This window comes from Ischnura elegans, chromosome 2, assembly GCF_921293095.1.
Source record: "Ischnura elegans chromosome 2, ioIscEleg1.1, whole genome shotgun sequence".
Classification (NCBI taxonomy): domain Eukaryota; kingdom Metazoa; phylum Arthropoda; class Insecta; order Odonata; family Coenagrionidae; genus Ischnura; species Ischnura elegans.
The window spans coordinates 39,090,975-39,163,063 of NC_060247.1; the positions used below are offsets into that span (position 1 = coordinate 39,090,975).

Below are 72,089 nucleotides of genomic sequence, written 5' to 3' on the forward strand. Positions count from 1 at the left end.
CTCTTGCCACATGAGACCTCCACTGGAACTGAAATTAACTACATATTTGCCCAGGCCAGGCCATCTTAATGGCTGCGATACTTTTCCCTTGCCTAATTTTTTGCTTCACTTTCTCAAAGCATCATTTAGATAATCCCACTCCCAGGGCCGTCTTAAGTGCAGGGCTCCTCAGGGCGACATCGCTAGCAGGGTGTCCAAATGCCCAAACAGCAAATTTTTTTTTGTTTTCTCAGTTTTCAATTCAAGTTTTTTTTTCATTTTGGATTAAAATCTTCATTCAATTCCGACAAGTACTTTCTTTTTTAACTTGGTAGATTTTTAGAAATGCATAGTCTTTTTAACAAAAAACAAACACTGTAATGTGTGCAAAAAAAGGTGATGGCATACCATTGCTTCGACAAACTTTTGCAAAAACTCAATATTCACTATTCAGAGTTTTTTTAAAATTCCTGTGGGAGGTTCCCAAGACCTACCATTTAATTAGGGGGCATTCCATACCAAACCCCTTGATGGGGGGGTGACACACAACAGTTTGCCAGGATAAGTATTTTGCCTTTAGCCAGCCCTGCCCACAACCTCACCCATTTGAATTGCTTTCACCCTGACTACATAAATGCTTCACTGACATTGAACTGGACGCATTTGGCCCTGGCTTGACAATCTTAATGACTCTACTGCTGGGGGGATAGGAGGTACATGGCTGGATTTCATGATGGGACCCTCCTTGATTCGGGGGTCCTCTCCTGGAAAATTTTTGGAATATGCATGCCCGGATCTGGATTTTATGTTATAACATTTATATCTTATTTTATATACATACTAGCTGACCCGACGAGCTTCGTACCACCTAACAATCAATGAACTTAGAGTTTAGTTACACCATTTATAAATCTAGAGCGGCTGTATCGTTTTTAATCATGTTTAATTTGTTATAATAAAATAAGGATACAAATTCAATAAAACCACGTAAATGAGTATCAATATTGCTTGTCAGAAAGACATTTTCTTTATGGAATCTACATAGGGTGGATCGGGCCACGTTTGCGCGGATTTTTTTCAATGAATTTTCTTACATTTTAGCTTAGGAAATTTTGAGCATTATGGTTTTTTAAAGCAGTTACTGAAATAAAAATTATACGGATTCAGTTGCTGGCTCTTTGTGTTATTAACCGTAAAAAAATGTTTTTAGGCCCAAGTCCATTGCGTAAACTTGGCCCGTTCACGGGGCAGGTTAACCCAGCGCCAGACCGACACTTGACTGATGCTCAAATCGTGGAAGAAAAGCCCCTATGAAGCAGCAATCGTATCAAATGACTTTAGGGGCACCAGTTATAGTATCTCTGTTTGGAAAAAATGCACTGCATAAATGCACCATGGTGTGCCCTACACATTCGGGTTTAATGTCTTGCGTCAAGCACCATCTGATAAATATCAGTTTTTGTTTTGTTATCAGGCGCAAGATAAAGCGAATGAAGCTAAATAAATATAGCGAAGCAAAGCAGTGACGCAGCGAAGGGGGTTTTTGGAGGTTGAAACCCCCCAAAAGCTCAGAGAACTTTTTTATAGAAACTTATGTTACTAAAACTAGAGGGACAGATGAGTAACAAACAAAACATATTTAACTATTCACGCAGCCGCAAAACCCACTATTTTGAACCATTTATCTTAAAAAATGTCTAGGGGAGGGCCCCCACACCTCTCGCTTACCTTAGCAAGTTTTCTATACCCTACAGACCCATAGTATTAGCTGCACCTAAAACCCCCCTATCATTAATTCCTAGCTGCGCTCTTGAAGTGAAAGAAGAAATACAGTGGATGGTTTACCGACTTGCTAACTTACCACGTTTAATTGACGATTTGTTAATTGTTATCACGAATGCAACTAGAATTGGAAAATGAATATGCTTAAGCTCAAAAGGGCATATTAGTTGGGATTATGGAATCTTCGGAATGAGAACTTCCTCATCTTTGAGTTTTCCTTTGAGTAAAGCCGCATGAATCACATTCAATATAAATTTTTTGTAATCACCAAACGCGTTCCGTTGGATAGTTTTGGTTGGTTTAGGTTTCGAAAGATCATGAACACAGAACCTACATTTAGCTGTAAATCGTGCCTTGATAAGCCAGGTACGTATAAAGACTTAAAATATTCAGATAGATAGTTGGTGATTTCGTCTTCGTTTGTTACACAGTTAAAAGATTTGAATTCATGCAGAGTACAAACTATTTGATCCTGATTTACCTAGTTTGAGTAATCCACATCTTCGTTCTAGGCCGTCAAAATTGTTCGCTCAATCAACCAATTTTGATTTTTGTGGTGATCAATCATATTCTGGAACACTTTTTTGATGAGCTCACCTTCCAATGAAACTAATTTGCAAACATTCCGACTAAGTGAATCAAACTGCCACAGGAACACGGACATTACCGTTCGTCAACAATTGCTTGGAGATTTGTTTACAAACACGGTAGTGAAGAGTCAACTCGAGCTGGGCTTACAATTAGCTCGAATTAAATTTTTTAAATGCAATTTCAATATTTTGAATATATTTAGTAATTAAAATGTTATATTGCTACGAAGTCCAGTTATTAAATTGGTAAAAACAAAACAAATACTTTAATTTGTAGTTTTGACTGACTTATCAATTGTTGCTGCATTAATAACTCCTAAATACAGATCACTAAGAAAGAGATGAATTTTTTTGTGAAATTATCCTTTTTTTAATGTCCTACATGTTATCCGAGGCTGAGATGAATCCAAAGAACCTAATATCATTAAAATCGGCGCAGCCGTTCTCGAGTTGTAAGTGTTCTAACTAACACGATTTTCGACTTTATTTCATATATATAGATATGAAATTTAATTTTAATGTATTTTATATTTATGAAATGTACTACATAATGTATATTATGCTTCTAAATTTAATAATGTTTTATGGTTCTTATCTATTTAGTGAATCTTTTCTGGGAAGCTGGAATGAAATCTAAAAATACCTAAAAAATAATCCCTTCTTAACCCTTTCACTGCTGTGAACGTACTTTTTCTTCCTCCCTGCCATGCACTTTCGCCGAAGCACTCCTAAAGGTTGCTAATCCGGTACCTATCTTCGATGAGCTCACCCATGAAGGACTGTCTCATTGACCCTACGAGTGGGGAGCCTCCCTCCCGAAAAGTGACCGCTCTGACTGCATTTGAAAATCAATCAATGAATCCGATCATCAAAAAATGATTGTTTGCATTGCACTCCTGCCAATCAAGTACGTTTTTGAACCGTGTTTCTGCAATAAAAATAACGATTTTGTTAACTTTGCTAAAATGGCCATTTTCCGGTGGTCCGCAGCCACGCTAGTTGGGTATGTCAAGGGTGGTGATAATATTGAGCCATATAAAATGAGAATACACTTCTATTATTATTTGCAACCTCAATTTTTTTATGGAATCAAAATAGTCTATTTTTATTTGTTTTTAATTTAATGGAAATGATTGATGATCATGAGGTCACATTAAGCTTACCCACCAATTTGGAATCTTCCACTCTAATGAAGTTCATCTTAGATGAAAAAAGTCTTCAACCTTGAAGCAAAGAAAGGAGTCACATTCACTAATGAGCAATAGGTCTTTGAAAGTGAATTAAAATGTTTTCAGTGAAATTACAATGACTCCACAACCCTCGCTTTGGCCAGCAGAGACTAGCTTTTTGTTAAGTTTGAATTCGTGCTTGATCTTATTGCAGCAATAGTTGAAACTAGGGATGAGTCGATTCCAATTGTCAATGCTCGATTCCACCAATTCTTTGGCATGAAATCAGGAAACGATCGCCTAATGGGAATTCCGATTCCATTGATTCCAGGAAGATAAATATTTTGAACATAGACTATAAGCATGGGGTCTAAAGGCCTGATACCATTATTAAGTTTACAATTTATGTCTGAAAGAGTTAGATAGTCTATTATTTTATTAAAGTTGAGGATATATTACCATAATGCTAATTTGCAATTTTTAATAAATACATAAGTATGTATACTTTTTGGGCCACTTAATTGTCTTTGATATTTTATTCCATTCAATTGTTAAATTTTAATGACAGCAATTCTACTGACAAATCAATATCTCACCTTAAGGGCGGATCCAGGATTTTTTTCTGGAGGGGCACCGGGGTCTGACAGGCAAACGCAGGGCCGGACTGGGACCTCTAAAAGGGCGCTGCCTTCAACTTAAGAAAGGGCGCATTCCGAGGGTAGGGCTATGGGATATTGTTTTGAAATTCACAAGGTAAAATTTGAAAAAAATATGGTATTTTTTTAAAACAATGGTTTCAAAAAAGCTATTGAACTATTACAACGTGTATGTGATAGAAGGTACACTAATTTAACCAGCGAATACTCAAAATGATCATGTGTAATTGGCTTCTACTTTAGATGGATATATTCTAAATATTTTATATTTTAATATTTTCAAAGATATTTATAATTAATATTACAAATTACACTACTGCCACTATTTACGATGTTTGAATAATGGAAAAGATAAAACTTGTAAGTAAGATTAAGGTTATAAAAGCGTTTTAATTATGTTTACATTTATGCAATCCAAATCATACATGGTACAAGAGACGTATTAAACTGTTTTATGAAATAAAATTAATACAAAATAAAACATATCTTAGTAGAAATACAAAACAGCCTCTGAAAACTGAAGTTATCACTAATTATTGTGAAGGCCACTTTTTTGGAGCCCACTTCAATTATCAGAAGGAAAGTTCTTCTTCATTTCCTTGCTTTGGAAACGGAGTTCATCTATAATTTTTTAATTGCTTATCTTTGTGACTAATTCTCGATTTTAAGCAATGATAAGCGAATTCTCGATTTTATGAGCTTCAGCTTTGAAAATGCACGTTCGCAGCTCACTTGGGTCATCGGTATTGTCAAAAGGAACTTGTAAGCCTTATGGAGTTGCGGATACATTAATGAGTACATGTTGTACTGATAAAGTATCTTGTATGCACATTTAACATAGGAGTGGCATTTGTTGTTGCTTTTACACCAAATAGTTTCTTCATCTTCATCTTCTGATGTAGAACATAAACTCACGTCAATGTCACTGGAGTCCTTCTGAAAGTGATCTTGTAAATTCATATTAAAGCTTTACCATTGCTCAATAAATGATTCCAGTTCTTCCCTGAGCTGGCCTTTGTCAATGTTGGGGATCACAGAGCATATTTTAGTTGGATTTTGCGCAGAAAGAATGCAGCTTATTCTTTTCGGTAGCTCAGCCTTTTATTTTTCTTTACTTTAGAAAGGCACGTAAACTAGAACAACAATGGTGACAACAAACTGTTTACAAACATCAGCGGTTACTATATCTCCAACACCCCCACTTAACAGCTTATGTCGCCAGGCCCATTCCATTCCTTAATTCTTCAAATTTTATTTTTGGAAGTGGCTTCGTCAGTGCATCAGCAATCATGTCCTCACTCCTGCAGTAAACAAGCTGAATAACATTATTTTTCATTAAATCTCTTATAAAATGATGCCAGACATCGATGTGCTTCGTTCTGGCACTAAATTTTTCATTTTAAGCTATTTTTATGCATCACTGGTTGTCTTCATAGATTATTATTGGTTCATTCTGCACCTCCCCCAGATCATGCAGTAATTGTCGTAGCCAAACACCTTCCTGACTGGCAGATACCGCAGAAACATACTCAGCATCTGTTGTAGACAGAGCGACAGAAGACTGCTTCCTGCTGGGCCAGGAAATTGCACTGCGCAGAAAGAATGCAGCTTATTCTTTTCGGTAGCTCAGCCTTTTATTTTCTTCTTTCCGATCTGGATTCATGTGGTTTTCGTGTTTTCAAAGCTGTCTCCGATTGCAGGTTGCGTGATTCACCGCATATTATGGACTCATTCTTACGTGTGAATTCATCAATCAGTTTTCCTTTTACGTATTCTAATGTGAGTTCGTCATCTGGACGCGTATCAAGGGCTGTTACAAGGGTGCTATATTCATCTGTCAAACCACTAAGCAAGAGAGCAGCTATATTAAAATCTTTAATTTCTTCTCCGATGCTCCGCAAACGTTCGATTAGTTCTAATGTTAACTTTATATATTCTTGCATTGATTGACCCTTTTTAAGTTTTGATTGATAAAGTTTTCGTAGTAGATACAACTTATTGCTTAAATTGGCCCTTTCATGCACTTTTTGCAATTCTAACCACATTTCTCTGGCACTTTTACACTTGCAAATGTGTATTATCTGACCATCCTCGACACTAAGGGATATGGTACTTTGTGCTTTCTCGTCCTTTCTTTTCCATCCCGCCTCGGATTTTTCTGGTTTATCTTCATCAACTACTTTCCACGTACCTTCTCTTATTAGCACCATTCTCATCTTGAATTTCCATGCTTGATAATTATTATCATTTAGCTTCTGGACGGTTATTCTTTCGCTATGAGCATCCGATGACATTGTGAAAAATTAAATTGTCCGGATTCTGTTTCTTTTTCTTCTTTCACGATTTTACTTTCTATTACTGCGTTCTTCTTATCCATGCGTAACCTCTGGGCCCATAACCAATTGGATTTTGCGCAGAAAGAATGCAGCTTATTCTTTTCGGTAGCTCAGCCTTTTATTTTTCTTTACTTTAGAAAGGCACGTAAACTAGAACCACAATGGTGACAACAAACTGTTTACAAACATCAGCCGTTACTATATCTCCAACAATTTTTTCCAATGCATGTTCTGGTATTCCATTTGTTCTTAACTCAGAGAATCTTACAGGATCAAAGCATGAAAGATCTTGATAAATTCGATTTTGATCAGAAAACCTTGCTTCCATACTGGCGTTAATTTGGTCAACAACCACATAAAACACATTAACTTTAAAACTCTCTTCACTGCTGAATGGAGTTTCTACGACCTCATCACTTGTTTCATCTGGCATTTTTTTTTCCTTTTTTCTGTCTTCTGGCTGGCAACTCACTCTCTATGCTGATATTGTAGGAATATTGATCCAAAATTGGATTTTCTTCGATTTCATTAATCAGATTTTTTGACATGAACTTGACAAAGCTTTTGAAGCATGGACAATGCCTGAAAACTCTTCTCTTATTCTCTTAAGACTGTCTTGAGCTGATGAAATCAAATTCCAAGCCTGTGCATAATCTAAATTTTTTGCTTGAAGATAGTCCGACAAAGGCGTTGTTGATTTGAAAATAATCAAGAACATCATAGCAGTTAGGATCTTTTAACTTGCGGGCGCAAGAACGCATATTTTCTAAGGGCGCACCGGCCCACGGGCCGATGGGCCGGCGGGCCAGTCCGGGCCTGGGCAAACGGTCTTCTCATATTTAGGATTAAAAGTACATGCAACAATTACTCTACAAAACATTCTCTTAATTTAAATATAAAAGTTATTAATATTTAAAAATCAATAACTTTTATAATAAAATGTAAAATTTATTAATATTTGTATTTTTTATGCATCTGTGGGGGGGAGGGGCGGACACATGCCTCCGTGCCCCCCCTAAATCCGCCCATGTCCCACCTGTTAGTATGAGTAAGAATCAATGGAATCGGGAATCGATTTAAAATAATTGGGATTGGAATCGAAAAAAAATGGAATTGACTCATCCCAAAGAGAAACATATTTGCAGACCCTCACATTCAATGGGATTTTTAATGGTCTGTTTACTGGTATCCATCCTCGCATGTTGCCTGTGGCAGTATATAATTGCGTGAGGGAAAATCCCTTTGAAGGTCTTATACACACTGCCACCCATGCTCCCCTTTCTTTCATGCGATTAAGGCAGAGAGGTGAATGCCGGTTAGAAATATGACTTGCTGGTCGAACGGTCATAGTCGGCCATCTCCTAGATCACGCTGTTGCTGATTTGTTGCACAAATACATACTCAGCATTCAAGGGATTGGGAACCCTTTAGGGAGCTATTTCACAGCAGAGACATTGGAGAATAGAGTAAATTTAAATGTCTAAATTCTCCAGATATAAACATTAATCTAAATAAACTTTATTTTCATCACCACAATACAATCATACAATACTTCACAGTTCCTACTCTTAATTTTTGGTAGGAAAAGATAGCACACATTTCTGAACTTGTGTGATTCTAGAAAAGTTAATGTTACAAAGATGATCATCTTGAAATAGGTAGAAAAGTCTCTCATTGCAGGAAATTGTAACAAACAATAGACATCACAGCAAAACAGACAAAACAACCGAACAACAATAGCCATGTGCCTTTTGACATATGGACGTAAGACACTTGGTTTTTCTCATTAGGTTTAGGACTGTGTGTTCCCTGAAAACACACTTATGTGACCCATAACCTAATGAATACACAAAGATTGGAGCATAAAGCATAGTATTGTCACTCTAATGCTCCAAGGAGTTGAGTTATGGAATTCATTGACTACTCACAATGTTATAGTTGATGTGAAGCAGTCCTCAAATGCCTACACTGATACATGGGTTACACTTTCACTCCAATACAGTTAACAGAATAGAAATCACATTCCTTACAACTTTTTAACAATGAAATTAATAAAATTAACATCTAGCTAAGTACCATTCCTGAAAATTTTGCACGTACCAACTACAAAAAGAATTTCCTAATAAAACCATGACAATCTATGCAAAATACATACACCATCAGTGAAAGCAAATGAAATCAGTGAGGACTTGAGAGTCAACCCAATGACTTTTGGCATATCTTTTTGCTAAGCTTTCCACCTTATAACTTGAGCTAAGATGGATCCAATATTTTGTACATTACCAAAAAAATTTCAGTCTTCAGACAATGGAATTTGCAGTTGCTTCTTTTAAAAGTTAGCTCTTAGGGTTTCAAATCAAAATTACAGTTTTACCATCTATGTCACTTGATGCTAAAAATAATGAACAATTACTACCATAATATGGTACATGATTCACACCAAGCATTCACATCGCTTTGATTTAATTGATTTAGCATTGAAATTAGTTGCAACATTTAACGCAGGTTATTGTTAGCTCATGGTTCTTGTGTTTACCAAAACACCAAACATTTATTTTACCAGTGTATTGAAATGCAATTAGCATCGGTAAATTTTACTACCATGTCATTTTCTTATGGTGACACACATCAGTCTCTGGTATGTGACTGACTGTGAGAATTCAATTACCAGGTTATCAACACCAGAACATTATATTCATTAAAATGTTGAGTTAAATCTTTAAGTCGTCTTGTTTTATTGTTGAACTTGTTCCAGTCATTGCTATCAAAATCATTTCTACATTCTAACTTTATAATGCTTAAATTCTTGTAATAGAAAGAAATTTAAAAAATACTTTAGTATAAAACATGCCTTAAGATTGGTTATTTACCCATATTCATTTAGCATATAAATTTATTTCATATTTTAAATATATTGGGATCAATCATTTAAAGAGGTCCACATCAAACCATTTATATGTGTATAAACAGGTGTTTAACCATTATGTTCCATGATAGACACTTTTTTTCTTCAAAAACAATGGTGTATTTGCTTGACAATTACGCTGCACCTGTGTCTCAAGCTTAGCATATCTACATAATGGTGCTTTGAATAATTTATCCAATGAGTGGAAAACATATGATACCATCCTGAATAGCTTAAATTAGTAATATGCCAAAGCACTCATGACATTAAAATTAGATTTTTGTTTTCTTGATGGAATATTTCATATGGATTCTATTACATTAAGAATATTTACCCAAAAAAAACATGAGACATTAACAAAACAAGGTTGCTTATACTTGTTGACATATAGTATAAGATCATACTGGACAGAAAACCACAGAGTTATCACATTACCACAGCTATTTTAAATTGTACACTTTCTGACATACAAAATTTTTACAAGTCCATCATACTTTTTTGATGAAAATATATGCATATATGTATTTTTGTTTAACACAAATTTCTATGATCTAGAGGTCAGCAGTAATTTACATTGGGTGATAAGCCAGTGCTAGAATAAACATGACGAGTTACATCAAAAATTAATGTATATGAATTTTTCCTCCAAACTGTTGCAGTTCATTCATGTTTTTAAATGCCAAGGGAATCCTATCCACATGATTGTGCGAGTAAAAGAAATTGCTGAACCCAATATTATGAATTGAACACGATTGATTGATTTATGTATTGAAATTGATTTCTCTGACATGGTGTGGCATACACAAAGAAACAGTTTGGAAACATATACATTTTGATGCTATCAAATTGGTCTCGTGTCCTATCATGGTCTTCAAGTATGATTTATTAACTTTCTTGGCACATAAGTTAATGCCAATCATCATGCATGAACTCCATAAACAATATTTAACTAAGGCCATCTATCAGATTTAGGGAATGTGTAATTAATTATCATATGACTTTGAATTATACATTTTTCACCCATCACTATTAAGGACATGAGATTTCCTTCCGTAAATTGTGAATCACAAGGATTATGCTGCAGGAGAAAATGGAGTGTTTTTACGTAATTTGAAAAAAAAAAAAAATTAGTGCATTTTCTTGCTTATATTCTGTGATGACCCTGCCAAAGTAATGCTGATACTAATTTTTTTCTAAGGTTCTTATGCTAACAAAAATTTCAATTCCTGTTCCTTATTTATGCTAGATCTGAAATTGGTCAGCTCACTCCAGTGGTGGATTTTAGGGGGGTTATGAGGGAGTTAGTAGGGGGCACTGCCCCTCCTGTAATTTCCGAAAAAACTGTAATCTTGTGTTTGGCTCTCCAATGAAAGTTTTTACATCAACAGCTCAACAAAAATGTTGAAAAATAATTGATAGATATCTGAAAGCCACTTGCCTGAGATACTTTATCGCTAAGAGGTATTTGCATACCAAGAAGACTGAGCAGAAAGTAAGGAAATCCTCCCCCTGCCAAAATAACAACCTTAATCGTCCCTGGGTTGGTTCTGGGACGGATATGGAACTTCAGTTTTTGATCTAGAACTTGTGGGCACCAGAGCAAATTCATATTTTGTCCCACACCAGTTCTATACTGGCTCCCAATTATTTACAGCACTCTCCCGATTATCCGGGCTAACGATGGGAAGAGACGGTACAAATAATCAGAAATCACGGATTAACCAAACTTTCACTTTAGTGTCTTGTTATGTTCAAATTTACGTAAAAAAAACAATATATTATAATTTATGCACTCACTCTGTTATTTTAGAGTGCTTCCTGAACTCATTGAGAGATTTCTTAGCTAGTCCATGATCTTTTTAGCGGCAATAACATGATTGTACTCATATTCCTACTGCTCCATAGAAGACCTGGTTTTGAAAACCACGCGTGATCACAGATACAGAAAATCGGTTTGCACGAATGCTTCAAAACCACAGCGCAATGTCGGAAACTACACTGTCAGGCATCACGCCACGTATTTGCGTCATGCACAAGTTGCCCGGATTGTAACTGTTGCAGGAAGTGTATCCGTGATCACGGAGCGGGATCGCGCAATGCCAGTCTTGGAAAACAGGAACACAGAGCTCCCATGAATGCAGCTAATTTATGATTGCTTCGATTTTACAAAGGGGATTCTAATGGAAACAATAAGTCTAGTGTATCGTAGTTTTAAAATGGAGTAATTCCCGTGATTTGGGTTCGATTTTATTTCTTTATAAAGAACGCGGAAATATTGAGCGAGAGTGGGAATTATGCACGGATAATCTGCAACACGGATATACCACAGCCGGAAAATCGGGAGTATGCTGTACTTGGGATTATCTTCCACATTGCCCAATTTCAGATCTGATGTTTATTTTTTTTCAACACATTCCTTGTAGTTCAAAATCCATGGGACACTCTGACACTCTAATTTAAGTCGCAAAATAATGACAGTATGATGTCACTCTCTGAGAGATGGCAATGATGCCTATTGGGGTCCTGTGAGGTGAAGATGTTTATAAGTTTAGGAAATCATTATTTTGCATGTTTACTGCTTAAGTGATCAGGTAGTTGAGGACTCAGGCAAAAACGTTTGTGTGGGGGTTGTATATGCTGCAGGCAACGGGAATGAAAGGTTTAGGAAGAAGAAAATCATTTTCCTACACTCATTTTGCTGTCGGTTCCAGTTTGATGTATCTTTCCCTAATTGACAATGTCTCTTAAAATTTTGGCATTCTTTTCCATGAAGCAGAATTAAACTGAATATACAAATATTAATGAACTTGTAAGTGAAAATAAGGACTTGAGGTTTAAGAATTTGTATTAATCTATGCTTAGAAAAATATTTAGCTCCTGTAAATTATTAATTTTTTTATGTACAAGCAATAAATTGAATTAGTATTTACATTTTGAAAATGGTGTACAGTACATATATGTCCTAATATAGCCCCATTCTGAGTATTTGCTCCCTGAACACCAAATTCTTGGATTCCATCCTTATTTCTTGAAAAATTGAAATGACCATTACTAAGTATGTACTTTTCCTAAGCAAAATGCATCAGATGCATTGGATTCAAGAGAGAGTATCGATGTTACTTCAGTAACAATAGTCATGAAAATATGATATACAATATCACTAATGATTCTTTGATTTCTGTAATTCTCTTATGCTTTGATTTTCTTGAAACACAATAGCAAAAACTTTTAAAATGAGTTAAATCAAATGGATATGCTCTTTGTTATGAATTTTACATGATTGTTATCATGTTTCAATGTGATTAAACCCAAAAATGGCCTACCACATTCATTATGGCAGGTATTTTGAGACAAAATGGGGAGCTTGTATTGAGACACATACAATAACATTTTCCATTACTAAGCAACTATGAATCTGTTGGAGTAAATCCTTGTGAAAATAGTCTGTGACAAGCAATGCCCCAAAAGTGTGCAGGAATGTGACTAAGACAGCCAGAAGTGTGAAGTATGAGAAAAGTGATAAAAGCATTTGTTGACATTGCCAAAGTACTTTTGTCAGTTCAGATACCTCAGCTCATGCCCAGCTAGCATCACTGCATTGTGTGGTGCATGTCCTCTGGGGTAATAAGTATCCCAATTAAGTCAGTATGTACTGATCTGCTAGAAAATCAGTTTCCTTTCTGATGGCATGTTATTCTGTGGCCAAATTCTGATGGGGATGGTTCATACACCTCACATCAGAATCCTCTTTGCTCCATTGCTAAGGTGGACTCCAAGTAGTACCTTGGGAAATGTCTTAGCGTAAGAAATGGGGGCTATTTATGATGATGAACAAGCAGGAGGAAAAGTGCAAGGTATATTCATATAATAATCCTAAGGCATTCATTTGGGATTATGTATTTAATATACCTCCATTCAATTGACCAGGTTAAGTTGCAGTAGGGGAAGAAAAATTGCAGGAATTTCATCTTCAATAAAATTGCACAGGGAAAGAGAAAAACAATACATCTGATTTTCCCCATTGGAATACAGCTTAGGCATAACACCAGAAAGGAAACTGATTTTCTCTTAGAGTTAAGGCGACTTTATGAAAATTTTCAGGATAATTTTGGCACCTAATATTATAGTGTGACGATACTGAGGACTCAAGACCAATTACATACTCTGAACCTTCGTGCAGTGATAATCTCAGACTTCAATCATTTTTTTGTTGGTGTACCGGCCATGATAGAAAACTTTATCTTGTGAAATCTCCTGCATTGTCATGGCCGTAGAGCCAAGTTATTGTAATTGGAAAAATAATGGTAGGCAACCTGCTCAGCACAGTTTCACCCAAGTAAATGGTAATGGTGTTACCTTGCTTACGACCGGCTCCTGGCTATTAGCCACTCTGTATGTAAAACTTTTCTGCCCAGGTTGCCTGCCGTTAATTTTCCAATTGCTGCTCTAAGATCATGAGATGTTTCACACTACTTATTCAGTTTTCTAAAATGGACAATACATCCATTAAGTATGATTGAAATCAATAAGTAGTACTTCCCAAAGGTTCTGTTCAAACCAGGACAAAACTAGATACATCATGTGGTACCCTCAAGTAACTGCCTTCAAACTTGACATCTTAAACCTCTGAAAACAGACCCTTCCCTGCAAAAACTTACTACTCAGCCCTAATCTTTCTGTCATCCAATTAAGCGGTTGAGTGGTTATTGGTCAATTGCTTTCCTAGCAATTATCTTTATAAGGCTGTCACTAGATTGAATCTGTTTGATATGAGGTTGAAGAATTAACCTTCTGTGCTGCATTGCAGACTTGATTAATCAAAAGTGGAGTTCATGTTTCAAGTTGAAAGCTTTTTTCTGTGCCTTAACATGTTCCCTGCCAGGCCTAGGATATGCTGGATTTCAACTTAACCCTTCTTTAACCCTGAAGGGTATGGTAGGCATGCATATCATTGTATTAGAGGTTATTATCCTGGGATTTTTGGATAGCTGACAGCTTGTGCTGGCTGGGTGTTCACTGTGCACCATCACCCTCTTCCCCCCACCCTCCTAAGGGCTCCACTGCATTATCGTTACAATAAGGCTAAAAGATAAAAATGATAAAAAAAAGTTTCCATGGAGCATGTAAAAGGTATGTCAAAGTTTTCAGTACACTGTCTGTCACAGCTTATTTTCACCAGGAATTTTATGCTGTAATGTCATTCAGTGCTAGACTACTGTGGTAACAACATTCCACCGTCATTTTGTGAACTTGAATCGTTCAGTATAACATTCAAGTCACAAAAGTAAACTTCAGCCATCTTAAAAAAAGCTGGATACTTAGTGACTTTTTTATACATCTACTGTATTCATCAGTGAATAAGAAAAATAATATGCTTACCTATATTATTTTACGTAAACTTTCTCATTCATTTTTATCTACCCCAATGAATTTTCAATTTTTTTTAATCACTAACTTTGGAAATATAAAAAAAATCATATATGTAACTCTCCATTTCTCAAGAAGATTGCCCAAATTAAATACGTATGTAGCTATTAAAATGAAAATTTTATATTGTTTGAAAATTAGAAATTGTAAATCAATTTACCCTTCCATTTCATTTCATACCTACTCTTCATTGGTATTTTTGATATCTAGAATGAAATATTTATGGAAATCAGCTTGATTTAATAATGAGTAAAGCTTAATATCTTAAATATAGCAGTACAAAGGAATTCAATAGCACCTTAATGCCACTATGTACATATAGTGATTGCAGCGGTGGAAACTTATCTCTTCAGATCAGTGATAGAAAATGAAATGTTATATTCATTTCACCAGATTAGGAGGAAGAGACAAATTATACATGTACGTATAGATTTGTTCTAAAGGAAATACCTAATTCATGCTGACCAAAGAAAAGGACAAAAGTTAGTGATATGTCTATTATAAAGGATGAAATGGGCCAATTAATAATTTTGTAAGCCATATAATAACTTGCTATCAATAATAGGACAAAGTGAATTTACCTTTCCATTATGGAAACCTTCTGCCGTATTGGAACTGGTAAAATGGAGACAGTTTTTCCATACTTGACCTGAGGACCATTGTTTGGTTGCGATTTTCATGAAAGGTTAGAACATTGCACTATATGATGCAATGTTTGTAAGGTAAGGAAAAAAATGTTTCATTGCTATCTATGTAGAGGGGTGTGGGTTAAGCACAAGAAGATGATAAACCAAATACTGATGTCCGAGATCTGTCTGAAATCCCTATTTCATCTTAATCCATAAACATTTCTAATAGTGCAGCATGGATAACTTTGACATTCACTCAGGCTCTTTCATTGAGTACAAATTCTAACTGTTTAAATTCATCTTCACTTTACCAAGTGGAAAAATATGTCACTGCCATACCTTGTAGGAATTATGACCATGCGGTACTGGCATACAAAAAAAATAAATTCTTGAAATTACGTTTTTAACTAACTCTCTTCATCCATATTGATGGACAACTTACCACAAAATCCTGACAGCAAGTACACTCATGCTGCTTCTTTTAGTGATAACTATAACCATTAAAAAAACTCGTGGAAAATTGTTCATGTATTCACTTGCCTAGTAGAAGGAGAACACTTTGGTGGAACCATTTGTGCATATTTAGACTTGGACCAAGTTGTACTTCATCAATTTCCCAGGATGAATATTGATTATCAGCTGAAATAAGACATTGATCAGCGGTTCATCAAAGGGAAAATAATTCAAGTTAACATATGGCCTATACCTGCCATTGGATTATTCTTCAGCCAGGTTGAGGGTTGATTTGAGATCTTTAAAGCAATTGTTTGAGACATACTTTTACCTGCAGATATGGCCTCATTAGGTTTCCAATATTATTTTCAGTCACTTCCTGTCAGTCAATTTAAATGAATATCTGTGCAAAATCAAATCATGGCAAGTCGTGGAAGATATGAGTCCACTTCAACATGTGATTTTTGATGGTGCACATTTAATATGACTTCAAAATCGATGATACCTCTCTTCATCTGCAAATTCTTATTTTATTCAAAGTCCGTAGTCAAATGAGTCCCATTCACTAAATCTGGAATCTTGTTTTTGAAGTCTTTGCTGACACGCCTCAATATAGCTGTCTTGAATTCGATACATCCCTGAATTAGCTTGAAACATAAGTGTTTCAAGTATACGCTCATTTTTAATTGCTTTACTTGGCAACACCACCTTGAATAAAAGAAGAAAAAGTGCAATTCATTAAAAAGCATAAATTTCATGCAACTAGAATTTTTCAAGATAAATTAAGGGTATTTATCTCCAAAATTATTTTTTAAACAATTCAGTTGGTTTAGAGATAGAGATGGGTCTATCCATGTAAGAATAACATTCTTGCACTTTCCAAAAACCATTGTTGAAAAATCCATAGATAATATTGGACGTATTAGGTTCCTAGAATTATTATTTCCAATACGTGCCGCAGTAAATGGCCTACATTATGGAGTTTCTTGGGTTTGATAATAATTGGCCAGCAAACTTAATGTATAGAGATACACAACAGAGGAGTAAACTTGTTATTCATGTAATTACATGCAAAAATTTATGCACAAATACAAGTCTACTAAGTCATCGTCGGTGCAGTCAATGATTAAATAACTACACAGAACCCCTCGGATAATTATGAAATTTTATGTTTAACGTGATTGCAGCACACATGTAACATATTAACTTAAAGGCTTTTCATCTTTATAATTTTGAATGTATGTACCTTTTTTCTGTTCCGATACTAACCTTTATAAGCTCTTGAGGAGATATCCTATACAATTTTAAGTCACGAGCCAATCGCTCCATGATGCACTTGAATTCCAGCTTAGCATCAAGCTTTGATGATGTATTTGATCGAACACGGATTCTGTTCCGTGCCCACATAAGCATTGCTTCAAATTTTCTGACCTCAGCAACTTCCAAGTTTCGGCACATGATCATTTGCACCATTGATTCAGAAAGCGTGAGGAACTCAGGATCATTAAATAACTGGTGTGAAAAAAAAATGTGAAAGATTATCAATAAATTTTCTTCTCAGTTTAGATATTTACTATTTTGGAGAACACATTTACATTGAAATACTCAAGGAATTACTCTTAAATACAGAAAGAAATCTTGTGGGATGAAGTTATGATTAGTACGTGTTATGAAATAAGATGATGCATTTATGTAATGGGTGTTAATATTAGATTTAATCTTGGTTAGCAATTCCACATTACCTGATGAGCCCGTGTCTCCACAAAGGCAAGAATCATGTTTACAAGTTCTGAAGCTGAGGTATATCTCCAGTAGTAGTTTTCCAGGGAGCAAAGCATGATGCAAACCTTGAATAATAATAATAAGTTATAGACAGCATAAATCATATAACATATTCCAAAGTTGAACTATTCAATTGAACCAGAGTTGGAATTTTAAAGGAAATTTCGGGAGTTTCCTTGAAAAATCCTTAAGATTTTTTGGTGTGCATGCCGTAATCCTATTGACAATACCTTGTGCTATATGAATAAAAGTGAAAGGGACTATCAATGATATTTCATTTTTAGAGATATGACTTAAATAACCATAATTGCTTAAGAATGTACCTTTTGTTACCTTTGAGAGAAATCCTAGGTTTTATGCTACTCGAATTTTTCCAATATGAATTAAGGGCAGTTACCTTTAAGATAATTTTAAAGACAACACTAAGGTTTAGAGATAAAGATGGTCTATCCATTTAAGAATAAAACTGAAGTACCTACCAAAGTCCTTTTCTTATAAAATCTATAAATAAGGAGAGTGGTTGCATAAATTATTATTTTAAATTTGTATGTATAAGTTTACGCGGTAAACATCCTTGCATTCTGCACCCAACACCATCCGTCCGAGAGTGGATGGACCTTAGTACATATATCAGGACTAGAGTCCAGGACCAGAAAGTTTATGTGAAAGTGGTCAAAATAATAATGGGGAGTTTTTCTTGTTACTATTACAACTGTGTACTTACAACTTCAGTTCTAAGAAACTGCTTTGCATGGTGAAAGCATGCCTGAAGGAGTTCAGGCAGGTCGTAGTGCTCTGCTGCACATATAAGGCCTGGTATGTTTGCACATGTTAATGGACATGAGCCAGTGTGCAGATAGTCCAGCAGGATGCGGAATGTTTCAGAATCGAACTCAATAATTGAGAACTGCATATGGAAGGAGAGATAGTTGATGAAATTTATTAGTTATTTTGCATTATCACTTATAAATGTACGTAAAGAACTTTCACTTGCTTTTTTCTGGCATAAAATTTCTATTCATCAAATTATTTAGCACTCAAGTTAAAAATCATTCTTTACTCTCTTATTATCAGGCCCTTATTAATAAGAGCACTCATGAATTTGACTGACAGTAAGAGGAAGCTTCAGCCTGACCTTAGCCTCCCATAAGGAAAAAATATGCATAACATTTGCAAAGTATAAAAATTTTGTAACCAATGAAACATTTTATCACATAGGTAGATTGACATGACGGATTGATTACGTGATCCCCCCCAGATGCTTAAAAAATAGACAAAATTATTAATACGGTTATCATTACATTTGTTTTATTTTGTGTATTACAGAGCCTCAATCATTCAATTTAATATTGGATAATTTCATATCAAAAGAAAGAGAATATTTTCTACAGTAGTCGATTGCATTTTGTTTTAATCTCCTTTATGAGGAGACGTGTCAGACCCTTGTGCCCTCCCCCCCAAAAAAATCCTGGATCCACCCCTGTATTATCGTATCTCTAAAATAGGTTGAGAATATGTATAAATAAGTCTTTGAGAAGAAGCCTATCATTGTGAATACACAATTCCTGAATATACATATACAGTAGATATTTTAATGTGTAGACATGAAGAAAGTGCAAAACAGCTGAATAATAATTGTTTGCAGTGTGAAATTATAATTTGAGTAAAAAATTTGTGAAATCATCATTCTGCAAAGATCACCAGAAATTATACTCCTGAGATTCTAAATATACTTAAGTTTCTTAGAAAGAAATTTTTCATGCTCTTCATATTTTTAAGCCTCTGTCTTGCTCCCATGCCAGCTACCACAAGGAATATGAGGTTTAGAGTGCTGTGAGCCTGGTATTGCATAGGATATCAGTCATATCACGCCATACTCAAAATTTCACATCATTGCTTTAGTAGTTTTCAGTCTTCCTATTTTAACATGAAACGTCCTTAATACTTGGCTTGTTACAGAATAATGCCAGATTCATTATGTGGAATAAACTTCTGGGTGGGAGAAGAAATTTATTAAGCGTTGGCTTGCATTTTCCATCTTTGGCAATGTTTCTTCAACTTTATCAGTATTGACCTGCAATTTTTATAAAAAAATACCCAACAATATGGACTTGAGAGTGCTCATTTTACATGCTATTTTGCTATAAATATCTAATTAAACACATGGGGTTTGTGGTATAAGTATATCATTTGCACTGCAAATTACTGTATCCTAAATAACATTGTTTTAACAACCAGAAAAGAAACAATAATATCAATCAGCATAATGTAGTTTAGTACATATAATTCGACTTCCTTTCTGAATTTGGGTGGTCAAACCCGACTGTATTCTTAGCCCCATACTTCTTGCGATTCTTAACCACACATTCATCTTCCCACCATCCGTTTTGTACTCATGTTGGATATCCATTTCCTTCTGAGATTGGAACATCATATTACATATCCTTGTATCAAAAGATGCTGTCTCTGAATTTTTGTATTGTTGACAATCTTGGACCCAACTGTAAAATAACACATCCATCCCCTTGATAGTTTTAGACTTGCACTCACCTCAGTCTGAGCCAGCTTAGCTCTATCCACTTTCTGTGCATCAGCACAAACACTTAGCCTTGGAACAGCAAGCTGTGGTACGCCAGATGACGAAGTGCCAGCACCTTTGTCACCCCCTGATCCAGATCCTCCTTTGCCATCTTTACCATCCTTTCCTGAATTATGGAATAAAAGTTTCAAAGTTTACCATCAGGCATTGGCCTTGCTATCTACAATGCAACCCCATCTTAATCTCCAGTTTTAATATCATTCTGTAATGGTGGCATAGTTTCCTTCAAGTAGTTTTAAGTTAATTATTAATGAAGCAAATCAAATATACCCATTGGGGAAACTTGTGTGGCACAAACGATTGAAATTAGAAAAGTTATTGCCATATTAAATGTATGTCCGTGTATACAGTATGTTTAAGCTTAACATAATGCTTCATGAATGAATTACAAAAACTGTGATTATGTCTAAAGTGGTATGCACTTGGGTGCAAGTGACCATGCAAATCAATGTAAATGCAAGAGGTTTAACAAAGTTTGGTGCAAAGTATTCTATCCAAGGGTAGTGAAATTAGTAAATGTATTTGAGTCTGTATATTTGATAAGAATGCATAGTATATGAACATGCATATAATTTCAGGCTTTATGTAGGTATTTATGAGGAAAGTATCAATAACATTTGTTAACAATATGCAACCATATAAAAGTAGAAAAATTTCAAGAGATGGAAGTGGGATTTTAGACAAAAAGCATGCATAAACCTCCAAGGATTATTAATTTCATGAGCAAATGATATATATTTCCAAAACTATTCTTTCAGTTTCTCTACAATATCTTTTGAAGGAAATTAATTAGGTATCTCATCTCCGTCGTAGTTATTTATGCGACGAAGTATCACAACTTGAACTTTCGTATCTGCAACGGAAGTCAGCTGTTTTTAACCTTGCAGATATTATCTATCACTAGCACTGCATACTTTGGGTCTCTTCAGGCTCTGCCTCCATTATTCAGCGCTCAATACATAAGTGCAATAATAATGCCCTATACATTCCAAAAAATCTGACTAAAGATATTTTTAGATGACCAGTATCTCTTCAGCTTGCTTGGAAGGTGAGGCATATCATGAGACTGACTCGTTTTGCACCAAATTTCAAGCAGCTTTAAAAGCTTTGCTTCTGAGCTGATGCAATTCAAAGCTGCTTTTTGATTGACGCCGGAAGCTCAGAATGATAAGTAGGTAGGTTTAGCAGAGTTTTTATTTTCACCTGATTGGCATTGGTAAGAATGAAGTGCAGTAGAACTTCAGCCAATTGAATCTATTTGTTTCATAAACCTCTTGATACATAGAAACGATGGCAAAGTCCTGGCCATGTGTAATGCGTATATCATAATAGGAGAAAGCTATCCTCCTAGTGCATCTTTTATTAGTAATCCTTCATAAATGGAATGGATAACCTAACCCAAAAAAAAATTGTTACCTCGCTACTTTAAAATAGTGATCTTAAATGATTTTTTTGCTAAATTGTTTTATTTACAACTGTTGTACTAATTACTGTCTTAATTTTACCTGTAATATTTTCCAGTATTTATGCATTTATAAACTGAATTTTTGTAGTAGTTGACAATTTCCCCTAATTCATTTCATTAGCGATCCCTCAGAACGAATAAAATTTATTGTGCATGATTATTATTTATTGATTAGTGGAGATATGAAAACTTGCACCATAGAACATGAAATCTATTGATCAAAAGCTCAAAGATATTTACACATGCTTACAGTTGATTTGTTGTGGTTGAGTATTGTGGTAGCATTCAGAAGAGAATAGAGGTCTTCAAGACCTGGTGCTGGATGAGGATGCAGAAGATAAAATGGATGGATAGGGTGAGAAATAAAGAGGTACATAGAAGAAGGGACACTATGGATCACTTAAGGGGGCTTCATAGAGGAGGCCCAATTCCATCCCAAAGAAGGCTGATTTCTGTTGCCACTTTCGGTCGCATTTTAATCGGTTTTCAAAAATGTCTGAGGCATGATGAAGGGTGCATTATGATCTACTTTTTTCCAATATTTTGTGGAATAATGTTTGTAATTGTGAAGGAATAGCATTAAAAGTTATGAATTTATAGCTCACATCATCATCAGTATAAATTTCGGTTAGTGCTCTAATAGGGTAGTTTCCTTCATCAAAGAAAACAAAAGGTATTGATTGTGATTCATTACCAGCCATTGGTATATTCATAATATACAAATTATTAGGTTTTAGAAATCCCAGTTTAGACGAATGGGAATGGTCAATTTTAACCGCATGTGAAAAAGGCCAGATTGGCGCCCATGCGATGCCACTCCATGTGACGCCACAGGGACCTAGTTTCTATGCGAGCAGATAGGAGTTTTACATCGTCTGAGGTTACAAATGCATGCATGAGGCACAGAGCTCAGGGAAGCATCTCTTAATAATCACCTATTAAAACTGTATATGGTCGGAATGTTTCCTTCTTTTGATAAGGTATTAATAATCCTTATTTAAGCCAAGCGCTACCTGATAGCAGCCAGCATCACAGCGGCGCACACATCCTTGCCCCAAGGTCACCTCACACGGCGACAGCGGTAACCAGAATGACATCACATGAGCTTTTCCCAGCATTCATACTCAGCCGTCGCATTTTCGTGCGCTTGAAACTTTTCACTTTTCATTTAATCGCAAAAAATAGATATCGTCATTCAAAAATTTAAAGCGTGAAATGCGTACTCCAGGAGCAATAATATTTCGATTTAGGCTACAAAAAATTCTAGGAAACCACCCTATTATACCTTATTTCCCCGCGATACTCGGATCACACTTTATCTGTCAGAGACGTGAGTGGTGACTTTTGTAAACCAATTCAAATGCGTGGTGGGTGACAACACATTGAGAGGCCAACATGAGGATCCTCTTTTTTAATAAATGTTATATGAGAATCATAATGGAAGGAAAAATTGACAGGAAAGTCTCCAGAGGATGAGTGGGGAATAATTACCTACGACTGATCGTTAAGCATTCGGGGGAAGAAGAGCCTTATGATGGTAAAAGAAATGTTTTGGGATAAGGAGAAATGGAGGGCTGCAGAATAACAATCTAAGGATTTTAATAATATGAATGAATGAATGAATTGTGTTCAGCCATTTCTAAATACACGATGATTTTTTTCAAACTACTTCAAGTATCCATTTAAAAGATACCGGTCTGTGAAGCATCTTTAACGAGACTTGCAATGCATGGAAGTGTTTAACTTTTTGCCATTACAGATTCAACTTGCCTCAGATGGATGAATTTGTCAACCTCAATTTTTGCTTTCCAAAAAATTTTAACAAGACATTATAAAAAAAAGCCCTTAATGCACATTGTGGTGGCATCCCCATAAATATTTAGATAAAAGGATGCATCCTTAATTCTGAACCCTTTCTTTATTGCAGTTATTGCCTACTCTTCTGATTGTAAAGTTGAAGGTGGCTTGGGCCTATTTTGCATTACAGAGGAACTGAGCATTTTGTTACAAAATTCTTACTTATACCGCCATTTGCAATTGCAGTTGAAGTGACGAGGCAAAGACCAACCTGAACCTAGGAAACCATAAACTTGACCCAGAGTAGATGATAGGAAAAAGGGTATGTGTAGTTTTTTCTGGGGAGTTTTTCTGTTTTATTTGGGTGGATGAGTGACTAATGATGTACAGGTACATGTAATGACAAAGTAAGATAGAAATAGTCAGTGGATTAGTTCAAGCAAAGAGGGAGTTCATTAAAAAGAAGTGTCCTTAGAGCTGAAATTATAAGAGTTGAAGTTAGGAGGCAATTTATTAGGTGTTTAACCAGAGGCGGTCTGAGGTGATTGGGGGCCCTCAGCTGGGGCTCATGATGGGGCCCTCCTCCGAGAGGATTTGGAGCTCCTCCCCCAAAAAATTTCAGAGAATTGCCTGCCTGGAAATGGATTTTGAATCTATTCTGGCTCTAAAAAAAAGTGATAAAAGTTTATAAAAATACCAATTTCGTCAGAAAAAAAACTCTGGAAAGAGAGAATTACACTCAATTATGCTTTTAAAAATTTTATAATGCAAATTAAAAAAAAAACTTTAAAGTAAGTTTTTTGAATAGCTTTAAAAAAGCATCAGGCTTATTTCCCTTTTATTCTCCTGAAACCTTTATTTAATTTATTTTTAAGTATTATTTTTTACAATGAGTATGTTGTTAATAAAGAAAAGAAACTTAGAATTTTACAGTAGCATAAAAATTTGGTTATAGTGATCAGTAATTTTTTCTTACACCTTCCATAAACGCTTCACTATAGACGCGAGTGTTGTTGGGGCCCCCGGCGATCGCCGACCAGCCAACCTAGCCAGACAGCCCCTGTGTTTAACATTTGAATAATGCTTATTCATGGTTGTAAGGCATGAACAATGACAGAAGTGGAGAAATAAAGGTTGGAAGCTTTTGAAATGTGGTATAATATAAGAATGATGAAAAGTAAATGGATAGATTGTGTGAGTAATGTGGAAGTTCTAAAAAGAGATGGAGAGAAGAGAAGCCTTTGAAAATCTTGGGTACAATTCAATCTGACAGATCATTAGACGCAAAGGTTTGGTGAAAATTATTGTTGAAGGATAGGTGTAAGGGAAGAGATAGACTACAGATAGGGAGAAGGTGGTGAAGGATATAAAAGAATCATGAAGGTGTTGAAAGAGTAGGAATGGAGACCTGCGTCAAGCCAATCTCAGGATTGATGACTGTTGATGGTGAGTGCTACATAATTCTGATGTTTTTTTACCTTTTATTCATCAAGGTCTCGGGAGCATAGGGGCATGTTGAGTAGAGCAGATGAATATGGGGAGCACGGGGGGTGCCTGCCCCCCTTGCGGGGCTGCCTGAATTGCCTAACATTGCAGAACCACAATTGTAACTTCATTATATCATATATCAGGAATTGTCTTGTATCCATGTATAATCAATTTTAATAAAACTTTCTTAAACTTTGCATGTGACTTGATTATTTTTCATCACCATAAAAGTGAAGGTAGTTCATGATATCTTCCGTGCCACCCCCATTTAGTTTTTTCTGTAACCCCTGGAGTAGAGAGAGCACTTATCTACTGATCAAAGAGACCCAAGTAAAAAGATCCTGGGTAAAGCTTTGAGGTACCCCCAAAACAATAGGTGATGCGGCTTAAGGAAGTGATCCTCTGACCTTGAATGTGTGTAATTCACACGCCTGCGGCTAAGTCTGGCGATATGCCTAACCTCACTTATCCAAACCAACCTCGGACTTAAACCCCTGAGTAAGCGACTTTTGCGTCAAAATGTGTTCTTTTCGGTGATATTGTGTGCTTTATTCTTAAAACGTATTTGTTCGTAAAATGATGTGTCAATTGTAAATGCTTACTATCTAACTCCACCTACATAATACATAATGAGATACATAATGCTTAAGGTACATCGTTCAAAGAAAAATTAATATGGAGTAGGGCAGGTAATCAAAGGCTGAAATTTTAATGTTGGAAATTAATTTGCATTCCTCTTTTAAGATCATTAAAATAATTATATTACAGTAGGGGCTAATGGTCTCTGAGAGGTCAAAGTAGAAAACAAAATAAAACAAAAATCGACTAGCACATTAAAGTTTCATGAAAAAATTTGAGATCAAGCCGTTTTTTCATGATACCTACTAATTGTTGAATGAAAAACTTTGTAAATTTCACATATCATATGTGAGATTCACTGTGTTTTTTATTCAACATGAAGCAATTTCACCTAGCCACACCTCAAACAATCAATTATACTATGTGCGCCAGCACCGCAAGCAAGGCAAGACTATACAGGAAATTATCCATCAAGTATCGAATAGCAGATTTAAAAATCTATTTCAATGCGCAGTGTATATCTCGTAGACTTGTACCTTAATTGTAAAAACCAATCTTTAGCCAAAAAATACGCTGTGTATGTTATTATTGATAATATGTGAAATTTACAAAGTTTTTTAATCCAACATGAAGCAATTGCAACAAGTGACGCCTCAAACTATAAATTTTATATCTACTATTTGCGGAAGAAATTACTTCTGCCAACCTAAACGAAAAGTGTGTGAAACTTCATCTTAGAGTGGGTGGAGTTAGACCAAATGACAGGTAGTGGAAAGAGAACAGGATAAGGAGTTTGAGATGGGCTTTAAGGGTTTGTCGAGGAGGAGGGGGTGGAGGAAGAGAAAGGGACAGGAGGGTGAAATAGGTGGGGGTAGGATGGTGAGGGGATTTTGGAGGTAAATAGACCGTAAGTGGCAATAATGGGGGATGAAAGCCTTTCCCTTCCATTTCGTGGTCTCTCTCCGAACGAGGAAGAAAGTGGCGAGATGATGGGACCGGGTATATGTCACCCAAACCACCATTGAGACAGCGCAGATTGGCACCGGGATGAATTTGAATGCAAAATGATTGGCTGGGCCGTTTATTAGGGGACAATAGACGCTGCCATCGAGGAGTTAAGAGGGTAGACTTTCTTCGCAAGCGATGCTGTGCGGCAGGAATCCCTCATTTGACATTTGGAATGCGATTAAAATAGACGAAATTCAATAGAGAGATGTGCTCTGTTCACAAAACATGCACTCGTTGAGAATTCTTAATCTTTTTTGAAAATTATATGAGGATAAACCCGAAAAGTTCGGATGTGCGTTTTTTTAGGCGTCATTCAACAAATAATAGCGTTTATCCACACAAATTTTCAACATTTACGAGCGTTGAAAATTCCTAAACGCTCCATCATCATGTTATTTTGTCTCTCACACTTAAGGATTGATTCTTAAAACTTGGATATCTATTTTTCAGACGCTAATTGCTGAAATTATTTTTCACGACTCATCGATGAGTAACTTAAAGTAGCGGGTTAATTTGCAGAGGAGTATCTTTTCGTGATCAATTGAAATGTGCGCCAATAAAATTTGACCACGTTTTCCCACAGCAGTTAATAAAGTTAAGTTATTTTGAATCTGTACGTAATTGGCTTAATCTGCCTGTTGAAACTTGTTGCGTCAATCGCGGCTGACGACAGAAAACTTGTGCAGCCTCCAATTGAGAACAATTAGCTCACTGGGGTAGCTGACGATTTCTCTCAAATCTGAAGGGCCTAGTGGATTTTGCGTCCCTTGAGAGGGCCTTTCACAATTAGAGAGTACCTACGATGGAGACTTCTGTTTGAGTTTCAAGCCTACAATTTTCAGCCTTGATCTCTCTCTTCTAAACGACCTCTGCAAGTATGCCATGTAATTCTGGACATTTGTGATGAAAGGGCTAAGCGGCGGGTGCCGTGCAATGTGAGGGATGTTGCAATACGACTTTTGGTCGCACGTATCCGTAAGCTTTCCTGTTGGAGCGTAACCAACGACCCTCGGGCTTCACTTCTTCACGCTGGCAACTGAGCTTTGACGATGTAAGAAACCAGCAAAGACTTTATTTTATGAAATACATTCAGCCCTAGCTAGAGACACGGAGCCAGAAATGTTCTTCGGGGGGACTTGGGTGTGTGCAAGTTGCTTATTTTGATGTTTTTTTGTATTTGCACGCATTGGGAAAGCGTAAATTAAATCAGTATAATATCTAGGCTGCATAGTGCAGAAAGTTAAATTCAACGTTACCTATTGGCAGAAATGTTACAATATCGAAAAAAGAAGAATAGTTTCCTCAGAGCTTGAGGCCTCCTCAGCAGAATACGCTTCGCAAGAATACATCGCGGATCAAGAAAGGACGCAACAGAAAAAAATATGATAAAAATAATGATAAAACCGATTCATACAAGAGGGATTGAATTCATAAATGCCTGGCTACAAAGATCAAAGTGCGATAAAATTGATTTCCGTGATCCAAAAATTGAATGGTACTCACGATTTACGTATTTTTTCGCAGAAGACTAAAACACCGCATGCTACGCAATGCGAGAAAAATTAAAAAAGTTAACACAAAAAAATCCAATTCACAATACAAACTGTGTTTTCGGTTTATATAAAAGGATAAAAAACAATTTGATACATGCTGTTCAAAACATCAAAGAGAATGAGAGGAAAATAAACAAAGGTAAGACCATTCATTTTTGAACGAAGATTCGTAAGGCACGAGCTGGTACGGTCTGCCTACAAATCAATCTTAAACCCTCCAGCAAAGATCACAAGAAGTTTTCAACCGCCCACAACCCCTTTCAACCCATTTATTTTAGATAGATCTCGCTGCCCTGACACTCCTGCTTCCCTCGCGCTTACTACCATTCAAAAACGAATTTGCTTTATTTCTTAGCTAGTTGTCGTTTCTCTGTGTTTCCAATTAAACAACGCACTGGAGCAGTCCTGCGAACTGGACCACTTCTTCCGGTCGTCGACCGTTAAAGTCGCGGGCGACGAGCCAGAGATTCTGGAGCTGCCCGCACCTCCAGCCGCTGAGGACGATGCCGCCGAAGACTGCTGCTGACTCTGCTGGTGGTGCTTGCGGATGCTGCGGCCCCAGCCCGCCGTGATTGTGCCCAGCCGCGAGAAGGCCCGCTTCACCATCGGGGAGTTAGGCACGCTCTTCGGCCTAAGGGTAAGATCGAGAGGCAGAAGAAAATATAGAAACAAAATAGGGAGAGAAACAGAAAAATACCACCAGCTCAAACAACTATGCCTTCTTTCCACCGCTATCTAGAATTATGATAGACTCTGATTTCATTTGTTGTGATCTTGGTATTTTTAAGTCATCCTGTGCTCAGGTTAAGTATTTTCAGAAAATAATTTGTATGGAGTTATCTATAAAAAATCTGGTTTAACTTATATTTCATGTTTCATTATTATTTTTTTTATTATTTCCAGTGTGATTTTAACTTATGTGATTATCACATGTTCGAAATCATACCTAATGCTAACTAACTATACTAAAATGAATATGATGTGGTCAAAGTCAATTCTGTCGATGATTAAAGGGTCAATTTTGACTATAATATGCAATTTTATATAATTCAAGCTAGTTTACCATGAAATTCTTCTTATTTAAAATTTTCAATTATTAATATTCATAGTTAAAAAAATTGACCTTGGTGTAGCGGCCTTATATGACATTGAGGTATGTGATGCTCGTTTATTTACTACTTTTAATAACTTATACCAGTATATAATTAAGTTTTGCGCAGAAGTATAAAACCGCGCTAAGGTATGCGACGAAAACTCAGAGGTGGAAAATTTTATCAGTGTTAACTTTATCAAGGTAATCTTTATTTGATAAGGTTAACACTGATATGCTAATAATTTGAAGATGATGTCCATACAAACAAGTGACACATAATGAGAAACTTGTTAACGAAAATTACCAATCACCTATAGGAAGTTATCTAATGATAATACATAGTTTATGGCACACGGTAGCTTTTTCGGTGTGCAATTTTATACTAATTAAGCGGTGTTCGAATCCTTGAAGTATACTTCACGGCATGCCATATTTTAATTGAAGAAGCATACCTCCAAGGATATAAAACTGAAATTGTTGAGTCGACTCAATGGAATAAGCGTGCCAATGTGCGGTCTGTTTCCCAGCGGACAATGTTTGTACACCATTCTCGGAATATTCATCGGGAAATGTCCTCCATGTTTATTAAAGTTTCGACACACGACTTGTGTATCGTTTTTAGGGCTCAGAGAGGATTATCCTAGATGGACCCATAAAAGTAGCCCCAACGGGCAAAGATGAAATAATGCTTATGTATCAAAATAAATATTTCCTTCAAGTTGCTATAAATTAGTATGCACTCAAACATAACCTTTCTAACCTCTTTCAGCATGCAAATGTGTAGCAAAAGAAAGGTTATTTCACTTTTATTCCTTCTGTGCTTCTTACAAAAAATCAACATACTCTTTCTATTTTTCATTTTATAGAGGAAAAAAAATTCTGCTACTTTCTCAAGAAATTCCAAAAATCTCTCTAAAGATAAACCCGTGAACAACTATAAGCGGCTCATTTTTTACGTTGGAATCTGTCATCTAATCTGAGAAAGAGACGCTTCATGAACTTGACCTCAACTTGAGGTGTTCCGGGGTGGGATTACCAGTTAGTATGATGATTGAAATGAAGCCTGTTTTTTTCATTTTAAAGTCAAGAAAAGCCTTCTGACATAATATGGAAATTCCAAGCAGAATAAATGATTTGTTTTTAGCGTTCTTGACACATTTACTTAGACCTCTAGAATAAAAAAATCTACCTTTTGTATACTTCGTTTTGTTTCATTTCGGGAAAAATATCTCGCGAAGTCAACCCTTTGACTTTCCAATCAAGCTTTGGGTCAGAAAATGTAATATATAGATCGCACACTATTGAGACACTCCACAGTCACCGAAGTGAATTGAATGTTTATCATTAAGGAATTAACAGCTTGGTGGTAAGGGGGAGTTCGTTGTTGGCAGAGGGGGAAGAAAGGCAAGGGAGGCGGGATTGAGGGCGTGTTCCATTTCAACAAAGGGCGGGTGAGAAGGGGTGGGGGGAGGAGAGTTTGTTTTTCGTAGGGCTCTAGAAGAGATGTGTATTAAGTTGAGTGGTCTCGTCTTTATCTTCACAGTCGTGAAATGGCACTCTGATGAAAAGAGAGAAAGAGAGGTAATTTTTCGAAAGATTTTTCTGATGAGAGTGGTGTTAGAGAAAAGACTTTTCATTTCTTCAGTTACGTTCCGAAATCAAGTTTTGTCGTTAATACGCGCCATTGATGCATGATTTTTTCACTGTATACACTTAGATAAACTTATTGGGACGAACAGAGAGTTTGCATTTTTACGCACGATAACATTTTTTCCACCATTTTAGCACAAGTTAAACTATAAAGTTAATGCTTAACCAGGTTTATTTTAAATAAGTGATCCAGTGTTTAGTGAAAGTGTGTAGTGTGTAGGTGAAGTAGTTTTTTTTTGTAGAGATGGAAATGTCGATTCAAGGTAAAAATAACGTTCTGCAAGATGAGTTGGGTCTTTCATGACTTTTTCTGATATTAACTTTTAATTTAATGAATGATCTTGATCATACTTTAAAAAAATTATTTTTAACAGTATTTATTTATCCCTCAATAAAAACTTAAGCAATAATGAGAATACGTGTTAGGAAAAAAATTACCTTTAAGTTGCAAATCTGAGAAACATTTGCAAATGGTGTATAATTTTGTAAAACCAGAAACACTTTTAAATTCGATAACATCTTCCAAATACGGAAAGCTCCCGAAAGTTTGAAAAAAATGGACAGTTTCACGGATTTTTCTGAAGTTTTATACCGTTATTTTTTTCATTTTACTATATCGTAAAAATGTATGCTATTGTAGAGTTAATTTAAAAAAGAATGCTTTTTTATATTTAAATCATTTCCACCAATGGCTCAAGTTTCTCGAATTTTACGAAAATATCAATATTATCCGTTATGCAATCGCTGAATAAAAAGTGGACGGGGCGAATGGTATAGGATGGTGCATAAGTTACTAGGGACAAATTATTGCAGGTGTAAAATAGAGGAAAAATGTCTATATGAAATGGTTAGCAGATAGGGCAGCGGAGTAGAGAGCTGCGTCAACCCAATATTCGGGTTGATTACTTAAGATGCTGATCAATATTTTGATAATTGTCGCGCATTTGCGAAAAAAAATATACCAGTTTTTATGATTCAGCTATGAGGGCAAAGACGAAAAAAACGGTATGGATACTACGCACTGTAGAGAAATGCAAACTGTATATACTTAGATAAACTCTATGCTATAAAATTGCAAATGGTGTATAATTTTGTAAAACCAGAAACACTTTTAAATTCGATAACATCTTCCTAACATCTCCCGAAAGTTTGAAAAAAATGGACAGTTTTTTCTAAGGTCTATAAAGAGGACGTTGACTCAGTTGAAAGAAATAAAGGTGGCTGTTCCACGTGGCGTCACCGCAGTCGGTCGCGTCTTCTCGTAGCAAGCTGGCAGAAAACGGCGGCATGATCACATTTGAAAACTTTTACCAACGGTAAAATTACCGAGTTGCGGCTTCATGGTACTTAAGAATATTAAGTAAATGCGGCAGGATATTAGGAAAAAATACCAATATACAGCAATGCACGGAAAAAAATGCGCACACTTTATCAGTTCCGGGTTCACGGTCGGCCGTGTTCATTTTACACTCAATTACGGGTAAAACAATATTGATAAATACCTTTTAATATAACTTCAGAAACTATGTGGGCATTTTTATGATCTTGATTTTAATCCGGTCCAAACAAAGTACGACAAAATTGGGCTCAAAATTGGGTTACAGATGTTTCGCAACGGCTTCAAATTGTGAATAAGAGCAAGGGATTTCCACCAAATAAAAAAAGGAGAAATATCCCTGTATAGAAGGCAAAGCCTAGTATTTTACGAGAAAATATTTGAAAATGTTTAAAACTTTTGTTGTCCATATGTTGTCAATTGATAAAAATTTTCAGTTAACCCGCGTTTTTTGGCTTGGGGTAAATCGGGTAGAGACGCCGCATACGGGATAGACTGCGCACTCCCCTTAGTTTCGGCTTTTCCTCGCAGATTGCGAGTAGATGCGTAATGCAGGGGCGCAGTGGATGCCAGGGAATAAGTGAGGATGTCTCGTTTTTTAAATTGGTTTTTGAAGATTTGAAAGCGCAAATTCTGAGATAAGTCTGGTATTTTACCTTCAAAAAGGGTTTTTCGACTTGCACTAAATTCGTATCGGACGTTGAACTAGTGCTATGTTACGACTGTTCGAGGTTTGCAGCAACAGTAAGTTCTGCTCGGAATGTTTTCATTTTAGCTACGCCATATTGGCCTTTAAGGCCATAGAGCCACGAGGTGCGGTGCCTCACTTGTAGGGAAAAGAACTTAACTTCGGTACACATGCCGCATTTCTCTCATACGAAATGTACGCCGCATAGAATGAAAATGATTTCAAATGAATTATAACGCATTTTAATCAACGTCATAACTGTTTTAGTTTGCATGCTAAAAATGTTTTTGCGTGGTGTAGAATATAATTATTTTTACACATATTTTGACCAATTGTTTGCTAAGTTTGCACAGAAAGTTCTGACTTAAGCAAGCCATAACTTAATTTTATTGCCTTGTTTTATTTTTCAACTTATATTTTGGAATTAAAAATCTCCTATTAATTAAATCTCTGTTAACTGAACTTTTTCGGTCGAACTTGTATTTTTCAATAAAAAATGGATAAATATAGCCAATGTTAGTTAAATTTCTTGGTTTTTACATGTGAATGTTTATAATGTAATGCCATGAACCAAATTCTAGTTTTACAATCTGTATATCAGTTGAATTAAAATCGTAGAAATGTACTATTAGTTAGAAAAAAGTAAAACATATCAAAAGTATTTGCATGTTTTATTTTCTCAAAATTTAAATAATGCGAAAATTTTTCTTTTTTAATGGAGATACAGAATAAAGGAATCATTTTTAGTTGGTTTTGATGACATTCGGCGCATCACCCTTAGAGGTGCGGCTTGTCACCCGTAACAACGGGGTAGACGCCGCGATGTAATGTTTTACGAAAATAACTCTTACAGCTAAGAGGAGAATGATATAATTTTCCATTTTTTGTGTACGCCAGAAACAAGACTAGGCACTTAATTTAATGGAAGGAGCAAAATATAGTTATTTTATAAAATGTGCGGCATCTCTCCCTGATTTACCCTACATGTCAACGTTTCTTCCTCTCTAACTTTTAAGCGACAAAGCAAGGGTTTAACCAGAAAGTTTAACTAATCAAAAGAAAATATTTTTCATAATTATGCGGCTTCACGGTACTTAAAAATATTTAGTGAATGCGGCAGGATATTTTTGTAAAAACAAACAAAAGTGATCTAAATACCGCATGAAATGGAAGAAAATCCACGCTTATTTTCTGTTCCAGATTCACTGCCATAACCGCGGTTCATTTTATGGTCAATTGCGGGTAAAAAAATGAAGATAACTAGCTCTTCATATAACTTTACAAACAATATTAGTCCTGAAGAGGTCCCCGAGAGAGGGGAAGAAACGTTGAATTTTAAGCCACGAGACGAGGGTTAACCCAAAAGTTTTATTTATCGAAAGAAAATGTTTTTCATAATTTGAAGCCGATGAGCGACTTCCACATGTTGTCAGGCTGAGCCCAAAGTTATTTTACATTATAATGGACGGGGTTGGAGCCAATATCACAAAAAGCTCCACAACATTTCGAAACTTTGGTTTTGGGACTGTGTTGTTGATTTGTCTCACCTGGGTGTTTCGATGTCCGGGACCTGCAGGAAGTTACTGCTCTTGGGTTTGCTCTGCTGCGGACTGTGGAGGGTGGGGACGGCGCGGGCCAGCAATTCCGCCACCGGCACCTGAGGCGATCCGAAACCCGTCGAGATGCCGTACAGCATTTCCTGGAACACCCTGCAGGGCGAGAAACGGCCGGGAGGGAGAGAGGAGAGTCACGCTTTCAACAAAAATAAAAAAAAGACACTTCTCGAGCCTGCAGATGAACATGTTTCCTTTACAGACTTATATTCTTAATTGAGGGGAATAGAAGCCAAGGGGTACAAGTGATTTTCTTTCCTAACAGAGCGAGGATGAAATCAGGTGAAGAAAACAAACGAGATCTAGAAACAAACGAGGTGCATTTTATTCACCACTTGATGTCAACACAGACCAAAGACTCAATTGCATCCCTTGTTCACCAGGTTTTTGCTTATTTATTCCATCAATTTCCATACCTAACTCTGTTTAGAATAAAATAACTTGTACCCCTAGACTTCTCAACCCCTCAATTGAAATAGCTCTGAGATACCAATCATTTTATTAATTAAATGTGGCAGGGTATTTCGGTAAAAATAAAAATAATCTGTTCTAAAAGATATTGTCCATGAACTATGAATTCTTTTGGGAGTGAATAGTTGGGGGTGTGAATTGAAATGAATGTGGCAAATTTCCGTTTTCAATAAGTATTTAGCTAAGGTAGCTGCCACTCTATGGCTTTAATTTAATTTTTAAATTTCGTTCAAATTGTTTTCACCTCAAAATTTCCTATCCGTGGGTTAAAAGTTTTCGAAATCCACCGCATGCTCAACTTCTCATTTATTGCTTTAGTTATGCTAGAGGACGATAACGATTCGAGGCCATATCACTCATTAAAAACGGCTGGACTTGGGTTTCATTGAAGTGATATCGCGGAATTTATTTGCATGAAATTTACTGGTGAGCCCTTATCCATGAAATATTAAACGATTATAACTACACAAGTGCCTTGGGTGATGAAAAAACCCGTATTGTTGGGAATGCGACCACTAATTTTGCAAACAGAGCGCTACCTCCAACCCTACTGTCGGCGTCAAAATGATGTTCCGCTATAATTTGAAAATCTATATCTGGACTTCAGTGCATGCCATAGTAATGCGTTATTTTAAAGGAAATTTTATTCTCAATTCCGATTTTTTTACGAAAAACTCAAAAATCAAGAAACGCGAGTGTGATAAATGACTCCGCGCACCATAAAATTAGCCGTTTTGTCAACTTCATGAACTTTGTAACTCAACCTAGGAAATACCACTGCATTTACAACATTCATATTCAACAATAAGTTGAAAATATTAATGTAGATTAATGAAATGGTTTTTGCGTATTTTTAGAACGCATATTTTGTTGTAAAATAACGAAACTGTTTAAACACTATCTAGTCCTACAGTTTACCCCGAAAGAAAAAATAAAATTGATAGAAACACTTCTTAATTTATTTGAAAATTTTCTTGGATCCATAATCTATTTAATCTCTTAATCTAATCTCACTTCCATATTCTTGCTTCTTTACAGCTGGGCCCTGATTTTATCACCGCTATTTGGTTTTTGAATAAACTGTGGATGTTTCTTCTGCCATTGTAGAGAACCTCAATATCTTTTAAGATTCCAAGCATTGTGTTCTAATCCACATTGTCAAATGCCTTTTCTAAGTCCACGAACGCAAGGAACGTAGGTTTTTTTGGGTACTTATACATAGTTGAAAGTATTTTATTTTTTTATTTTAATATTTTTTCCTCCATCTGATTAAAAGAAAAATTGAATTTTTTTAGGGCATATTAAAACCTCGAGTATTCTGAATATTTTATAATTCAGGTCCCATTGAAGCATTTTGGTAGAAATATTTTCTTCACATATAAAATTACGCAAATGAACTATTCCCTATTTATAATCATCGATTCATATTCATTAATAACCCATGTTACTGCATTTTTAGTCAAGATCTTCCGATGAATTTTGGTAAGATATCTTACGTTGATAAAATATTTCTATATAATTCAGCTTATTTTCCAGTTTAAGGACCTATTTAAAGCTTGTATTAAATTTTAACGGAATATGAAACAGAACTTGATTTTGAATGCAAAGTATGCATCATACGTTCATAGCTTTTTCTTTGAATGAATGCTTTATTGCGATATTTATTACTTTCAGTGCCAAACCGGATTATAAATAAAGAAGCTGTTGAAAGCTGCCGCTGTAATGGGTTAAAGTGGCAAAAATAGTCTGACTGAGATAAAAAATTAATTACAAGGGAAGGGAGAGAGACTTGAAACTTGTTGACTTGCGCAACTAGTGAAATGAACATCTGAGCTGACTTCAAAGGCATGAGTGGATGAAAAGGGGAAAAAATCCCTAATCCCTTAATCACAATGAATGAAAGCACTCGACTGGAATAACAAAGGCAGCAATAAAAAAGATTTCCTCATTATATGGCTCCTAAAGTTTCAGACGTATTGATTTCTTTTCATCTCGTGAAATTAAAATTTTAACCATCGCCTTTAAACGCGCGCGTAGAATGTATAGGAAAGATCATATTTCCATTTCTATCTCTATTTGATCATTCATCGACATAAAGTAACTAGAAAAAGTCATTCATGAACCTAATTAATGAAAATGTATGTAAATGTGCAAGCGTCATGCAAATAAATTGGTGAAATTAATTTGCATTAGACTACCTGTTGTTTCATTTTTATTAAACTTATTTAGAGGTAATTTTTTTGTAAAAATGCTTGAAAGGCAAGTAATACAGCTAAAACTATTCATTTTTATTTTTAATGAATACACAATTGGTAAGCACTGCTCTATCAAATGTCTTTACGCGCAGTCACGGGAACGGGTACGAAGTAATACGTATACTAAATAAATATTGAATAATACCAGAGAAGCTTTTGAATAATCGGGGATCGGTTCCTAGTCGAGTCCAATCATCTATTAGCAATTTATGGGAGATAGTCATGATATGAAAATTTTTATCGTTTAGAGAACCTTTGTCCATACGCATATTTAGAATATTGTATCCAAGTTACAAAAACTGCTGCAGTAATTAAACCCTGAATCCTGAGGAAAGGGTAACAAGTGAAAACGGGGGTTGCTATTAAGCAATTGAAGTCATGATTTCTAAAGCGGCGGAAGTCCATCTGAAAGGAATTCGGGTATGAATTCCTTTCAGATTCCTTTCGGGTTAATCTTTAATGTATGTACTAATATTACTGCTTACGTAAATTTAAATTTTTTAATGAACATAAAGTCTGCATGTGGAGAACCTATTGCATGCTGAATGTTTCGAAATTTTATGGAGTTTTTGTGATATTGGTTTCAATGCGGTCCAAAATAAAGTACAATAACTTTCGGGTCAATCGGAAATGTTTAGATGGTGCGCAACGGCCTCAAATAGTGAAGAAGAGCAAGGAATTTCCACCCAGCCAAGCCACATAGTCCTGTGAGGTAGGCAAAACCGAGTATTTCGCCGACAAAATTTTTCATAATTTAAAGCCGATGAGCGACTTCTGCACGCCGGCCGACTGAGCCCAAAGTTTTTTCACTCGATTTTAGACCGGCTTGGAGCCAAGCACAAAAAATACCATTTCGAAACTTTTTGATTTTGGTATCACCCTAATGCAGCAAGCGGGTGATTGGCCACTCCTCTGAATGAAATAATATTTACTTTTATGAGTGGAAAACTATAATTCCCTTACGGTTAGTAATAAATATTAGTACGTCCATACTGTGGTGGATACAGGATAGGGACAAGGGGAGGCTAAGTGGGGGTTAAAATTCCAGCAGTAGTCGGGGTCGGAAAAAAATTACCATTTATCTAGTGTAAATTGGATACCCAAAGCCCCCACCCCCCCATAGATCCGCTACTGTGTCCATGCAATCCCGATGTTCCCAGGTTAGTATGTAGATTCAGAAGTAGAAACTGGATTTTTTACCCATATGTATGGCGCTACTTTGTGTACCATTCGCTGGGACTTTACGCTGATATTCAGGGCCTCACTCACCTGCTTCTGACGCCCAAAATGGCCCTCACGCCGATGAACTTGACCTTCTGCTTGCTCTGTCCCACCATGAAGCAGACGTCGAAGAGGGCAGCGTTGTTGTTGGCGTCGGCGCCGCCCAGCGACGCCGGCACGTTGAGGAAGACGCGCGTGAAGTCCTTGGCCAGCTGGTCGTAGTCCTCGAACTGATCGCGGACGGAATCGAGGAGCGGACTCGAGGGCCGCATGTGGCCGATGGGACGCCAAGAACCACGCCTGTGTGCACACAAGCAGAGAGATTCATTTGCGATACCGTCTCCGGCGTTACCATTTTCCCAGGCATCTGGGAATTTCAGCTGTGAAATTGTGATGGAGAGACGATTTTCGGTACCAATCGTCTTTTTACATTTTTTATCTAGCTATTGGGGCAGACCAAGGGCATACCCAGGATCAAAACTATGGGGGGGGGGGCAAGCCTTGGTTGTTCAAATTGCAGGTAAGATTTAAGGATGGAAAAGGTGAATGAAATCAACGTTTTAAGGAAACTAACAGTTTTTTAAATTAATTTTTAAAATTATTTGCTTTAAAAATATTATTTTCCTTAAAAAAATTTGTGATTTTTGCTTCTGGTGGGGGGGGGGGGCAGCTGCCCTCTCCTGCCCCTCGCTGGGTACGCCTCGCTGGGGTAAGTTGATGTGGCACCAACCCACCATATTGCGCTAAGGATTTTACTCTGTTCCTTTTCGGTGAATAGTGGATAGTTTTAAGTAAATAGAAGGGAAAATAACTTTTTCTTCCTTTTGTGCCATTCAATAAATTTATCACATTAAAATTTTTATATGTTTCCTGCGCAATTAAATTTAAAAATACATGTTGCAGTGAATGGGAAAATAATACGAATAAAGCTTTACGGCAACCTGGTTGCGAAGTGAGTATTAGTTTCGTGAATTTTTTTTTAAATAAATATTAAAATTTCTTGAAATATTCGTGGTATGACGTGGCAAGGTTGGAAAGCATTTTCATTTTGAAAGAAGCTTAGGGAATTGCATTAATTTCTCCTATATTTGTAATTTAATAAGCGAATAAACATGCCTTGTGGACTGTGCATAAAAAATACCGATGGCCATATCATCATAGATCAAAATTAAATGCAAGGCAACGATAACAGCGCCAGTGTTATAATTTAACTGCGAATAGACAAAAATTTGGGGAGAAAGTTACTGGAATTTTAAGGACTAAAGGAAAACTGTTAAATTTATGATTAATAGTTATATTATATGAAGTAATAACTAGTAATATTCGCAAAAAATGCTTAAAAATGTCGTTTTTGCCCTCTATAATTATTTATTGTTCATTTCCCTCTTCTATGATAAATGTTTCTTTAATAAAATTTAACTATGCACATCTGATAACAAAGGTTATGTTATGAAACCGCCGCCAGGCCATTTGCGCTCACCTGTACGGCTTGGGTATTTGGCCCGTTTCTGCGTGGTTCTGCAGGTTGGCGACGATGTCTTCGAGCATCTGGCTGCGCGTCCTCTCTTGCATGCGGGCGAACTTGGGCGCCGAGTATGAAGCGCGTTCGCCGTTCACCACCTTGGTCAGCAGCCACTCCCGGAACATTGGGCCTTTGTCGAAGACTGACTGCTCCCAGAGGTAGGGCTTATACGCTCCCACCTCATCTCTCGTCACCACAGAAACCTGTGGGCAAATTAAAAGGAAAACCGTGAATGGATGAAACAGACATACAAAAAAGGGAAAGTTTGTAAAAGGCTTCTGGAAGGTGTTATCGTGAAATGATAGCAAATGGATTTTTGTTCAGCGTCAATTAGGCCTAAATTTTCAAGACATTATGCACAAAAAGTACTTGTCAAACGCCTAGATCTACGCAACCCACGATAAAAATAAACAATGAAATACTTGCAGGAAAGGCTTATTGTTAGTGCTAAAAAGCAAACTTATAGAGCCATTTGGTAATATATACTTGCGCCTTCTGAATTCCTCCTGGAAACCACCTCCTGAAATCCTGAGTTAGTTAATGTGGCGTATTTCAAAACTTCCACGTGAACGGCGGTGAAGTACACATTAATTTTCAATGAGAAATAATGATACTTATCGGATATCAAAGGACAGACTTTTGGATTTCAAGGCCACTGGGATGAACACTAAGTAATCCAGGTGCCGTAATTGTCCAAATAATTTTTCAGCAAGTGGAAAACCAAAGTTTTGTGGCTCGATTTCCGATACAAAGAAATGTTTTGCCCTAGCAATTAATTTGAGACTAGGCAATGATGGAAGCCTCCACTATGGCAAGTACCTTTATGTCGTACAGTATGCTATCATACTGTGATGCTATGCTAGTATACTATGCTTTCATACTACTTCCGGATGAAATGAATCCGGAGACCTACCATAGAACTGATTATAAATACGTTCATGACCTATAAGAGACATTACTTGGGTGAATTTATAAAAACCTGCAAGAAATGAGAGGTCTTCTCAAACTTGTTCAAAGGGGGCTCCAAAGGGAAGTTAAGTTTTTAATGGAAATTTAAAGTTAAATTACATTAATATTAATAATATTAACTATAAATTTTCAGTGTTAGACTATCGCCTGCTGGTAACTGAAGCACTAAGGTACAAAATTACGGAAAAATATCATAAATTAGATATTATGCCAATAATTTATAGCATTAGAAACAAATTCCGTATTTTCGATAATGTAAGAGCTTTCAGAAAAAAATCATGTCATTAAAAGCATTGGAAATAGAAAATTGATTGGAAAGTTTCGCTCTTATCCTATTCATTCCTATTAACTTTAATTCACTCACTCTTGTCTCTCGAATAGTCGGAGAAAAGAGAATTTCAATATAAACCCTGAGAGGAAAACAGGACAATTTAATGGGATATTAAATGAAACGTAATCTTTTGATGAGAGTAATCATTAAAGACGATAAAACGTTGATAATGACGAAAGGAAGGCCGTGGAACACAGAAAATTAACTGGTAACGATGGATGTTGAAGAGGAAAATTGTGAAAGGAGTGAAATATTAGCTAATGGAAGAATAGAGTGCGGATATGCGTCAAACCAATCTTAAGGTTGACGACGTTGATAATAAACCATAAAGAAAGAAAGAAAGAGTCATGATAAAATTAACATGTTTTAGTGATTTTCCTTGTCCATCTTTGCCGAGAATATGACTTATTGTAAGCCTTTTTAAGTTAGTTTGTATTTATAATCCATAGATTACTGAACATATTTCAAGCATGATTGACTGAAAGAGAATGTAGCTTTTAATAAGGATGATACTGATAAATGAAACTCGAGAAACTTGTAATTAATGGCTACATAAAAATGTGTTGAAAACATAATTATAAAAGAAATTATTATCCAATTTGAAACGATAATGTAGGAACACAACATTAAGAGATAGTATAATTAAGAGCAGAGTCTTGTGATAACCATCACAAGATTTTGGTATTAATGGGTAAAGACAATACGATGCTAATTACTCCAATATCAAGTGTGTGTTATTTTAATTGATTTTTATAGCGCTTTTGTCGAGCGTAAGAAATTCTTGAAAAGTTTCGGATATAATAACCAAGCTAAAGAGCTGAAAGATTCAGATAAAATAAGCGAGCATCCACCAGCTGAAGAGCTGACGAACTTTAAAACATTTCCTAGGTACAAATCAAAGAGGAATTGGCCAAATGAATGCAGTGAAAATGTAATATTCTCAATTACACCAAAACAAGGTTTTGTGGGAGCCCAGACTTAGTAAAAAAATATAGCGTTTGATAGCCATTAATTGCCCACCATCACCCACATCACGAAACCGGGCCACTTTCAATCGATCTCCCTGTGTGATTAAATTTTTCTTTTCGTCAAACGCAACACGAGAGTTCCACGAGAGAGAATATAATTTTTTCCCCTGAACAGCCTCTGGTGGCCATCAATCTAGCTTCCAACGTGCTTGAAAATAGTTACGAGGGGGAAACTCCATTAGGGACAAAGTTATGATGGGTGAGGTGGACGGTTGAGCTTAAGGGGTGAAGCGACAGAATGGGCAGAAGTGAGAGAAAGTTGAAATAGGGGGCGGGGGTAGACATGTTGACTGTCTCAGGGTTGGAGAGAGGGAAAACACTCCCTCTCTTTTGGGAAGATAATTGGTTGTCGAGAGTTTTCGAGGCTGATGGCTAGGGAGGGGGAGGGAGAAAGATGGCCTCGGAGGCGGAAGAAGGACCGAGAGCATCAGATACCTCAGGCGTAGGAAGTAGCAGTAAGAGCTAGGGGTTGGGGAAATACAAAGAATTGTGGGGGTTGCGTTTAAGGCTGCGAAGGGAAGGAATGAATGTTGAGAACGGGAGTTGGCGGAGTCGGAGAAATACGAGGTGAGAATGGAATATCCTTGAGAGACCCTGGAACATTAAGAGGGGAACCTGAATAAATGGGAAATGTGAATTGTCAAGAAGGTAATAGCACTGAGTTCATATTTAATTTACGTACCCGTTTATTATTTGTCTCGGGGGGTGAACCACCTCAGCTCAAAGTGCTGCTGCAGAATACCGTATCTTTCATATTCGAAACTCAGCCTAAGTTATGGCTTACTTAATTTTTCCAGTATGTTAAGGAGTAATGATAAATTTATACTACTTGAAATAGATATTTAATCGTTGGCATTCAAGAAAAAAACACTTAAACCTGTTATTTTATCGTAGGTTTTCAACGCAATTTCACGTAGTTTCACTAAAAAAATATTTTGAAATAAATTATTTGCAAATTTATTATTAAATTAAAACTGAACGGACGAAGTTTTTATGAATAAGAAGTTACATTTTTGAAAATTAAACTAGTAATGATGGATTTTTAAGAGAAAAGTTGTGAAAGGAGAAAAATATTAGCTAATGGGAGAATGAAGTGCGGAGATAGTGAAACCAATCTCAAGATTGACGACGTTGGTCTTTAACTTTAAAGAAAGGAAGAGTCATGATAAAATTAAGATATATTAGAGAGTTCCTTTCTCCGTCTTTGCGGAGAATATGATTTATTTTCTAGCCTCTGTTGCTAGTTAGTCTCCCTTGCATACAATCTGCAAGTATTTTATGATTCCACAGGTTACTGAAAAAATACCTCAAATATGCTTAGTGGAAGTAAGATTTTCTGAGCATTTCCATAAAAATAATAGGAGTCCACTTACCACTCTTACTTTTCGAGCTCTGCCTGCTTCGCGGGGTAAAGAGTCTAAAATGGGGGAAAAGTCAAAAAAGAATGTTCGTTGCAAAATTGCCGCATGAGTAATGATTATATACAAAGTGCTCATTCTGAAGTTTGGAGAAGTTTCTTGTTCCTGAATTGGCCTTTGGCAATGAGAAAAGTTGTTCAGATATCCTAACCAGTGGTAAAAGAAAGATTATTCTCAAACATTCCCTAGTTTATTTTTTATCTAACTTGATTGATTACCATTACCTCAACAAACCTCAGATTGAATAGTCGCCAAATATACTGGTGACTGGGATTGACTTAATTAAACCTTATCGTAAACACTGAATATAAATTGTTGCTTTTGAGAGCCTCAAACGCCTCTGGTGGGAAGTGCAGGAATTAGGAAGGGTGAGAAGTATTGGGGAATGCGATTAAGGATTTGAGGGAATAAATTTTGAGAATGGGGTTGAACGAAGGTCAGAGAAATTAGAGGTTAGAATTTAAAGATGCCATGAGAGACATGGAAATGTTCAGAGAGGTAAACTGATTAAATAAAATGTGTGAATTTTCATAAAATACTTGGAAAAGACCTCATCCTGAAGATGAAAATAGTTTCTTGTTTCGTAAGTGGCCATTGTCATACCTGTGTCTTAGTGTGGGGTGAGCTCTAACCGCATCTATCCAAACCAATCTTTGTGAATTAGCACTGAGATAATATATTTGTGGCATCTCTTATTGAAATGAATTCATCACAATGACGTTCGTATACGAATGCATAAAGAAAGTGAATTGATGCAAAAACAAAAATTTCGGCTTGGTCTACATGAATTAAGCGTCATCTTCAGGAAAATAAACTCAGGCTGTTGGAAACCTTAAAGAACTCTGGAAGAATAACCAGGAAATATGAGCGAAACGTGAGCAAAAAATAATACGGGGTTACGTGCAAGGCTGTGAAGTGAATGAATGTTGATCAGGAATGGAAGGTTTAGTGAAGGTGGGAAATAGAAGGCGAGAATTCATTATCCTTAAGAAACAATATTCAGATGATAGAAAAACTGACTAAAAATGCGAATCACCAGTGAAGTAGTTGTATAAAACTTCTCTCCCAAAAACCCTTAAATTATCTACAGTTTGTCAAAAGGAAAAATTGTGTAGCGGGAAAAATGCAAGAATCTTTAAGCTCATCAACAAGCAGAAAAATTACGCTACAAAATCGTTTTAACTGGAATATAGTAAGAATGTTGGATGACGCGAATTTAAAGTGAGCATAAAATGGTGATGAAATTATGTAATAATACTCATAAACACCAAAAGAAATAAAATACCTTTATTTAATGAAATGGAAATCGCCTAATTGAATATCATACTTGGATATCAATGCTATAGATTCCGGCTATAATTGTACCATTTATTGATAAAAATTTGCTTATTCGTGGGAAATGCATGCTGAAAATAAATAACTCCCAAATATGGGTAAATCATGAGAATTTACTTACTTAACTTATTTAATGAATTATAATGATCTGAAACTAAAGACGATCAATAAAAAATGTCTCTCAAGTGAGTTTCCTGAGGTGATAACGTGTAAACTTCATCAATGTTAATGGTCTAAAAATGGTAAATTATGGTTGCTTACCTGAGTATTTTAAGCTAATCACCGGCAATAAAATAAACAATATAATACGGAAAAATGAACCTGCGAAAATATATTATTTATTATTGAATATTTATCATTATTTGATGACCCACATTAGAAATATTGAACAGATTCTCTTTGCTCGAGTTCGAGAGGCAATATTTCATCGAAAACGTTCTTTTAAAAAGTTATACGTATAACGCTTAATATTTAGCGAAGAATTTAATTTAGCAAAGTGCATGATTTTATGAGAGCTTGATGCAATCAAACCGATGGAAATTTGATGTTTTTAGGAATTCAATGCACACACGCATTACCTGCAATTTAACGAAAAGATTTCCCATCAAAGCTCGAAATTGGATTTGATTTTCATTTATGCTTTGAATACTAAAGCCTATACCATGTTTAGAATGATATTTTCACCTCGCGAGCAATAAAAATCACCCTGTCACGATGAAAATATGAGAAAAAAAAGAAAATACTCGCAGAAAGCAGCAAGGAGAAGGGAGACCCACGTGTCGTTCGTAGAAGAATGAGAGTATTGGGCAAAAAAAGGATTTCCCTCACACGAAGCGAAGGTTTGACATCGGCAAATGCGAGCCATTCAACCGAAAATAAAAACGATTCTCCGCCCTCTACGCGCGCTCGTCAACCTATTCTGCATCATCAGTTGGCCGAATCGCTTCCTTTCGATTGATAAAAGGGTTCGGTCGTTTGCAAACTGGTCGCAGGTGGAAATTGGTGCTGTGACGACGACGGACCGTATTAACTTTGTGCTGGGGGTGCTGACCGTTGCGTCGCGGTGCGGGGTAGCGAAAGGAAATGGCGAGGGAGATAGATAGATAAATGGGACGAAAGAGGAAAGCATGTACGGGAAGGGGAATAGAGGGAAAGAGTTTACTCAATGTCCCAGAGAAAAAAGAGTGAGCGATTTCTGGGGTCGTCACGCACCGAATGTGATGCCAAGCGAGAAAGCGAATTCTCGCAGCGATTCCAGAAAAATGCCCAAAATGATTGTTCCGTTTCTCGCTTACACCAACTAAGAGCTATGCAAGTCCGCACATAAATAATGGATCTTTGAAGCCATTCTGGTGGTCTGTCTTTTTATATAATCAGTGCCTCTGTATAAATGATTGAATAACTTCTCAACAGTTGAGAATTAGTTAACGAGGTTTTTTCAAGGCATGCCTTTACTATGAGTTCTATCTGCTATACAAAACTTGGGGGAATAGGGCGAAAATTGTGACATTCAGGGGGTTTCACCTCTTTCGGATAATGTCTGACTACAAGCTCTTTTACGTCGATGTAGTTGACGTACTGATGGGGATGCGTTGGAAGGCATGTAACTAGGGTATTTTGTATTTGTATTTGAGGATGGCGGTTTGTGGTAAAAGAAGGAAGATTACTGTTTTGGAAAATAATCCGTCGTGCTTCGAAAATGAAGTAAATGTTGTTAATATAATAGTAAAACGTGATCTACGTTACATTTTCCCCTCTACTTGTATGATTAAATCTTTGCTGTAAAACTCAATAAAAGCGTAGCTTTAGGCTATATATGAAATAAGAGATAATTATTTTTTTCCAAAATTAACTTAGATAAAAATAAAAAGTCCTTCTTTTAATAACTAAAAATACTAGTAATAACGGTAATAATTTAACGGTATTTTAACCAAGCTCAAGTGTAATATTTGATGTTATTGAATAGCAATACTAAGAAGCAATTAATAACAAGAAGAAGCAAAACTGAAACGCCATCGAGCATGATTAATAAAACCACTGTTAAAAATAGGGTGATTATACATGACCAATTTTAAAATTATCCATACAATGGCTTGTAAGATATAAATAATCCCGAATGTGATTCCCTAAAATTCCCCCTGAAATGTCGCGTCATTGCGGTAAAGTCACTCCATGACGACCACTACACTACCGGTACATATACAAGTGGAGTGAAATGTTCCTTCAACCTTTAGTGGGCTAAGCCCGTAAACATTAGCCGGGTAATTGGTTTAAGAAAAGGATTGGGCCGGAAAATGCAAAGAAGTGATTTAAATACGAGAATTCGAGAACAAAAGGTTATGAAAAAGGGAAGAAATCGTAAATTAAGAAAAAAAGACCCAAAATCTTTCTCACTCAGTCACATAATTGCTCTGAAGAACAATAATCCGCGGTGGTTTCAGGAACATACGCGGTTAGGTTTCACCAAACTGCTTCACGGCCGAACTTTCATTAATTGATTTGCGTGAGCTGATTGGGAAAGGGATAGTGTTTTTGTCATGATTTTCCCCTAACCCTATCTAATTCAGAGCTGCTTCTGGGAGAAATTAATTTTCAAGATTTCTCATTTTTTAAATGCAAAAATTTTCTACTCAATCATAATTACTGTGGCAGCTACATACTTCGCCATAACACTTTACGGTACAAAAAAACACGCAGTTTAAATCTTTCCTGAATAGAGCTGAAAGTTTATACATTTTGAATGCTACTTATTGTTGGCAGCAAGATTGGGTTTTAATGGGTTGAACAATCACCTTTCATCGGTATTTTGGCCTCTCTCACCATTTGTCCCCTATTTCTCCCCCTCGCCTGCAGCGCACGTTTTTCACTGTTGATTTCTCACTCTCGGCCTTCCTGAAATGTGAGTGAGTGCTTTCCCCTCCGATGCGACCGAAAGGACTGATGACCGCATTATTTCCCCCCCGGGATCGCCCCATGCTAACATGATTCAATGCTCTTTAGCGGATGGAATCTGGCGAGACATCCGGCACATGTATCCCCGTGATATCAATCATGTGAACAACCAGGAAAGTAGATGGCAGTTTATATCCCTTCACCGAACAGAGGTTGCGAATGCTCTTTGGCGTATGAATATGTGTATCCTTTTTTCACTTCATTCCTCTCTTCAATTTAAAGGAAAATGTGGTCTCGAGAAGTTTCACGGCTTTTATTTCTAGTTTGAGACTAAAGGAAAAAGGTTACTATACCTACTTAGGCTTTTATTTTGGGTCCATTTCAGGTTAAGTTGGGCGTCATACCAACGACCTCGGATTAGTTTTCTAGTTTCCTCAAAGGTTACTTAAATGCTAAGTAAAAGCATTCTTTACAGCTGAAGAGCTGCTGATTTAATAATGGCTAAATATTGACTGAGTTACAGTACTTACTGCTTGTTTCCTATGTAAAACCTATAAAAAAATGCCTATGAAAAAATTTCCTCTTTTGTGATTTAGTGAAAAAAAATTTTTTTATCGTTGGACCTCGAATATTCTTCATTTCTTGTACTGGCTAAAATAAAAGCGGTAAAGAATACCTACCAAATTTTCTTTTCAAGATAACTATCTTTCAAGGTGGATTATTCTTCGCATGGATGTAATATCTGAAAAAAACCACATATGCTGCCCTCAAAGGCTCTCGTGTAATATTTGATTTTATTGAATAGCGAGCGATACTTTTCACAGCTCGATTAATTTAATAGCCGGAAAAATAAAACAAAATATCTTCGGAATCATCACACGAGTAAAAAAATCATATTACGCACTGTAAATTCAACGATAACTTTGAAACGCCATGGCACAATGTCTAAGCATGACTAAGCACTATAACTCAGTCAATATTCAGCTATTATTTAATCAGCAGCTCGTTAGCTGTAAATAATACATACCTGAGGACAGCGTTTAATTAGTTGTCAAATCTCAGTTCATGTGCACCTTAGGAAAGAACTTTTACGAATATATTTTGAATAGACCATAGAATGTTAGGCTAATGATCCGAGGATCCCTGATGCGAAACGTAGGTGAAGCTTACGGATATCCTCGTAACCTTATCCTCGATAAACTAGGAGAACGAACTTGCCCTCCTTTCTTGACCGTGTGAAAGTCACTTTCCTGTGGCTTAGTTTGTGACGAGCACGACTCTTACTTATATTAGCGTGATAATTTGAATAACTGGGAAACAACCTAAATGGGTGTTTTCTCTAGAGGCAAGGGGTGTTGTCAGTTTGTGCAGCACACGAAGATCAAAATCAAGAAGGAGCAAATAAAGATGGAAGATTTTAGCTGCGAAAGCGGTAGCATCTACATCTTACGCGAGCATTTGCACATATGTAATGCTTAAAGTATCCGAAAAAGCAGGGATAGATTAGAGTGGCCTCTCTTGTTGAGAGAGCTGAGTTTGACTTGTGACGTCAGTATTGGTACAACATGCCTAAGTATTGTTCTATAAGAAGGGGAGCTCCTCGGAAGCCTGTGGAGAAAATAATAAAGGATTGTACTGTGTTGAAGGCTAATCATTCTGGAGCTGTTAACGTGTGGGTTGCTGATACCCTTGGAACTCTATTTGGATTTAAGTTTACCTTTGCTGTTGGTAACGACCATAATGCACAAGGTTCTTATTGGCTCACTATTTTCAAGGATTCCTAATAATGTTACAATGAATATTGGTGGCTTGGAGAGTTTTCCAACATCTGATGTTTTGTGTTTTAAAACTATTCAAATTAATAATTTCCAATCTTATCAGAAGGAGCATTGTACTACTGTTTCTTTGAATGTGTTAACATCTAAAAGGTGTATGAGGCTTAAACCTGAAGATCGTTTAATTGTATTTTGTAAAAGCAATTTGACCCCAGATACTGCTTCCATTGGTGTGTTTGGTGATGTACAATTTTATGTTAAAGGTTAATAAATAATGTATGACATTATATCATTGTTTCATTTCCATGCGCATAGCGTGTTGTCTTTTGTTATTGCGCCCAGCGCCATCTTGGATTCTCTTATTATTTATCTAAATAACAGGAAAATAGAAAATGAGCATTCACTATCGTAAAATGCAAAAATTATTAAGAAAATGCTTAAATTATTCCAAAATCTAGAAAACCTATATCCTCTTCGTTGCTTAAAATGTAAGTTTTCAATATGGTTGAACTCAAAAAAATCATGTTGGAAAAGTAACCATTGTGTTATTTAAACTCTCTGTAGTACCTCCCTCACATGAAATTTTCAGCAATGCATAGATGAAGCGAAAGGATAAAAAAAAGGAACACGCGCAGTGAAATCTAAAGAATTATTGAACAGCGCGACGCGCGGAGAGAAATCACTTTTTAACTTTTCGGGGATAAAACGCAAGTGGTGGAAAAATATTTTCTGAAAAATAAAACTTTCCCGTTATCACTCTTCTGAAAAATTGACTCGCTTGCGCCATGACCTCTTAGAGACCCCTCCAAAATTTTGCATTCCGGTACGCCATTGATCCTACATTTTTAACATCGATGAATTAGTGACGAATGCCGGAATAAATCAAACTTTTCACTATTGCTGCAGTTTCGAGCCATGCTTTGCCATGCAGAAGAGTATAGAGCCATCATGTACACAATCGCCAACTAATGATTTGGGCTTTCTCTTTCTCGGAAAAAGGTGAACTAGTAAAAAATGAAGGCTAAATGAAGTTAATGGTGAACGCCTTCAATTGGTAGAAATTTGGCATCATGGAAATTAGATTTTTTCTTCAAAGAGGAGTGAAGAAAGGGATTTTGCTCTAATTCAAAATTATTGTGCGAATAATAAAATTGGTTTCGCGTTCACGAATCTTGAGTTTGAGACAATGAAAAGAAATATCGTGTGAAGTAGAAATCATTTAAGAAATTTGCACCTCTTTTAACCCTGAAATACGTGATCGCTCATGTGTAAGCGCTATATTGCAGTCTGCCTTGAATTCCATCGACAATAAAAAAGACGGTAAGTACGTACGTGGATGAATTAAGGGGAGGCCAACACTTTTGCCTCGAAGAAAATATTTGATTCCGTATTTTTGGGATCACTTTCAACACACACAGCATAATACATTAGGTAGTTATTCCACTCCGAATTATCCATCTCTCTCCCTGAAATTGGTCTTCTTTAAGGGACCATTCGTTAGCATTAGCAATCAATTGGGGAAAAAGTATTATTATTATGAATATCGTTTAATGTTTGCTAGATATATTTTTTTTAATTTTCGTATATATACCGAGATTATCCTCTGTGTAAACTTTACGGAATCACCCGCAACGCAAAAACTGGGCCAAACTTCCGCAGAGAAAAACTCATTCGCCATTACCGGGGTTCAAACTCAGATCTCCGGATTTCCGGGTTCGACTCCCGGCGAAGGCGAATGATTTTTAAAATTTATTTTATGATACGCTTCGTTTCTCAACCAACTTCCGTAAGTCCAAGTTTTAACATGGAATTGACAGTGGACAATGGAAAAAATCATAATTGTACCCTCAAACAGCAATGCATGAAATATATGACTGCGGGCACTCCAGAATATTTTTCTGGGGGGAGAGCACAAGGGCCTGACAGGCAACCTGTTTTCTTATATTTATGATTTAAAGCAACACACGGCAATTTCTATGCGAAATATTCTCTTTATTTTAATATGAAAGTTATTAATATGAAATTAAATAATTAAGGGTCCGTTATGTACAAAAGAAAATGAACCTAATGATAACCGTATAAAAACTCTTGTCTATTTTTTAAGCGTCTGGGGGAGGGGTACGTGGCTCCGTGCCCCCCTGAATCCGCCTATAACTGCAGGTGTATCTTCGCTCACCTCGTATCTGGTGGGTTTTCTTCGGATCCTCGGGCTCGTCCGGACCAGGATGAACGTGTGCAGAAAGTGGCTCTTGATGCAGGCGGGCGAGAAGGCCGTGTTGTCCGCCTCGAGGAACACCACGCAGACGATATCGTTGCCGATATGTCTCTTCCTCTGGAGCTGCAGCCCAAGCGATTAAGAGGAGAAAAAAAAAGAGATTAAGGAACTGAAAAATAAGATGAATCATGCGGAAATTTGGCAAGAGGAAAAAGTTTCCTCAGTCGGGGACCCCCTTGGAGTTTTACTGCCAAGAGACTCTAATAAGCTTCTTCAACACAACTTTTCTTAAATAGCAAACCTTGAAAAACAGCTAAATTTGAGACTTTTATGACGGGGTTTTCTACAATGTATAAAGGACAATCACTCACATCAATTCCCTATATGCAGGCGGGAATTGAACCCGAGACCTATCGGGTTGACATCAGGAACATTACCCCGCCGCCGCCTAAGCCGGCGAAGGAAATTCCTTCACCGGTTTAGGAACGTAAGTTTCTTCGTTTAGTTGCAAACCCGTTAGTTGCAAATTTGCTTGATGTCCCGATTTAAATCCATTCCACACTCAATGCGTTTTAACGAACGATAACTGTTTTAGAACGAAGGATGGATAACTTTTTTCCATTTCACTTTTCTCAAAACGTATCATAAAAAGTACAGCTTCAATCATTAGCTCTTTATAGTTAATTCTCAGTATACCAAAAGTAGCCAAACAAGTAACAATATCAGCCTTTTTCATTTTCATGTTGACTAAATGGAAGTAATTAAAACAGAAACAATGATAATCTTGAGTTATGGACTTGGTTTGGATTTTTGACGATGGTGGGTTTTAAATAAAAATATTAAAAAAAAATAATGGGGTTCTGTTCTGCCGCTTTATTCAACGTAAAAGAAACAAACCATCTTACACCATCTCTACTCTAGTTTAATTGAGTGTTCTGCGGCAATAGGTCTCTCAAAGAAGAAGACGTTCTCAATATGTTTTGGGGTTAAAATTGAAAAGCCTTCAATTTTATTGGATACAAAACTTATATGTTAAGTTTATGAAAGGGTTTTGTGCAGACTTATAAACTGCAAGTTTGATTGATTTCAACATTAAAATCAATTTAAAACTCGTGAAATGGATCATAAGCAATCAAAGCAAATATAACTGATGGTGAATGACTTCAAACGGATAAATGAAAATATTTAATTTCACTTTGTTTAAAACGGCTGAAAGCGTTAGTGACTTCTCAAGCACGTAGTGTTGTACAAATGCTTATTTGCTCTTGGAATTATATGTCGATATGTCACTAATGGCTTTTTAACTTAAAAATAATGAAAATTGATGGTAATTTAATGTCCCTGAATCGATAATTTATTTCTGAGGCTTTGAAAGCTTACACCTTAACACATATATTTAAATATTTTTAACCCAATTTGTGTAAAATTTTATTGCATTAATTGGATGTATAGCATTTTCTTCCTAGGAATAAAATTGCAGATGGTGTTGGAGTCATTTGATTTGAATCGAACACAGACATGCTTCAAAATGATTGATTCAAGTATCTTATATAACCCATCTACAAAGTAATCCATTATTTAATAATTTTACCACAATATTAAGCCTTTTTTGGAATTTTTGGCTAGCATGGCGCTTGAATATTACATGTTTAACGCATTGAAAGTTAATATTATCAAGTAATGCAACTAAAATTTGATCATATGGATTACATCAGCAATAAGTATCCTCCCTGAGATATAGACGTGCAATGTTCGGAAAATTATGTGGGCTCAACCGCAGAGATTTTGTGGATTAGCTAAGTGACGCTCTTGATTGACGGGACCCATAAATTGCATTGAGGATTAAGGCATTGAAAAGGACGCTACGCCTGATGTTACTCCGAGCATATATGACATAAAAGTATCAATTACGACTTTAGCCTACAGATAATGATCAATGCCATGAATTAATTTCCCTAGCCACTCTCAAAAATACGGTCTGCTTTGCACATATCCCTGAGTTTATATGAAATCCCGAGGTTCAAAAAGATAGGAATGTAATGAAAAAATTAGATTTCAGGTACAGGACAATAATAACGTATAGATACAATGAATATTAGTAATAGATGTAACCAACTGTTCGACATAGACTCTTTTTATTTCTTTATTTCTTAATGAACTCGAGAATGTTTTAAAATGATCTATATATGCATAAGAGAGGATGTCTGTTTGTTTGTCCGCCATGCGTTTCTATGCGGCTGCAAGGATTGTAATTTAAGTTAGAAAACTGGTGTATCTTATGCCCCCAAACTCTTTTGTGCTACTTTTGATTGCGTTTGACACGTTTTCTCATTACCGTGCGTTACGTCATGTAGTATAACTTCTGCTGTTGTATATCTTGCCGGATCGGCTCACTTTTTGACACGCTCAAGAAGAAAACATAAAAATCCTATGAAATCCAAGTTCCAAGTTTCCCCCTTCTTTGGGTACTATCCTTCGCTAGCAACGCCGGCTGGCCTGCTTGTATTTCATAAAAACCTGGGAACTAAACTGAAATGGTCAAGGGATATTTACCTTCTGAGGATCATGCTTTTCATAAGGCAGCTGTGTGGAAACGTGGAACATTATTTCAATTCCTCTCCAATTAGTGTAGACAGAGTAAAGTCCCGTGAGGTCATGCACCGTGTCCAGTCCTCCTTTGTACTTATCAAAACCTAGAACGAGAGAAAAAATCTTATATAAATTACTTTGAATGGCTGTGCCAAATGATGTGACGCATGTCATTTTCATGTGAACTTTATCTTGCATTCATTATTGATGAAAAGTTCAATAATGAACTGTCCCGTGGATATTCATGATACAGACACCGTATAGTAACCAATCCTATTTTATCCTAACTTATCCTATTTTAAGAATAAAAATGGCACTACAACCACATTAAGAAGCTTAAATATTATTATAAATATTTAGTTCGTAGAAAAAAATCGTTCTAGTTTCGCTGGATCGGTTAAAATTAGACTTGATCGTAATAAACAGCAGAATTAGCAACATCTCATGACACGGAGAAAGTTGTACTTCGACCTAGAAAAAAAAGTGGATTCAAATTTTAATTTTGCTTTAGCCAGAAAGAGGCATAGGTTAGAATAATTAAATATCGATCAGCGATGATCACTGCAGTTAGCTATGGAAGAAAGTTTGCGGTAATATTGCGGCAAAAGGTTTGCTATTCGAGGCTGACGGTTTTGTATGAATTTTGTAATGTGTTTTCGAGGCTTAAAATTGGGTGAAGTATTATAACACAGTAACTAATTTCTTTAAGAGCATACAAAATTCTTTTAGCAATCCGTGCAGGGTTTAGAAAAGATATTGAACATTTTGCCTAAATATGCATTTTCGTTCATTAGATAGTGTATTCTCACCTTCCAAAGAGCGTTTTCATAATGCTTGTTCTTCAGACAAATTGGGTTCCTCCATGTTCCAACTGCGAAAAACACTTGGCAATAAAACTTAAAGTAGCTTTACTATTTCACTTTCATTTTCACGCATGCACTATATAAAGTTTTTAACAGTTATTGGAACTAATGAAAACTCAGTAGATGCGACTTTAAATTTAAAATATCTCTTCAATCTTTACAAGATCACGTCACCATCTTGGCCATCCAACGTGACTTTCATCAAACATATTATTTTCACCTCATCCTCGCTAATATCCTACGCATACGCATTGTCAGCTTATAAATGGTTTTTACTTCTGAAACATAAGTGTTCTGCTTCTTATTTTTAGCTGAGAATATTACTGAGCATTATTACGTTGACAATAACGTAAGAAGAAGTTGTATGTAAGTAGGCAAGTATTTGAAGCTATTGGAAACAATATTGAACAGTGAGAAATACGAGTAACTACGGTTGGAATTGCTTGGGCGGTAATATCCTAGTAAATTACTTCACGAACTTGCAACATTGTTCAGCATGTATTTTATTTTCTTTATTATTTATTATCACATTCCCCGTAAACAGCACATGACGGCTTTTTACAACGAGGGTTTTCAATATTAACAAAGTACAACATAAACATCCATGCCCTGGATAGAGATCACCTACTCAGGCGGGATTCGAACCCACGACCTACGGTTTGGCAGGCGAGGACTTGACCCCACCGCCACCGAGGCCGGCAATGTATTGGGTCAACGTAGCAATTTTACTTATTGGAAATCTATTGGGTGTATCAGCTCAATTGCTAGGGTAGCTACCAAACTTGATTAGGGTTCTAGGACGCATATTCCTAGCACAGGTTATCTCTCTATATTCTCTCGGCTCAAAGCATTTTCTGTTTGGCTTCGTAAGCACAAACATCGGTGACATTTTTGTGGAATACGTACTTCCGAATCTTGACAACGGGCGAGATAATATTGCTCTCTATATTTATTTCCTTCACAAAATTCGCAGTCGAACTTTGCAAACAGAGCATTTTAATTCTCATTCTTTAGAAAAAAAAAATCTTCCTTTGGGGCGTTTATTTTTGATAATTACATGATTTTTTTGCAGGTCCAGAGGATTTTTAATAACTAAATTTTAATAACAGAATTGCTGCGTAATACCTACATTGCTATTTAACAAAGGCGATCTGTAAATTTTTCCAATTCAATCGAGAAGAGATCTTTCTGGAGAATGTTACTAATAGACTCTAAAAGTTAAATATGTAACACAGTTGTCTTATTACTCGAATAAAGAAATGATATCCTAATCAATACGTACTGAGTAATGGCGACCAAAGAATGAAGACAAAATCGTATTTCCCGTTGGTGTTCAATATGGAGCAAGTGATAGAGTATCCAAAATAGGGATTGCTTTTAATCTACCTTCTCGGTCGCCTTCTGTTTCAGAGTTGTCCCATCTCCTGAATTGCAAACCTCACCCCAACTCCCACCTTTCCTCTTCCCCCAGTTCCCATATCTCTAGTGATGGCAGGCCGTTTTCTCATTCAATCTCAGCGCGCATGCGCCAGAAACGGGTCAAGCCGAGAGTGGAAGATGCAGGAATAATTCATAAGTGGATGGGACGATGTGTCAGTTGTCAATTTATCGACAGCAGAGCCACAACATTGAGGACAAGGGTGTTTGCAATGCGGGGATGGAGACTGGAAGAAAATCGCCTTGCTTAAAATTTCGAAGAATACTTCAACCCATTGTATTAAACGCGATTTTTCCAAAGAATATTACCGAAGTACTTTTTCATGTTAACTTTTTTATGCAGGAAATGTCAATTTCTTGGTGATATTCAAGAAAATATTTTCTAAGATCGTTTAAAAGTCAAATAACTGAAATTTTGGAGATATTCAAAGGAGTGATGATGTTTTTTTAAAATACTATGAAAATAACGTTCATATAGCGTCAATAAAATTAATCTTTTATATCCTTTTGTTTTTTTAAGTATTGCATGAAGTATGCTAACATGAAATATCTTCCTTGCGTATAGGATGTCATAGGTAGCAAGTGTTGATACTGTTTGTAGTATTAAGGTTTTTCCACGATATGTGACGCATATCTCATACATCCAGACATTTTCTCTTATTTCCATCATATTAGGTTTCCTATTACTATATGCTAATCCCTATAATCATAGTTTATTTATTTTATTAGCATTTCTTATTTGGATCTTTGTTCATAGTACAACAAGAATATATATTACTCCTACCTCAACAAGTAATTTAATAACCTTAAATAAATGAGGAGACGAAACACCACTAATGTTTCCGGCATGATAAACCTATTCGATTTCCAGGCAATGTTGCTGGAAATTGGACCCTTAGCCATACAATTAGAAATATGATAATCTAAACCATCCCTAATCCAGCGCGACCCTTGCAGCTAATATTCATGCGCGTGACAGAATATAAATTATGAGAATTTAGAGGTATCAGGGAACAAATATTCTCCATGTATGCGCATAAAATATTGGAATTTGGGTAATTCATGCATCCCTCACTTGGATGATCGGTGAAAGACACCCAAACTGTTTTTTTTCAACTGAACCAGACCATAGATCTAGGCTAGACCTTTCTGCTATTTTTTGCAACAAGTAGTAGTTTTAGTAATTTTTCATACCACTCAAATTTGAGTCGAAAGAGCTATATGATGTGTGGGAGGAAAATTTACTCCTTAGATTTTTACAGCTTTAACTTTGATACTTTTATGTACAATAGTGTTACAATGGAGGAATAAGGAGATGAACCCTGAAAATAAAAAAAATATTCGTATTGCAGAAATCCTACTTGTTTTAAATTCAGAATTACAAATTTTAAATGTAATTTTGGATTCTTATTTGTCGTTCATTTTCATAATAACTAATGCTGACTCGTTTCTTTAATTTCTTGTTTTATTACCCGGTGTAGTGTGCAGATTCAATCAGATTCATTCCCCCATAAGCAAAGTCCTCGTTAAGCCAATTGCCCGATGGGTAGTATACTAATGTACACAATTCTCTCAAAGAGATCCACTGTCCTTATATATCATTGATTATTCTTAAAATTCGCGGTAGCTACGAGAAATACTCTCTCAGGTAGCTCTCAAGAATAATTCTATTTTACTATTTTTGCCAATGAATGAAAAAAGTCTTTAAAACCATAAGGGTAATTATTGTTACTGACATGGCATAAACAAAAAACAATCGCTCAGAAGATGTTATCAGCCATTATACGGCAACATGGTGTGAAATGGGATTGCTTGCTCATAATTGAACACACTTCGAGAGTGAACAAAGAAGAGAACTTTAGTCATCATTATTAAAATGCTTTGACGCAACTCTCCATTCCTCTCTCACATCCTCTAGCCTCTTCATTACGACGTGTTTTTCTCTTTTACATCCTTCATAACCTGTCCTGTGTAACTCATTCCGGGCAGTATCTTGCCCTTCTTTCCTTCTACCTGTCCTTCAAAGATTGTTTTCTTCAAGCTATCATGTCTCATAATCTGGCCTACTAAGTTGTCTCGTCTTATTCTTAAGATATTTGGAAGACTTATCTTTCCTCCCACTCTTCTTAACACTCACTCGTTACTTACACGGTCGGTCCATTTTATCTTCATCATTCTTCGGTAGCACACATTTCTAATGCTTCCATTCTTGACGTCACCGCTGCTGTCAACGTTCAAGCCTCGCTTCCATATGGATTCATACTCCATATGTAGTCTGAAGAATTGTTTCCGCTCTTTTATTATTGTATTTTTAGCTGTTAGTAGATTCTTTTTTGTAGAAAGCCCTCTTCACCTGCGCTATTCTACTGACTATTTATTTCATGTTTCGTTCATCGTTGGTAATTCGGTTTCCCAGGCAAGAAAAGTCTTTCACCTCTTAGCTTAATATTTGTCCTAGCCTCCTATATTTTGCCGCATACTAGTAATTATTTCTTATTTGTTTTTGATTTTCAGCTCATAATTGGCCGTTGTCCCATCGAAATTTCTCAAAGTCTTCTTCAAATCACTCTTTGTTTCGGCAATTACTACAATGACGTCAGCAAATCGCCACGTACTTATTCTTTTTCCGTGAATATTGACACTCAATACCTTCTCCTTGATTACACTGATGGCTTTCTCTATGTAAGCATTCAAAATTAAGGGGGACAGTGCACAACCTTATCTCACTCATTTACCTACTATTGCTTCTGCACAGTTGGATCCACATTTTATCATAGCTACTTGGGTTTTATTCAAACGTGACGATTATTAAAAAGAAGGCTTTTTAAACACAGCTAATTGTTTTAATCAACCTAAACAGAAAGAAGTATGATGGCATAAATGAATTTTTTAGTAAAACTTGTGTCCCATTTGTTAAATGCTGATTTCAGAGCTACTTAAATATCAGGGATGAAATTGAAGCGGGATAGAAAGAATATCCTCTCATTTTACTCACTTACAGCCTATTGAAATGCGACTTTCAGAGTGAAAATGGACAGCATTTGGGAGAGAGCAAAATGTCAGGCATTTGAACCTGGGCCCTCTGGATGGGAGGCCAGCATTCTAGCCATCAAACCAACCCGACCTCCAGGATCACTTGCACAAATGAATTAACAATTAGAACATGCGTCCCATTTGCTAATGAGGGCAGCATGCTGCTTTCAGAGCTATTTTTAGATACATAGGATGAAATTCAAAGCAAGATATAGATATGAAGCGTTTTCTCATTTACTAACTTTGAAATGCGACTTTCGGAGTGAAAATAGACGGAATTCGGGAGAAAGCAAAAAAGTTTGATCCAGGGATAGAGGCGCATCCGCAGCGCCACCGGAAGCGGCAGCGGCGAAAATCGCTTCGCCCAACCCTGCCACACAGCTCTCCTCTTAAAAATTTCATGCAATTCCCTGCGAGTCCCAAGTGATGCTATTGCCCGTGCCTCGACAGGCATCTGCTGCGCGCACTCAAGATTTTTTCGATTCCACTCTCTCGTTTGCGATATTCCCTCTCAAACCGAGTCTCCCACCCTATTCGACCCATTGCATTAGCCTCCTCCTCGAGGTTCCGGACAAAATGCACGCTCTCGATGGCGGTGCGATGCGATGCTGCGAGCATATTGGATATTAAGACTTTCCTCCCGACGGTAAATCAAGGTCTCAGCTGCTGCTGTTGCGAGGCTGTGCCAAAAAGTTCGGCCTAAATTAGGGAACAGGTATCGAAAGGAAGCTCTTGCGGTGTTGCCTTGCGCGTTGTTTGCAGTCACTGTGCGGCGCGGAAGTGCGGCACACACGCGGACTCATGAAAATGTAAACTTCGAGCCGCCCTAAAATATCCGCGTCGAAAACCTGCACGCTGGCGGCGAGTGGATCAAGCCATAACGTACGTGTGCTCAACCATATTGAAATAAAGAGATAATGTTCGTAAAATAATGTTGCTGAAGTGCTAAGTCAACCGATAAATTTATTACCTGACTAAAAAGTGTATTGACATGGGTATAGTGGATTCACATTTTTATGAAATTAATTGAGGGTAATCAGCTTTATAATCAACGTACGAAAATAGATAATATTATAAAAATATTAAAATCCGCAACCTCACCTTTTTTCTGTCAATGAAGAGTTAGTAATGTTAGTAAAATAATGTCGCTGGAGTACTAAGCTATCCGATGGTTAATTAGAGTCAGGAGATATGAAAAAAATTATTTTCGGCAGATGTATTTCTCGAAGCTTGAAGACGAACTTAAAGCTTTACAGTACGGTTATAACCAATAATTACGATTAATCTAAGTGTATTAATCTTTATTCTAAATCAATCATTACAAACTGATCAACAATCGTTGCTCTCAGCAATCAAATCAAATCACCTCCTAGAATACATAGAATGCTAATGGCGCAAAGAAGTTATTCGTGTTTTTGACAGTGATCCACCAAGTTTAAAAATTCGAAAAAAATTGGGATTATACTTTGATGTAGGGGTAACAGCATATAATTTTTCGGTGTCTATTTTTTCTTAAAATTTTTAATTTAATTTTGAAAATTTCAAACGTATGCAAAAGTTTAGTTTTCGGTCAAAATATTTTGAAAAAAATCAAGATGGTAGAACGTAGTAATGTATATATTTTAAAATTAGGAAAAAGATTATACAAAAATAAAACTGGAGATATGGTTAAAAAACGGAAAATCGTGTTTCAATTTTTTTGGGGCTAATTTCCATTGTTAGGGCTTGAAACTTTGGGGATACACATAACTTTTGACGCACTTTAAGTGTATACTTTTTATTTTTCAAAACATCTGGGGGCACTTTTCACCACCTTAACCGGCTAGACCCTTTATAGCCTGAACAAATAGTGTACTGATATTATCTTCATCGAACTAGAACTAAAAAATTCTTCCAAAATCAAGTTCAAACTACAAGAAAAATTGGAGTCGCCGTACCAATGAGCAATTATTTTTGCTATCATATTTTAATTTAAATGGATCTTTGTCTGACTCATTGATAAAATGCAAAAAGTTAACGTTTCATGCAAAAGTTGAAACCCATGATTGGTTACCTGTTTCCGTAAATTAATTTACTGAATCAAACATAATATTGTAATGCTTAGTGCATAAAATGGAAGGAATATAAATAAAGCGTTGGAGTTTTTGAATCACATTAAAGTATCAACAAACACATCAGAAGCAGATGCGAACGCGATTCTAAGAGTGATAGGAAACTAAACAGTTCTTAAATGTTCCCGTACAAATAGTCCTTACCGTATCTCTAATTTTATTCAAATAGTTAACGTAAATCAGCCATATAACCAACGTAATATCATAGCCAATATTACGACATATTCTAAATTATAATAAAAAAACACAACCTCACTTTTTTCTTTTATATACCGAGGATAATATTTTTTGAGGTCAAATTAATATTCATCCCGCGGCTCCCGAAAAAATTATATCCTTCTTTTATCTTCATTCCTCTTTTTCGCGAGTTTTAATCCATTTCGCTTTTGCACCGTATAATATAGCCTCGGACTTTAGGCTCCGCGGCTCGAGAGGCTGGTTATCACTTCTCCCTCGCCATGCACACTTACTCTTCATCAAGTTCATCCCTCCTTTCAAATATCCCTTGCGCATTTATTCCTCCATTACTCCCATAATCCTTACCCAACCCTTTTATCCCTCCCATCCCATCTTCTATCTTCCATCCTCAACACTGACGCGCCAAAAATCCTCCGTCGCAAAGTCGGGCGCAAACGCTGCTTTATGTTTGCCCAACTCATTTCGGTCGTAGACCATGATTTACCGCCGCTCGCTGCCGCCGTCGCGCCGCTCCGACGGTATTCCCAGGGCTGCACCCGAGTCGAGCGCCTAGCCATCCCGCGCCTCCGCCATCCTGAACACGGCCCACAACTCCACGGAGTCAACCGTGGCCCAAAAAGTAATTATTAGCGGTACGGAATAGGGGTAATTCTGGTTTTCCGCGTATCAATGCGATACTAGCGTTATGCCTTATTGATATACAAGATATTCCAATTATGACAGTACATTTAACCTACTGTACACATTACCCTAATACGATTACACATTACATATTTATACAGTTTACACATTACCTAGTGTATCTCAAATTTATGTGTACTTTTACAACCAATGTTTTTGTTCTGTACGAGTATAATGTCTAGTTGAACAAGAAATGCCAATCTTGGCATTACATTTTTGGTCTAGTCTAGTGATTCTCGACATTTATGTGCAATTTTGAAACAAATTAATTAATGTTTTATAGTTTTTTTTGAATAAATACAATAAGAGGTCTGTGTTAAGAAGGAGTGCAATAAATACAAATCCATGCAACATGCAAGAGGATTTTAATTTTTCTCGACCCTTCCAAGCAATTTTTTCATGCGTATATGTACATATATTTCAGTATTTTCCACGACATAATGCGATATTGGGGATTTTCTTTGGACAAGTGCAATGAAATACTAATTCATGTACTTAATTCGCGGCCCACATCTTCATGGAGCCTTGTCGTGGGCTAAAAAATAATCACCAAAGCAACAAAATAGTCGTAATTCCATTTTTCCGCGCATCAATGCGATAGGAATATAATGTCTCGTTCTTTTGCAATGAATGCCAATTATGACAATATATTTTAGCTTTCTATTGCTTCTTGACATTTATGCGCACTTTCACAGCGAATATACTACGAATACATACGAATGCTATACGCAAAGTTGCTTGCGAATAAACACAATAAGAAGTCTATTTTAGCTATTAATACAAATTTTAACAACATACGCGAGGTTTTTTATTTTGCTCGGCCCTTATGCGAACTTTTTCCATGCGTATCTGAACATACAATTAAATGTTTTTCAAAAATGATTACGAAATGAGGGGATTTCTTTGAGTAGGTGAAATAAATAGTAATTCGTGTAATATTTTTTTTAGGTTTTAATAGTTTCTCCTTCAATGTGGGCATTTTGATAGTAAACGGACCAGTTGGACCAAATGATCCGACGATGTGTCCAAGGGGGAAGTTACCTTAAGTTACTGGTACGAATGATAACTAGGGGATTATGAAGGAGACAATGATTTTTCGTGCAATGGATTGAATTTGATACAATAGTTTCGCAAATTCATGCCGTTTAACAATTAATAATTATTTATTCCTACGAAAAACATACTTTTTTGTTGTTACATATCCATATCTCCAGTAATCACTCATAATTACCTGAGAGGTCGAAAGAAAAATTACATAATCTAAGTGACGAATTGGATGGAAGCACTTGAATAGAATATATTTACTTCAAATGAATGCTACAGGTACCCAGGAGAATAATAAGTAACTTAGTTTAGGATTCTCAAGTGGATAAGAATGCTTGAATAGTAGGTAATTAACCCGTGTGAACTCAAATACATCGATGAATAGACGGCATAGTGGTATGGTTGCAATGATATTGCCTAGAAATTCATTGTAATCATTAGAGAACCCTTTCAAACATTTAAATGCAGCTCTCGCAAAGTGCCACGGAGAACAGAGGGAATGAAGACGAATTTTTTCGTCGGACGGCGGAGACGAAATTTTTCCGAGAGATATAGTGAGGAAAAAAAGGGCCAATGGCAGACAATGAACAACAAGCCTGATGGAAGAAGCGGATTTCTAAGCCATAATGAACTATTTGATTTTTTAAAGAGCATGAAGCATGTGGCCGACATTTCACCGCCATCCTGTCTCTGTCAAAGAAAGGACAACATCACATATAACATATACTACGGTGAATAGTATCCAAGTTCAATAAAAACATAATATTCACTTCAAGTAAATGAAAGTACACTATATAATTGAAATTATATTGTGAAAATTTGTTTTTTTCCTGCATTGGAGTGAATTTAATGTACATTCAACTATGCATATGTTTATTTTACAACTCCATCATTATCGTTTATTCAGCTAAGAGAGGTCAAATTTTTAAAATTTATCCTGTGTTCGTATAGAAATATATGAATTGATTACCAAAACGGGAGACCCTTCACATAAAGACACCTCATTTCAAGCATAATATTTTCAATTATCATGCATATATTATCAAACGAATACTGATATAAGTTTTTCCTCTCCATAACGTTACATGCATATTGATATCTCACTGATATCAACGAGACTCCCAAACAAAAGTCCGCCGTTCCAATCCGTCCACTTACGAAAACTGGTTTCTGGAGAAGAGGATCTTGTCTCAAAAACGTCTACTACATCTACTGTCTTGTCTAACAACGACAAAATATTTTGTCATTGCGAAGATAGGCAAGACAGATAGATAGACCGGGATACACAAGTACAGCTTAAAATATAGTGCGCAGAAAAAAGAAAAATAGTTAATATTCGAATGGTTACCTCATATTCGGACGCTTTGAATTATTAGCGAATCCGGAAAAGCAGGGCCTTATAGGCCATCATTTATTATTTTCCTGTACTCTATGAATTACTGTGCAATCCAACTTATTTTGTGATTATAAGAAAAGCTAATTTATGCGAGCACGTGCTATTTAACTCATTTAAAAAAATGTGAAATAAGCACCTATTAGTTTGGTTTTTACAGCAAAGATCCAAAATATGGATGCCATTGACCCAATATTTAGTACATTTTCCTTGCAAAGGCCAGTTCCATTTCAACTTTTTTTTTAAACGAGTGACAATTTAAATATTTATTTAACAAGAATTTATGCCTAAAAATGACTTCTTATCCACAGTAGTAGGTCTTAAAATCTTTCGTAGTAAATGGGATAGAGATACTTAGGAAGAGCTATAAATATAGCACAAAAAATAAGAGCAAAATACCAGCTGGCTAATTGCATATAAATGCTTTACCACCGTTTACTAGCAAATATATTTTATTATGTGCTCCTATGAAAATGTATGAACTGGTGACCTCATAATGTCTGAACCTTTTTCCCACAAATACACCTTATTCCAGGATATAAATGGAACAATTATGATGCATATATCATCAAATAAATTCTGAAATAAATTATTACTCTCTTGACGTTAGAAGCAGAAATATGTGTATGGTTTGGAGAATAGGATCTTAATTCTCATTCGGGGACTTTAAATTACCGAAGAATCCGAGAAAGCAGGACACTGTGGGCCATCATTTATTATTTTACATTGCTATATGAATTGCAGTATGCTTATGTAGGAGTACGTGACTCAAATGAAATCATAATATGTTAATCAAATATCAATATCTATATATATAAAAGAAAGTCGAAAATCGTGTTAGTTAAAACACTTATAACTCGAGAACGGCTGCACCGATTTCAATGAGATTTGGTTCTTTGGATTCGTCTCAGGCGGGGTTAACATATAAGCCATTAAAAAAAGGATAATTTCACAAAAAAAATTCATCTCTTTCCTATGGACATGCTTTTAGGAGTTATAGTAACACAACAATTGATAAGTCGGTCGAAACTACAAATTAAATAATATTTTTTGTTTTTACCACTTTAATAACTGAATTTAGTAACAATATAACATTTTAATTACTAAATATATTCAAAATATTAATTAAATTGAAATTACATTTTTAAAATTTAATTCGAGCTGATTATAAGCCCAGCCGTGGCCCAGCTCGAGTTGACACTTCACTACCGTGTTTGTAAACAAATCTCCAAGCAATTGTTGGCAAACGGTAATGTCCGTGTTCCTGTCGAGGAATCGAGTAGTTTTAACTCATTTCCTTGGAATGATTGCAAATTAGTTTCAGTGAGCTCATCAACAAAGAGTTCCAGAATATGATTGATCGCCAAAAGAATCAAAGATGGTTGTTTTAGCGAGCAAGAACGAAGATGTGGATGACTAAAACGAGGTAAATTCAAATAGTTCGTACTCTGCATGGATTCGAATCTTTTAAATGTGTAACAAACGAAGACGAAATCACCAACTATCTATCTGAATATTTTAAGTCCTTGGACGTACCTGGCTTACCAAGGCACGATTTATAGAAAAATGTAGTTTCTGTGCTCATGATCTTTCGAAGCCTAAACCAACCATAACTATCCAACGGAACGTGTTTGATCATTAAAAAAATTGGTGATGAATGTGATTCACGCAACTTTACTCAAAGGCAAATTCAAAGGTTAGGAAGTCCTCATTCCGTAGATTCCATGATCTCAACTCATATGCCCTTTTGAGATTAAACGTATTCAATTTACAATTCGTGTTGCATTCGTGATAACGATTAAAAAATCGCATGGTCTTTCTTTCAGTTTTTGTGTTGTTTGTGCTCATGTGCTAATGAAAACCCATGAATTTCTCATGGTCAATTTAGCGTGCTATGTTCACGAGTCGATAAACCATCCTCTCTATTTCTTCCTTCGCTTCAAGTGCGTAGCTAGGATAGGGGGTTTTGGGCGCAGCTAATACCACGGGTCTGTAGGGTATAGAAAACTCACGAAGGTAAGCGGGAAGTGTGGGGGCACTTCCCCCGGACATTTTTTGAGATAATTGGTTCAAAATAGTGGGTTTTGTGGCTGTGTGAATAGTTATATATGTTTTGTTTGTTAGTCATCCGTCCCCCTAATATTAATAACAAAATATTTCATAAAAAAATTCTCTAAGCTCTTGGGGGGGTTTATCCCCCAAAACCTCCCCTCGCTGCGTCACTGCTTTGCTTCGCTATATTTATTTAGCTTCATCCGCTTCATCTTGCGCCTGATAACAAAACAAAAACTGTTGTTTCTCAGAAGGTGCTTGACGCAAGACATTAAACCCGAATGTGTAGGGCTCACCGTGGTGCGTTTACGCATGCAGTACATTTACGCAGTGCATTTTTTCCAAACAGAGATACTAAAACTGGCGCGCCTTAAGTCATTTAATGCGAATGCTGCTTCATAGGGTCTTTTCTTGCATGATTTTGAGCATCAGTCAAGCGTCGGTCTGGGGTCGTGTCAACCTGCCCCCTGAATGGGCCAAGTGTATGCAACAGACTTGGACCTAAAAACATTTTTTTACAGCTAATAACGCAAATAGCCAACAACTGAATGCGTATAATTTTTATTCCATGAACTGCTTTATTAAACCACAATGCCCAAAATTTCTTAAGCTAAAACGTAAGAAAATTTGTTGAAAAAAATCCGCGTAAACGTTTTCCGATTCACACTATGAAGATTCAATAAAGAAAATGTCTTTCTGACAAGCGATTTTGGTACTCATTTACGTATTTTTATATAATTTGTATCCTTATTTTATTATAATAAATTAAACATGATTAAAAACGATACAGCCGCTCTTGATTTATAAATGGTGTAAGTAAACTGTAAGTTCATTGATTGTTAGGCGGTACGAAGTTCGCCGGGTCAGCTAGTACATGTATAAAAGAGGTGGTCTGTTTGTCTTCCTGCTATGCATTTCCATACGGCTGCAAGGATTGCAACCAAAGTTGGTACATAGGTGCATCTCATGCTCCCAAACATTATAATGCTACTTATGGTTGGTTTCTAACGCGTCATTTGCGTCATTTTCTCATTACCGTTTGTTACTTCATGTCATACAACTTCTGCAACTGCACATCCTTACGGGTAGGCACGCCTCTTGACACGATGAAAGAGAAAACATAAAAATCCCATATGATCATGGAATCAAAGTTTCCCATTTCCCTGGGGTAATATCCTTCCCGAGCAATCAGGATGTCCTGATGGTAATACATAAATCATAATGTTACCATTTAAGTACACAAGTAAACCTTAAAGCATCCTAGTCAATATTAAAGGCATTCATGTAGAAAAGATTGAATACTTGTGGAACACCCGTAAGCTGAGCGGCCAGGTGCAGGAGAAGTGGATGTATAGGTGACACATTCGCCGAATGTGGCCACTGAGAGTGTGAAGCGCGGCTGGTGAGATTTATCGCGGCCCATTTTTGACGCGGTGCGGTGTTATCATCACTGGAGAAAATTCATGTGAGGCGGGATTAGAAAGTTGCGCCCTAAATATAAAATCTGGGACGCTAATGGGTCTGAAAAACGGGGAGCTAACTTTCAAATTTTGCGGGTTGAAACAATTGTTTTTTTTCTTCTTTATTTCTCCTCCTCTCCGTTTTATCTCTCCTTTCTGGTGAATATGCAAATTTCGCAAATCAAGTGTGGTGCAATAGGAACCGGCACGGAAAATATAGGGAGAGAATATTAAGGTTTCATGTGTGGTCGACTAGGATTTTATTTTTTGCGTTTAAGATGGGAATTTCGTGTTGGCCAGTATGCACAAATTAATAATTGCGTTTTGATTTTTTAACAGCCATTAAACATGAAATAAAATCAAGAATATTGCCTATAATTCTTTTTATAATTCTAATGAAGAATTAATACTAGCCCATTCATTAGATTTTCGGGAGGATTTTCTTCCTGACCGCTTTTCACTCTTGCTTCGGCGTTGAACTGAATAACAAAATTATGAGGACTGAATTGCCATATAATTTGATATATGTTTGAAAATTGATGAATATAAACCTCTTAGAACAACAAAACAGTAAAGCATTTTAAAAATCTACGTTAAATTACGAATGAATAAATTTCTATGTGAAAGAATAAATCTGCTCCTGAATAAATTTAAGTTAGCAATCTTTATTTCATACTTTTGTGAAATATTCTTCCCTGTTGTTTTGATGCCCAATCTTAAATTATCAATTCGTGGGATAAAATGAGGTCTATTTTCATTGATGGATAAATAACAGCAATGTGAAAATAAAATCGATGTAAACAAGTGCATATTATTGGCGTCAACAGCATTATTTTTTAAATTTACAAGTATTTACGGGGAGAAATAAAACTTAATTTAGCAGAGTTAATGGTATCTTTGAAGTCGATAGAAGCGCTATAATGAAAAGGAGAAGCAATGAATACTGTTATTGAACAGTGGAAGTGTAAGATAATCTAATAGTGTAAGTAAACGTGAACCACACCTAATTCTGTCATAAACTATTTTTACTTCATTTTGGATAAAATAAAAAAAAATGCTATAGAGCATGCGAATTATACCAAAAATACATGGCATTGGGAGGATATGAAAAGTGGTGTAGGAAATAAAATATGAATACGAAATTCTTAACAATATAGTTTCATCTGGTTGTCGACATATTGATTTATTATTTAATTGCCAACCAAAGCTCAAGGATCAGCGCAATAATAATCTTCTTATTCCATATTTATTGAAAGGGTGAATTTATTATTTGATTTCCCTTTAGTTCTTGCATTAAGGATATTTTTTCGGTGTATTTAAAATGTGTTGAACCAAATTTACATCAAATTTTGGTCCATATATATTATTAACTATGCTCATTACATTTTATTTCTCATGCTAATGATTTGTAATCATTCCAGTCATTTCAGTAGTTTATCACTTTACAAATTGGAATATGAATAAAATGCACTGAAATAAGCAGTCTTATGATGGGAAAATTTCCTGGCGACATTTTAGTCTATCATAAAATTGCTCAAACTCGACACCCTTCGCTGTCGTTCAAGTGCTTATTCCAGTATCACGTTTAAGATTAAGTAGGTTGGCACAATTACCGAATGATGGACGCAGTTAGCTGATGAGACTCTTCCCTGTCGCATAAAAGGGTGAAGACAACTCCGGGCTTAGAGCAAAGCAGCTCAGTGAGATGAAGTTTTAATCTCGTTATTAGAGCAAGTGTTTATATTACGTGTGGGATAAATAAGGTCCCCGCCATAAGCTTTGAAACAACTTGAATAACTAGTTCCTTGTAGATGTAGCGCGCATACATGGTATCCTTAGCTTCAATTACGCTAATTGCTAGGTTCAGGCAAAACTCCGGCCTTTGAAGTGATAACCCGCACTTATCTCAACAGCCAGGCGAGCTAATCTTAGGGTAATATCTCCACGTAATTGGCTATGGCAGCTCAAACACGCTTCGATCATAATTTCTTCAACTTCATAAACGTAACTTCTTGCAGCAACTTTTAAGTTTAATCATCGTGTGATATTGACGAAAAATGTAACTGGTGGAATATCGCTGATGTGATCCACCATGTCAATTCTATACTCTAATCCAATGGTGCAAAAGGCCAATCGAAAATAATTACCAAGAATCGCCAAAAAATTGAGTTGAAGGATGCTTTCCTTGCTGAAATTTTTAAGACCGATTGCCGTTTGAGGATACCAGAGTGTATTAAATTTTTGGAACGACTTATAATGGAAATTACAATTTGTAGGAAAACGTGAATAATGAGTAAAATGGTGAAACTGTGTGGAGTAACGCATTTCAGATGGACTTACCATTAAACAGCAAATACTGCCGTCCGATAGACGGTAAAATAAAGTACGGTGCCTTGGTTATAGTTCAAAGTTGTGTACAGGGTGTCTGTTTTTATACATAATTAATATGGTGAAGAATGCTGCAAAATAGGTTGGAACAGAAAGAAGAATGGTATAACCATAAAATGGTGAAGTATATCTCAGCGAACTAAAATGTTTTAAAATGATTCGCTTCATTTTATTACAGAGTCCTCATTCTAATGCTAACTTTTGCTCTAAATTTAAAGACATCGATTGCTCTATTTGGGGAAACAGAAAAAACAAGTTAATCATTGAAAAACAAAAATTTCAAAGATGTTTTCACTATTGGTTTAGACTAAGAAAGAGGGTACGTGAAGGAAAATGTGCGATTGAATATTTGACAAATTATAGCCAAAATATGGTTGGACAAGTGGACAAAGAATTGGGGAAGAAACATTATATCCGGTGAAATGCCACATTGTTACAAGGGTATCAGTACAATATCCACTTTTATCATAAATAGGTCTTACTCTACAAGTGATATTATAAGGACCCTAAGCATAGCCATGTTAAAATATAGTCGTTGTCGTAACGAAAGCCTAAAAGAAATAGAATGTGCGCAGCTGTCAGCTAAATCGTATCTCTGTACGCAGATAAGAAGATATTATATGTCATATTCCTTTCATTTCTCCTTATTAGAAGGTATAAGTTCAAATATTATTGAAAAATACGTCGGTCATTTAAAGTTTGATCAAAAACAGATAACACTATTGCCATCGTAATAATTCTTTCAACCCCATTTCTATGTTTAACAGTTTTATTTTCCATTGCAGATCATATTCAACACTGAGTTCTTTATTTGAAAATAACGGTTCGGTC

General features: G+C 36.2%; 1 protein-coding gene across 1 annotated transcript; it reads right to left on the reverse strand.

Annotated features, from left to right (window-relative positions):
- Positions 1–15,641: 15,641 nt before the first annotated feature.
- Positions 15,642–54,695, reverse strand: LOC124174039 (rap1 GTPase-activating protein 2-like). Its single transcript, XM_046553178.1, has 13 exons — positions 54,563–54,695; positions 51,971–52,132; positions 40,005–40,249; positions 38,573–38,824; positions 34,512–34,673; positions 28,720–28,828; positions 28,593–28,641; positions 20,396–20,413; positions 20,259–20,362; positions 18,433–18,615; positions 17,669–17,773; positions 17,196–17,438; positions 15,642–16,634 (listed from the first exon to the last, which is right to left on the reverse strand). Exons 1-13 carry the CDS (start codon positions 54,611–54,613, stop codon positions 16,461–16,463), a joined length of 1,857 nt encoding a protein of 618 aa, XP_046409134.1. The 5' UTR covers positions 54,614–54,695; the 3' UTR covers positions 15,642–16,460.
- Between the last annotated feature and the right edge of the window lie 17,394 nt (positions 54,696–72,089).

Coding starts and splice junctions, on each gene's coding strand:
- LOC124174039 (XM_046553178.1), bottom strand. CDS start 54,613: ATGTTCCACGTTTCCACACAGCTGCCTTATGAAAAGCATGATCCTCAG. Junction 52,133..54,562: donor AAAAGCATGATCCTCAGAAG/GTAAATATCCCT, acceptor CTTGGGCTGCAG/CTCCAGAGGAAGAGACATAT. Junction 34,674..38,572: donor ATTTTGGGCGTCAGAAGCAG/GTGAGTGAGGCC, acceptor CTCGCCCTGCAG/GGTGTTCCAGGAAATGCTGT.